The sequence below is a fragment of the Diabrotica virgifera genome, chromosome 6 (assembly GCF_917563875.1).
Source record: "Diabrotica virgifera virgifera chromosome 6, PGI_DIABVI_V3a".
Classification (NCBI taxonomy): Eukaryota; Metazoa; Arthropoda; class Insecta; order Coleoptera; family Chrysomelidae; genus Diabrotica; species Diabrotica virgifera.
The window spans coordinates 86,318,170-86,387,297 of record NC_065448.1 but is presented as its reverse complement, the minus strand read 5'-3'; the positions used below and the strand labels follow the sequence as shown (position 1 = coordinate 86,387,297).

The 69,128-nt window shown below is 33.0% G+C and overlaps 1 protein-coding gene across 3 annotated transcripts; it reads right to left on the bottom strand.

Moving 5' to 3' along the window:
• Positions 1-22,907: 22,907 nt before the first annotated feature.
• Positions 22,908-58,674, bottom strand: LOC114339165 (CLIP domain-containing serine protease HP8-like). Of its 3 annotated transcripts, none has more exons than XM_050652581.1 (6): positions 58,350-58,674; positions 50,682-51,089; positions 42,192-42,279; positions 32,218-32,408; positions 25,156-25,242; positions 22,908-23,406 (listed from the first exon to the last, which is right to left on the bottom strand). In XM_050652581.1, the coding sequence occupies exons 1-6, from the start codon at positions 58,426-58,428 to the stop codon at positions 23,090-23,092; spliced, it is 1,170 nt and encodes a 389-aa protein (XP_050508538.1). In that variant the 5' UTR covers positions 58,429-58,674; the 3' UTR covers positions 22,908-23,089. The 3 variants fall into 3 exon arrangements, with proteins under 3 accessions (XP_050508538.1, XP_050508539.1, XP_050508541.1); XM_050652582.1 differs by lacking the exon at positions 58,350-58,674 and adding an exon at positions 51,281-51,635; XM_050652584.1 differs by lacking the exon at positions 58,350-58,674 and adding an exon at positions 51,348-51,634.
• Between the last annotated feature and the right edge of the window lie 10,454 nt (positions 58,675-69,128).

Below are 69,128 nucleotides of genomic sequence, written 5' to 3'. Positions count from 1 at the left end.
TGGGGAGACGACATTAAAAAGATAGGAGGAACGCACTGGAAACAGAAAGCACTAAACAGAAGCGAATGGAGGAAACTGGGGGAAGCCTATGTTCAGAATTGGACGAATTAAAGGGCAAAAGAAGAATATACCAGAAAAAAATAAAACCGGACTTGTGTCCATTTTGCGAGGTTCAACCTCTGTTTCCTACACTACCATAGGGGTAAGGAGAAAAAAAGTTGCCGTAAACTTGCCCAAACCAATCAGCGAGGTCGCAAAGCTGCCACTAATAAGGAACGGTTCTTGGATTTATAATTCATATTTTTGAAAACAAAACTAGGATTTAAAAAAATCAGAACTTTTCAAATTTTCGTAAATTTCATTCTCTTTTGATAATAACTCCAAAAATATATGATATAGGAACGTAAAACATAACAGAACGAATTTTTGAAAACAAAAATATGATTTAAAAAAATCAGAACTTTTCAAAGAACTTTTTTTTTGTGGGGTAAAAAATAACCGAGACAGAAACGTTTAAAGCGTAAATTTTACTGCGAAAACCATATAACCAGGGCCCTTTAACAAAAAAATATTAAATTTAAAAGATTAAATTTAATACGATTTTATAGCCCTTGAATTTAGCTTTCAACTGGTTTTTGGATGAACCTGATATCGTAAAAATTAAGGGAAATAAATATTCTAAAAAAACAATAACATTTTTTTGAAAAAAATTTGGAACACAAATTTTGATGGTGTCAACTTCTTCTGGAGCAGATTTGATAGGTATTTCTTAGTACTTCGACAAGTATTTAGTATGTTTGTCGTTTTCCCGTTATTTCATCTTTATACTTCCTAGTAATACTTTATACTTAAAAAAAATAAATAAATAAAATCCTTTATAAAAGGTATATATTTAAAATCCCTAAAAAGGGCTACATCACAAAACTAGTTTTCGATTGGTTGACCAATCATCATCAATGCTTATGTGAAGTTTACATGCTAACCACCAAGATATAGTTTTACAAAAATATGTGGGTCAAAGCCCTGTACAAGTAACCTGTCAAGGAAACATCTGTTAAAAATGCTATTTTAAGCATGGATGTTTAAAATATTTATTAATACTCCCCAGGTAACATCCAGCAAGTCACTTGGTGCCATACTGTCACCATGTGAACAAGTCAAACCATAGCTCATATGTTAGCTGGGGCGTATTAATAAATATTTTAAACATCCATGCTTAAGATAGTATTTTTAACCGATGTTTCCTTGACGGATTACTTGTAAAGGGCTTTGACGCACATATTATTGTAAAACTTGGTGGTTAGCATGTAAACTTCACGTAAGCACTGATGATGATTGGTCAACCAATCGAAATCTAGTTCTGTGATGTAGCCCTTTTTAAAGATTTTAAATACTCGTATATACCTTTTATAAAGGATTTTATTGTTTTTTTGTATTACATGGTATACAGCCAACTACAGGAAAACTTCTTCCTTATGGAACTTTATACTTTATTTGAATAAGATTTGAGTACTCGCCAGAAAAAAAATATACATTCAATTATATATCACTCACTTTGACTTAATATTAAAAAAAAATTGAAGTCAGGACTTTGTTCGGTTTTTTATTAGCTTCAATTTTGGTAATGATAACTTTTTTGTAAAAACTTATATTCTGAGTTATTAATGCGAAACCTCTTTAAAATATGTATTTTGTATGAAAAATTAAAATCTTTGATGTAATAACTCGATAAGTATTTATAGTCTGGGCTGATTATCGGAGAATAGGCCATTTTTGGGAAAAGTTATTTACCAGCAATTTTATTGCTGGAATCGAATCTTATGATTGTATATATTAATAATATAGGTATGCAAAGTCCGCAGATAGTGTGCTACTTTTTTTATAAACAAAATGGCGCCCGAAAATCGTGTTTTTTTCAATTTTTTGCTCTATAACTTCAAAGATTTTAACTTTACACCAAAAACACTCAAATAAAAATTCACCGCAATTAAATTCTGCATAGAGACGTGTTTTTTCCGATTTACGTTGAAAAAACTTTCCCCGGAAAAAGCGGGTTTTTCCAACAAAATCTTTAATTTTCAACTAAACTTTTAGATAAGTAATTGTTAATCAATAATTAAACAGCTTGGTAACATAAAAGCTCTTTTCGTATAAATTATAATTCCAGAAGCCGATGGAAATTGAATGAACAGTTTAGCAACAATTGAATTGTTAATTAAAAATTTACGGTCGCTATAATAACGACAATAATTATAATGCATAAGAATAATTATAATTTTTCATAAAAAGACACTATACCTATCTAGTGTACTTTACAGAATTGAAATTGGACTATTTAAGCGGCCTCAGGAATATTTTAAAATTATAAAGAATTTTTTGGCTTATAAACAAATAGAATATCTCGAAAAATACTAAACTAAATTAAATTATAAAAACGGTATTCGAAAAACAGCGGCAGGACGCTTCTTTTAAAAGAAAAAAAGTTTAATTATGATCAGTAGTTCCTGAGATACAAGCGATCAAAGTTGACCGGAATTTACGGCAAAGATATAAACAATAGGATCATAATTTTCAAACCGTCACCTTTTTATTTTTGTCCTCTTTCTCCACACCAATTTTCATATCCTTAAAATACTCATAACGTATATTATTATAATTAATACTATCGATAATACGTGTGAAAATTGCCAAAAATAGCAAAATTCCAATCAAAAATTAGGTTGGAGAAAATGTAACCCTCAAAGTTCAAAATCGGTGTACGTTAAAAAAATGCATTTTCTCAGCTTCCCATGGAGCAATTTCCTTCATTCTTTCTTTGTTCCTAAGTAACTCGAGTAGAGCCATCGAACTAACGCATTATTAAATGTCAGACTTGCTTTTGTTTTGTTATAATAAATTTATTTATTTTTTATAACACAAAATTTTAATTTGTTTAAATAAAAATTGTTTAAATAATTATACAGCTTTCAAATGAGAATATTTATGTTTTTAACTTTAAAAGGTACACTTGTTGTAAGTTTGTAACTGGAAAAATATGTAGTTTTCTGTTCTTATAAATAAATTAATCAATTAGAACAAAACAAAAGCAAGTTTGACATTTAATAATGAGTTATTTCGATGGCTCTACTCGAGTTATTAGGGAACAAAAAAAGAATGAAGGAAATTGCTCCATGGGAAGCCGAGAAAATGCATTTTTTTAACGTATACCGATTTTGAACTTTGAGGGTTACATTTTCTCCAACCTAATTTTTGATTGGAATTTTGCTATTTTTGGCAATTTTCATACGTATTATCGATAGTTTTTATTATAATTATAATTTTTTATTATAATTTTTTTTATACGCGGGATGCAGGTCTATTAGTATGATCGCTCTCCTTCATCCATCTGCTATTCTGTTATTATACAAGTTTGCCGGGTAAAATGTATACAAGAGTAAAAAACCGCTATACGCCGTAAAAATGAGTGGCGCACACAATATTCCAGCTACAAAAAAGCTGATATGAATATTACGTGGCGCGATAGTGTATTTTCATTTTGATGGAAAATAAAACTCTAGTTTTCTTTTAAAAGATTTTTCCATAATATTTGCTAAATTTGAAGTAAAACGCGCCACAAAAGGATAACTTTCACATAATTTGCATTTGAAGCTCTTTTGTGGCGCGTTTTACTTCAAATATAATGTCACTCAAATTCAATAAAATTTATACGAATAGATTCGTTTTAAATTAACGGTAAAATCTTATCATTGCGCCAACTCTATATTTTCAATAATAAGAGCAGAAATTGATATAAATAAATCTGAAATCAAATGGGTACGTGCATAAGTTAGAGAGAGAAAAAATATTTTAAAACACCCAAATTGTCGGTACTCCATAAATCAGCGGATTAGTTTCACTAATCCGCTTAGGCCCAGCGGGGGTTTTAAGCTCTTTTGAATAGCACCCAGAGCAATAGTGATGGTAACTGACACTTTTACTGACTCAAAAAATGTGATTTCGATAAACTTTAATTGCAATTTGCGCCGTAATTATACGTAATTAAGATTTGGCGCACTGATAAGATTTGACCGTTACTTTAAAACGAATCTATTCGTATAAGTTTTATTGAATTTGAGTGACATTATATTTTCCATAAGATGTGTGCGATGTCCATTTAACAAATATTATGGAAAAATCTTTTAAAAGAAAACTAGAGTTTTATTTTTCATTAAAATGAAAATACATTATCGCGGCACGTAATATTCATATCAGCTCTTTTGTAGCTGGAATATTGTGTGCGCCACTCATTTTTACGGCGGCGGCGTATAGCGGTTTTTTACTCTTGTATCAGGAGTTTTTCAAAGTTATTTATAAATTAAATGTATGAAGTTGAATGCAATGTTTATCGAATACACGTTAAGCTTTATAAATAGTGTCGCATGTAGGGATATTATGCGCCACTGGCGAGAACTGCCGTTATTTGGTAATTATTTTTTAACGTATGCCATACAAAAAAACACCGCTAACTTACATTATTATGCTTCCAATTGGATTATTCCATTTTTTTTTCAAAAAAATTTATTGGTTTTTTAACCCTAACTTTTTTATTTTTTATATAAGAAAGTTTGTTCAAAAATTTTTTGTAGGTTTTTATAAGATCTATAAGACTATTAATATTAAATTCTTTTAAAATCCTCAGTCGCAAAAAGAGATGACTTTGAAAGGGTTTTTAAAGGCAGTTTTTGCATGTTATTACAAGTTCTAATTGTCTGTAGCTCACTCAATTTTTGTCGCAGAAAAAATTTTCGTAAACCAAGTTCTTAAAAATTAAACAAGCTACATTTTCATATTTAAACATTTTTTCGCATCTCTGATTCTAATCTTTCTATTCTGAAGAAAAGGGGATGTTTTACCAAACTACAAAAATTCGTTATTCGCTTTTAACTTCAGTTTTTTAAAAACTAATTGTTTTAAGCCGGTCAAACTTCTGTAATCTATTAAAAATACATAAATAAAAAATACGGAATAAGGTCGATGACTAATTTTAATTAGGGTGGTAATTAGGGGGTTGTTTCCCCGATAACTTTTCGACTGAAAAAATAGGGACTGACATTCTTTTCATTATAAGTCACTTAATTTTTACGCTACAGACTTTATTTTTTTTATTTTTGAAGATAGATCTTTTAAAACATTTAAAATTAGTTTTTATAAGTTATCCTCGAAAAATGCATAGTTTTTCCGTCTTTTGACTTTGAAACTATAATATTTAGTATTTGACTAAGAAAAGCTAACATATTATAATAAAGTACAGCTCGATTACTATTGGTCTTCAAGAAAATTAAAAAAAAAGAACACTTTGTTCCTCTTTTAAAAGGGATATATTCGTTAAGTAAAGTTATTTTGATAAAACAAAAACTTTTTGAGTTATTAGCAGAAAACTGATTAATAACATTGATTTTTTCGATATAAGACTAACACTTTCGATAACCAATAAATCGAAAACTATTAATTTTATCAAAAAAATGTATAAAACATTTGTTGCTTACAATTAATGTTTTTACCAACATTTGCGGTCAAAATATAATAAAAAATTTCCACCCCCGAGATGGGGTGGCAACCACCCCATGGTAAAAGTGTCTTTCGGCATCATATAGATTTTGATCCTTGGACTATCCACTACTTATTGTCAAATTTTCAAGCAAATCGGTCCATTCTGTAAAAATTGCGAAGTGAAAAGTTTCAGTTCCTGGACTAATTATACTTTTGGAGCTCTATAACTTCTGAACGGCTTAACTGATTTTGATCAATAAACATGAGTTTGAAACGTATTGACAAGTAATATCTGATCCATTCAAGATCAAGTATGATAACTGAACGTATTACAGGAATTATTGAGCTTGAAAAACCGTTTTTCCCATAAGAAATAGATTTGATCTTACTTATGAAGCCTATAACTTAAAAATTCGAATTTTCCCAGATATGAGGTATACACCGTTAGACGCGGCTATAGACCTCCTACAAACGCTCAGTTATTGGCGCAATTCGTAGGTTGAAATTTTGAATAATTGTCGAAAAACCAAAATTTTCAAAGTTTAATTTTTCAGTTTTTCGGCTATGGTGAGCATTGTATATGTCTCAGCTTGATAGCTTAGGCACCATTTAAAAGTTTAACTCAACCCTATTGATTTGGTGTACTTGCGGTTTTCCTGTCTCTCCTTGAACCTGAGATATGTACGCCCAAAAAATATCCTATTTTGTATTTCCCTAGCCCTCTAGCTGGCTTACGGGTAGACAGAAGTCAAAAATTACACCGGTTCTAAATCGGCCCTCACACCCTCTTAAAACACAGAAAAAAAATTCAGATCGGTGTAACTTTTCCACACACATACATACATATAGTCCGTCCGCTATAACTTTTCCCATGCACATGCGGTACGATTCATTTTCAGTAGTAATAACCCAAGGACATTGATAATTGTTCGGAAAAAATTTTATAACAGATTTCGAAAGCTTGTTGCTTGGAAACAGACCGACGCCGTAGGCGGAGGTCTGTTGCCTGTAAGCAACAAGCTTGAGAAAGTTGTTAAAAAATTTTTGAGCATTTATCAATGTTCGAGGGTTATTCGGATAGAAAATTTTTTGCTGGTTATGAAAAAAAATACAGAGCAGAAACAATTTATTTAAATGTGCAATTAACAAAGGAACAATTAGAAAAATTTAATGAAGATCCAGACATGTTAGTTTCTATAACTGATGAAGATGTATTTCCACTACGCATGCTGTTAATAATTTTATTATGATGTTCTTTACTGTAAACAGTATTCTTTGGTATATTTGATTCGATAATTTCATTAATATTCTCATCAGTATTACAACCAAATCGTGACATTTTGAAATATTGAATATTTGAAATGTCAAAATCGAAATGAAACGAAATGTAGGTATCCATAGCTACATGATTGAGTGAAAATTTTTTGCTCAATTAGAAATCCAATGAAATCAATTAATTTGTGGTCATCTGATTGAATACAACCAATAAAACCAACATTATACTGAAAACATCCCATGGGCTGTTTTCACTCAATCATGTAGCTATGGATACCTACATTTAGGAAATTATCGAATCAAATATACCAAAGAATACTGTTTACAGTAAAAAATTTGTATGGAAAGCGTTTATGGACTTTTGCAATGATAGAAAATATGAATTAGATGGAAATCGGACGGTGGAAGAATTGTTAATTGCACATTAAAATAAATTGTTTCTGCTCTGTATTTTTTTTTTCATAACCAGTAAAAAATTTTCTATCCGAATAACCCTCGAACATTGATAAATGCTCAAAAATTTTTTAACAACTTTCTCAAGCTTGTTGCTTACAGGCAACAGACCTCCGCCTACGGCGTCGGTCTGTTTCCAAGCAACAAGCTTTCGAAATCTGTTATAAAATTTTTTCGAACAATTATCAATGTCCTTGGGTTATTACTACTGAAAACAGCCCATGGGATCTGTTTTCAGTATAATGTTGGTTTTATTGGTTGTATTCAATCAGATGACCACAAATTAATTGATTTCATTGGATTTCTAATTGAGCAAAAAATTTTCAATCAAATTAAGTCAAAACAGAAAGTGAAACGTACGCCGATGTGTGTAGTATATAGTATACAGTATACAAAATGTATATACACATCGACGTTCGTTTCAATTTATGTTTTGACTTAATTTGGTTGAAAATGAATCGTACCGCATGGGAAAAGTTATAGCGGACGGACTATACAAACATATCCACAAACATTTTCCCCTTTTTAAATAAAAATTGAGTCATACTTCTGAGCTCGGTAACTTTTGAATGATATAACCGATTTTCAAAATTAGACATCCGTTGGAAAGGTAATGATCAGTATTATCAGAAGCCTTAAAGGTCGGACCGAAATTTTTGGGAGTTTTGCGGACGAGAACGGAAAACAGACCCTAAATGGGAAGGGCCGTAAAATCCACACCCTTGGACCAAAATGGAGAGTTGACATATGGATGGGTGAGTCTTTTCCTAAATTTTAAGATGGGATTTGGTCCAATTTTCAATTCAGTCAGATTTAGTGAATCTAAAATTTCGTGTATATATAGTGTCGCTTGTAGGGGTCAGGCCCGGTCTGGCCAGGGCGGCTGGTCGGCGATGGCCGAGGGCCTCCGGCTCAAGGGGGCCTCCAAAAGCCAAAAAATTCAAGTAAACAAAAGTTTTTTTATTATAAAAAATTATTTTGTTTTACTGTTTCACAGCGACGTAATACAGCAAAAACAATTTTAAATAAACAATAACCTACTTTTTATTAAATTACAGCTAAGGGTAACCCCTAGGTTACCTAGGTATAATAAAAAAGTAATAGTAAGTCGCTCGGTGCTCGAGGTAGTCACCGATCCCACCGCGCCGCACCATTCAGCTTAAGCTCAGCGCTCAGCGGTAGTGACTCGACAGCGCCGCGCCGGCGCCCTGGACTCAAGCAGACAGCTACGACGCGACATTCTCTGCTGTCAGTTGAGTTGACCTGCTGTCGATGAGTTGATGTACGTTGTGAGTTATGACATACTGTTTGAAATTGAAAGGTGAATTTTTCAGTTTATAAAATGAAACGTGTGCACCCAAGTGGTGCAAGTAAAAGAAAATAGAAGGAGAGGAAATCTTTTGAAATAAAACAAAGTTCAAAAAGTTTGAATTTATGGTTAGCTGGTTCCAGTTCCAATCCTGCAAACAATGAAAAATCGCAAACAGGTAGGCGGAAATATCAGAAGCTTTTTATGAGCATATAAGCACAGACAATATACAGATGTAGCAAAATTCGTCATTACCGTATTCAAAGAAATATCTGATGGTAATTTTGATTGCAAATCCAGATATATGGCCAGAAATTTGGCAAGTCAATGGGCGAAATTTGAAAACCTATTTATTTCATTCGTTTTACTAGATATGTTTCTTGTTGTAACGCCTGTTTCGAAATATTTGCAAACTAAAACATTGGACTACGCTATTGCTTGGGATTTGGTTCAAACCCTACTTAAACAGATCAATGAAAAAATAAATGACAAATATTTTGAATTTTTGTACACGAAAACAAAAGAGTATCCGACTGCTGTTAACAGTAAATTGGAAGATAGCAATATTGATTTGGAATTACAATTGGACTTTACGGAAAGAAGAATTTCAAAGAAAAAACGAATGCCTGGGGAACAATCAAGTGATGATGCTCCTGAAATATCAGCAGCTCAACATTTCAAGCATGTATTTTTCAATATGTTAGACTGTGCTAGAACAAGCATAGAAGAAAGATTTTGCCCAAACAGAGAAATTTTAGAGGACCTTTCTTGGTTAAATCCAAGAAAATTTAATGACATAATGACGATTAAAGACTTTCCGGCTGGAGTCCTCTCTTGTATCTCAAAACTTTGCAATGTTGAAAGAAGTATATTATTAATAGAACTTAAACAATTTGCAGATCAGTACAAAAGTTTCATAAAAGTTGTAAACACTCAAGATGAACAGATCCCAGACGAAGAATCAAACAAAGCAGAAGAAATTTTAAAAGACCGTGAACTCGATTCGGAACCTGAATCAGAACAAGACAATTTTCGTGGTTTCTGCAATGACAGCAAAAAATGTTTCAAGTGCTTGTCATGTGCCTTCTCAGTTCTTTTTGAACTCTCTGGATCAGGATTGTTCACTAACTTATATGTAGTTTATAAATTTATCCTAACGATACCCTGTACACAGGTTACATGTGAACGGGTTTTTTCTAAGCTAAAAATAATAAAGTATCGTCTTAGGGCTAGTTTAGGCCAAGACCTTATGTCTAGCCTTATTTTTATGAACATAGAGAGAGACTTGTTTTCTGACATCGACAAAGAAGAAATCATTAATGTCGTGGCCAGTAGTAGTAACGAACTTAAAAGAAAACTGATGGGATAGGCTAGGCAATCGTTGATAAGGCTACTATCACTATGGTAGGAATTTTTGTCGTGTTTATACGGTTAACACATTTTTTTTTAACTTATTTATGTAATAATTATTTATGTTACACTTATACTTCTATTACACTCGGCCATATTTTAGTACCAACGTACACTAGGGCGTTGCATTAAAGTTTTGTTTAATATAATGCAGCGTTTTTTTGCCTTGTGTTTTTATCGACACTAGGCCATATTTTAGTATCAATGTACACTAGAGTGTTGCAATAAAGTTTTGTTTAATGTAAAATGCAGCGTTTTTTTCATTGTGTTTTTATTGTCATGTTAGTAGTTGATCTTTCATTTAACTATCGTTCTGTTTTAGTCAACCATTCTTAAACAGTACTGCATTTAAAATTGATTTTTGAAGTAGTTACATTTATTAATAAATTAAAATTTGGTGCTGATGTAAAGGTAAAATATTTTAATCATTTTAGCCTCTGGATTGTTGATATACAATGTCAATGTCATTTAGAGGTACAGTATTACGTAACCAAATAGAATCGCTAAGATCTTCAAATTGCATTGTAAAATATTTAGCAATTATTAAATTTCAACCAAATTATTAAAAATTTGAAAGCATTTAAAACCACGTTAGCCGCATGCAGCAAACATAGGCTAACTATTGTTGCCGTGAGAGGACCCCATGGTCCTCGTTCTATTTCCGGGGGGGGGGGCTCAAATCACCATCTAGCCGAGGGCCTCCAATGGAGCCAGACCGGGCCTGGTAGGGGTATTGTTGTTGGGGTTGTGCGCCACTGACGAGAACTGCAGTTCTCTGGTAATATTTATGCTTCAGTATACAAGTATAAATAAGTTGCTCTATGAGGTTAATAATTGATATTCCAGTAGTATAATAACATGTTTTTTTTTATTTTAGTGTCCAAGTCCGTTTTGGAGAACACGACTTAAATACAGAACTTGACTGCATAAGAGTACAGAGTACTTATATTTGTTCAGACGAACCAGTAGATGTGCCAGTGCTTACTTATTTTATACATGGACAGTACGATACTCATACGCTTAAGAACGATATTGCTTTGGTTAAGCTGGCTAAATCGGTAACATTTACTGGTAGGTATACTTCATATAAGTACTATTTTTATTTTAACTATATTTTTTATGTTAACTTTAGTGCATGAGGAAGGATAGATAAGGGAAGCATTGCCTAAGGGAATTTAAAAAATAGAAAATCACCAGGAGAGGACAGAATATCGAATAAACTTCTAAAATACCCTAGAACAAAATCTAACCAAACAACTATTAAAACTAATCCAAAAAATAGTAGAAAAAAACCTACAAGAATCAAGATCAAGAATTCTAATACCTCTCTTCAACAAAGGAGACAAATGGGACCTGGAGAATTACAGAAGAATTAATTTACTACATTAAAATTAACAACCAAAGTGATAACAAACAAACTGAATGAAATTATAACATAACCAAAAGAACAATGTTTTAGGTCGGGGAGATTCTCCACCGACGCTATATCTTTAATGGGGCAAGTTCAAAAGTAGTCATTGGAACACAACAGACTGGAATATTTGTTTCGTGGACCTTAAGAAGGCATTTAACAGTGTCAAATTAATGGACGTTATCTATTTATTGTACGACAGTAAAGTACCTCCCCGAATAATTAAAACGATCGAAAATATCTATAATAACAACACAGTAAAAGTAGAAGGATAACTAACTAACCTAATTAAAGCTGGCAATGGGATAAGACAGAGGGATTTCCTGAGTCATCAAGAGTCTTCAACCCGATCATGGATAAAATAATAAAAAAAGTAACAATTAAAAAAGTATACCAAATGGAAGAAAAAACAACCTAAAATAATCTGCTATGCAGACGATGCAAATCTCTCATAGTAATCAAGATCACTAATCTTGATTGAGAAGTACCTATCTCTCGTTCTTAGGGCGCGTCCATAGTTCAAGCTGATTTCCGAATCAGACAGCTAGCGCCGAGTCGGTGTATTTAGTTGTCACCGCGCTGGTGCACTATGGGCAGGCCCATGGACGTATAATCGTTTTTATTTTTATACGTCCATGGGCAGGCCCAGTTAAATACGAAAGATTTAGCTGGCTGCAGCACAGAATAACCAACTATACAGAAGCGAATCTGACTGTCGTTTCCATTGATTTTGTGGGAACCAAAATATTTGACCTTGTGCACCAGTTACAGAGTAGAACTTGATGTTTTATAAGGAATAGACCATTCCAAATGATGTAATATTTTTGACAAATAGTTATTAATTAAATATGAAATATAAAATTTAACTAGAAAAATATATAAAACATAAAATTAAACATATATAAATATACAATTTAACTATAAACAACTGTCACTGTCAGTCGCAAAATTGAGGTTGCACCAGTTCCGTGACGCATGAGCATGAAATTTATGTTACCGTTTTCGGCCTGAGTTTCTCGCTGACTCGCCTGCAGCGACTCGGCGTAGGCTTTCTGACTCGGAAACCAGCGTGCACTATGGATGTGCCCTTACACGTTGGCGTAACGTATGCTGTACCAATTTAATATAACCGTCAGAAAATTTAGCATGTTAATATCCACAAAAGACAAAATGCATGGTTTTAATAACAGCGTCTACTAAGATGTAAATTAGTGCTGCATGGTTAAATATCTAGGCATCACACTATATAGCTAAGGAAAGCTCGAAACAGAAGTGAAAAATCAAGTGAATAGAGCAAACAGACCCGCAGGTTGCCTGAATGAAACAATAAGGAGAAATAAAGATATGGGAAAAGTAGTGAAAGGCAGAATTTACAAAACAGTAATCAGACCAATAATGACATACGGGCAAAAACACGACCTGACACAGAGAGGACAAATAGATTGCTCGAAACAGCAGAGATGAAAATCTTCCGAAAAATCGATGGTAGGACACTATAGGACACAGCTAGAAGTATAGATATACGACGAAGATGCAAGGTGGAGAACAATAATAACTGGGTAAGAAGCAAGAGAATGGAACGTCCAAATAAGCCGAATGACAACAAATAGAGTAGTAAGCCCCTATTCATCGGAGGACCAAGACTCCGTTCTTTATCAACTTTTACCCCACCTTCTACTGGGGGTTGCTTACTCGGTCTCCGGTGGGGTTGCTCTGGTTACCTGTGTGTATCTACTTGGAGGTGAAAGTAGAAATTTAATAAGAGAGGCTAAGTGATACCAACAGCACACGGTATCATGTATGTACAGTTACGGTCATTGAATAGTTTACAGGCTTACGTATCTAGGAGCCGTTTTTTAAAATTATTATCTCGTTTAAACGCACCTTTTACGTCAAAGTGACGTTACCAGTGGTGTACCTAGAATAGGTTATTTAAAATTAAAAAATAATAATAATATAAATATATTTTACAAAGTTTAACAAAATGGAAAGTATAGAAAGAAGTTTTTGAAGATATTCTTCTTTAGCGGCGAATCGATTGAGGGTAAAATTGTACATGATCCGCGCGCCTGCGCACACTGACAGTATGTAGTTCTGACAGTATGTAGTTCATTGCTAGTCTTTCAAGATAGGTATGTATGTATCTGTAACCGTGCAAATAAGTCATTAAAAGAATATATTAGTGGTTTTAGGAAATGTATTATTTATTATGATTCTTGTGTTTTTGGATTTGTGTTTCCCTGTAGTAAAATAATAAAATATTATGTAAGCATAACATTTTTACACTATATGTCGCCGTGTTGTGTAATTATATCCGAAACTTACATGTCTATTTCTAGGGCCTCGCTGGAGTAGTGGGAAATGCGTTAGCACTGAGATTGGAAGGTTGCGGCTTCAATTCCTGGGCGATTCATATTTTTTTTTATTTTTGGTTGTTTTAATAAAAATTTTTTGGAAGTGGTGGATAAGAAAGTTAGTTTGATTTTTAAATAAAATACAAATAACCTTTTAAGTATATTTACTTCGTTTAAATTACCTATTACATAATATAAGAATATCTTCTTACGTGCGTACAAAGTACACATACATTCTTTTTTTTTTGAATAGAATTGATTATGGTCTTAATAATGAAAACAAGGAAGTCTGGTTTAAAAATACCGATTTTATTTTATATCTATCCCAAATTATCCAATCTTTGTTTGATTTTCCATGTGTACATTGTCTTAAAAACCAACCTTCTTCGAGTTTGGCAATTGCTTTTGCTTTTGCGCATCATTCCAATTTATTATAACCATTTTGGATGAGTTTGATATCGTTATTTTATTTTTCAACACTCGCGAAATTTTTGACAAGCATTGACTTTTTGAAATTTTTTGACTTTGACATTTATCAAATTCGTACGACACTGCAATTTTACAGTATTACAATATAAAAATTAAGGTGTAAACTATTCAGTGATCGTAACTGTACCTATAATACCTATTGCGCTATATCGGTGTACCTAATGAATTTTCGGAAGATCATATTTTATTTATATTTTTGGGAATTTAAGAGATATTTGCATATGTTTCAGATTATATACAACCTATATGCCTGCCATTTGAACGAAATTTAGAACATAAGGATCTTACTGGCCAAAAGCTTACTATCAGTGGATGGGGGAAAACCGATTCTAGTAAGTAGAAATGAGTTATATAATATACCCATAAAATATTGATAAAACATACAATTAAAAAGGGTATATTTTTGTATAAAAATAATTATTGCTTGTCCATCAGCAACATTATTTCAATACATGGATTATTTATTTTTCTTTATTTATTTTATTAAAGGAAGCCTCTCACCGGAGAGAATTCCTACATGTCATTTTATAATAATTGTTATAAAATTTAATTATTGTTATGAGTGATAACAGATTGTAAATTAATAGGATAATCAACTATTTTTAATGGGAAATAAGCCACAATTTTACCAAAAAATTTATTTTACTAACGTTTCGAAGCCCAAATCGGGTTTCGTTGTCAAAATACAAAATACTACTAAAATAAATGAAATTTAATTAATTTAATTTAATTAATTAATTAAATAATTTTAATTCAATTAAATTAATTAATATCGCAAATTCCTCGGTAGAATACAGTAGGATGCGGTTACGCATACTGAAAGAGGAAGTCAATAGAACGAAAATACCACGATTAGTAAGTCAATAACATATTGAGTTAGTATAAAATTTTATATTTTAGTATTACTTATTGTATATCTATGTATTATTAATATTATTTATGATTTAAACATATTAAAGTCAGAATTTGGTATTAGTTTTTTGAAAGTAAATTAAATGTAAGACCAAATACTTACGATGTCAGGATAGTATCACGAGGTTTTTTCCTGGTTTTCCCTCGTGATTTACTATGGAATCTCTAACGCGAGAATTTTACTGTCATCGTTGCATTTGGTTGTCTTTTTAAAGACAGATCACATGCTATGATTTTTTTGTGACGGATATTCTTGAGTTGGGATTATCTTTTAGCAAAGTCGTCCCAGGAACGCAACTCATAAATATTGGCGATATCATTTTAAAGTCTTCTACTTTAAAATGTATAATATACGTCTGAATTGCCAATATAAATGAGTCAGATTAAATAAATTATTAGAAGAATTTTTTTACTTAACAACAACACTTTTGTTTATTTTAGTAGTATTTTGTATTTTGACAACGAAACCCGATTTTAACAAACGTTAATAAAATATTTTTTTTGGTAAAATTGTGGCTTATATTTCCCATTACAAATAGTTGATTATCAAAATGCCGCAAGGAAATAGCTTCAGAACAATAATAAATTAATAGGAGTTAAATAAAAATATAAAAAAATATTTTTCGTTAGAGTTTTATGTATATCTGTTATCTCTATACCTTTATCTATTGTACTGCTATTTATTCCCTCGACAATATCACTTGTGCTACACCATATTAGTGGTACCCTTAAAACGGTAATGTTTTCTTGTGGTCATGATGAGAGTGAAAGTGAGTATGAAAGTGAGTTTAAATCAACCATCTGCCTATAGGGCTTTTCATTCACAGTCATTTGTTTCGAGTTTCGAAACGTCAAACCAAAGACGTCATACGTCTTTGGTTTGTATCATTTTCACTCATTGGTATAATATACAAATAACGTATGACGTATATATATATTAATATTAGACGACACATGACAGAAGCTCGAAACAAATGACAATCGATGAAAAGCCCTATTCCTGTGTGTCAGATTTAATTACATAGCTTGAGCATTATTTAAATCAACGTGCCCCCCATTTCTTTGAGTGCTTCAGCCGTTATTCCATCTTCAAGAGTTTGAACTATTTCCTGGCTATTAGAACTCCTGGGAAATACTTATTTCTCGGGATTACTATATAACGATCCATATGTTGTCCAGATTAGACCCTAAATTGCTCTTGGTATGTGGTATTAATTTTGAGTCTTTTCCTCGATTGCCATATTTATCACGAAGTGAGGCATACATTTTTAGTATTATAATAGATTTAATATTTCTCAGAATAACACACTAAAAACTTTGGATCTCTATATGCATCTAACTATCTAATCAGCCCTAAACATCCATCCTTGGATATAGGCCTCCTCTTCCTTCGTTCATGCCTCTCTATTTTGGGCAATTTGCATTCATTTTGACCCAGTGTGTTTCTTCAGGTCAACTGACCATCGCGTCTGTGGCCTTCCCCTTTTTCGTTTGTGGTTCCACGGTCTCCAATAATCATCTTTTCCAGGTCCATTTTTCATCCTTCTGCCGTAGGGTGTATCCGGCGAACTTCCATTTAAGCTTTGCTACTTTTGTTGAGACATCTTTCACTTTTGTTTTGTTACGGATCCATTCGTTTCTTTCCTGTCTGATAGTTTAATGTTCAGCATTTGTCTTTCCATGGATCTTTGTGTCTTTGCTATTTTTCCATATTTTCTTTTGTAAACGTCCATGTCTGAGAGCCATATATGAGAACAGGGAGTATTCATTGATTGAAGACTCTTGTCTTTAGGTATTGTGGGTATTTCCTGCTCTTTAGAATGCAAGACAGTTTTCCGAATGATGCCCAGGCCAATCTGATTCTTTTCTTTATTTAATCTAGTGATTTGTTTCTATTCTACTCTATATACTCGTTTACTTGTTCTATTCTTCTTTGTGCCACTGTACTTATTAGTTCTTCTTGTTGATTAGTCATGGTTTTTGTTTTACTGTAATTCATCTTCAGTCCTATCTTTGTCGATGCTCTATCTAATTCTTCCATCATTCTTTGTAATTCTTCTCTTCTTTCTATAGTATTAATACAATATCATCAGCATCTCGTAAGTGATTCAGATATTGCCCGTTTATGTTTATATCTAAGCCATCCCAGTGTAGTTGTTTGAACATATCTGCTAACGCTTGGTTGGATAGCTTGGGCAAGATGGTATCTCCTCGTCTTACTCCTCGGTTTATTTTAATAGGCTCCGTTTGTTTCATTAGCTTAATAGTTGTTGATAGTTGTTGCCTTATTATATATATTTGTAATTAAGTCGGTATATCTGTAGTCTATTCTGCTGTTTTGTAGGGAGTTCTTTACTGCCCAGTGTTCCACACTATCAAATGCTTTTTTCGATTAATACATATGTTCATCGTTAAAAGGTGGTCACTTGTACTGAAGCTCTTTCTAAATCCGGCTTGTTCTCTTGCCTGGTATCCATCTAATTTAGTTGTTAATCTATTCTATTTGTATATACCTACTTCTGTATACCTACTTCCACAACATTGTGGAATTTTATGGAAGTGTCCAAAATAAAAGTTTTCGGTGTTTTAAGATAAAATGAGCTTTCATCAAGTCACAGTCGAATCCATCACCTATTTAATATTTCGTTTAAAAAAGTTTTTGGAGATCATTGCAGTGGTTTGAACAAGGAATGATGGAAGATTCCCTATTTACTTATAACATTTTTATGAGCGGTACCTACTTACTACATATTTATTTTGTCGAATGCGCTACTTGATATAATTCATTATGTGTTGGAAAGTTGAAGATACACATATTTCAGGGAAACTTGGAGGCTCGCCGGTGCTGCAATTTGCTTCAGTTTATGTGTGGGACCATAAACAATGTAATCAAGTTGTTCCGCCAGAGGTAAGAAAGTTTTATATTTTTACACATAATTATACTAGGTGTATATCTGGTAAGGATATCCGTAATTTAGGAGTCATGCAGATATGTATGAATTACTAACTTTATAGTGAGTTCTAAAAGTGGTACCATTTTATTTCAACTTATTACGGTCTTTCTAATCTCTATCAAATTCTCTTGACGGTGATTTTTCCAGTCACGGAGTTTCTTACGGTGACGGTGTGACTCGTTTTTTATTTAATCTGCCTTCTTTCTTCTTGTTATAAGAACCTTTTTTCTTTTTCATCTTCATCATTCTTTTGGCATCATAAATCTAGATGCGTTTTTTCCTGTCTGGCTATGTCCTTCCATTGAATATTTATGAAATCTTGTTTCTCTCTCGTTCAGAAGCGGTAGCCTTGAGAGCTCGTCCTGCCATAAGCGCTTCATTAACAATTAGAAAACAATATTTTACGATAAAAGAAGCCAACAATTCTTATCGGGATCTGATAGAAGTAGGTTCGAACTTTAATTTAGACATGTGATAATTTCAAAAAATTATTTACAAAAAATAATCTTAAATTTAAATTTAAAAGGAATCAAAAAATAATTCGGGGAAGTGAGGTGCAAATTATAGACCTCCCCGCGCCTTCTTTAATTTAACATTCGCTTGGTTTGCAAGTAATAGAAACCATGAAGGCGTAGTAACCAGATACTTGGTCTCATTAATAGTTTTATTTCTCCGGAAATAAAACTTTGAATTGTTAAAAGGAACAACTTTGCAATGAAGCAAAAAACTTTTAATAAAATTGATATATTTGTTTAAATATACCAATACACCAATACTACAAACAAATATACCAATTACTTTTTTTGTGTCTATGGTTTTTATGGAAATTTTTTTGAATTCTGAATTATTCTCCATTTTATTTTTTGGTATTTTTAATTTATTTTCCTATGTTACTACTACTACTACTACTACTACTACTACTACTACTACTACTACTATAGGTTTACAGCGTTCTCCGACGTCTTCCGACTCCTAACCGTCATTCTTCTCTGTTTAATCATAGACCTGGAGGGATTTCTCTTTCCTCTAGTTCTTTTTCAATTCCCTCCCTCCAGCTTCTTCTTGGCATTCCTCTTTTTCTTTTCCCTTGTGGTGTCCATGCCAAAATCTGCTTAGGGATCCTCTCATCTGTCATTCTCTGTACTTGTACATGGCCGTACCATACTAGTTGTTTTGTTTTTATGTCATCAATTATTGTATGTGTGACTCCCATCATTTCTCGTATTCTCTCATTTGGTATCCGATCTCTTCTTGATTTGCCTGCTGCTCTTCTCCAGAAGTCCATTTCTGTTACTAGTAACATTTTCTCCGTCCTTTGTTTCAGTGGCCAAACTTCACTGCCATATGTGATTATACAACGATTATACTTTTAAGTATGGTATTGTATATGAGCTTTTATTTCGCTTTGTATATTGTCTGGTCCCATAGAATGGCGTTCATCATGGATATGGCTTTTCTACCCTGTATGTTTCTGTCTTTTATAGCAGCATCGAGTGTTCCATCTATAGTTATCTTCATGCCCAGGTACTTGTATTCATCGCAGTGTTTAATTTCTACCCCATCGTCTAATGTAATGGACTGCTTTGTTCCTGCAATACATATGGCTTCAGTTTTCTTAATGTTGACTTCGAGACTCCATTTGTTATATTCTTCTATTAGCTTCCGCGTCATGTAACTCAAGTCGTCATGATCCTGAGCAATCAGAATTTGGTCATCAGCAAAACATAAAGTGTATAGTGTTGTGTCGTCATTGAGAGGGATTCCCATGACCTTACATTTTCTTTTCCACAGCTTGAGTGCTTGTTCCAGATAAATTTTAAAAAGGGTAGGAGAAATACAATAACCCTGCTTCAATCCTTTCGTGACCTTAAATCCCTCAGACATCCTTGATCCAGTTTTAATTTTTACAGTCGTTCCTTTATACAGACTTTGGACTGCTTTGATAAGGCCATGTTTAATGTTGGTTTGATGTAGGGTTGACCATAGTTTGCTGAGGGGCACACTGTCATATGTGTTTTGTAAGTCTACGTATGCCAGGTGAACTTCTTTATTGACGGTTGCTTTTTTTTCAATAACTTGCGTAATGGAGTACAGGTGGTCGACTGTGGACCGCCCAGCTCTAAAGCCAGCTTGCTCCTCTGCTTCGTAATCTCTATAGTCATTTTCTATTTTGTTCTTAATAAGTTTCCCATACATCCTACTTATTGTGCTGTTTACCGCAATTCCTCTGTAATTTTCACATTGATCCTTGCTGCCCTTTTTGTGGATGGTTGACATGATAGATATTTTCCATTCTTTTGGTAATTCGGCACCATTTAAGCAGTCTTAGAAGAGTTTTCTTAGCTGTTCTTGAAGTTTGTCTGTACTGGCTTTCACTAATTCTGCAGGGATGTCACAAGGACCAGGGGGTTTTCCATTTTTCAGGGATTTGGTTATTTCTTCCGTCTCTGATTTACTTATTTGTAATGGTGATGAATTTATATACATATATATATATATATATACCTATCATGTTGTCTTCTATGTTAACAAATTCTGGTCTTTGTTCCGTTAGTAATTTTTTGAAATATTCTTCACATTTTTCCGTTGTTATTGGTGATATAACGTCTTTTTTCTTATTAGTTCTCATATTTTTAATTAATCTCCAACTCTCTGTGCTTCTTCTACCTTCTATGTAAGTTGATTTTTTGGCAGTTCTTTTCCCATGATTCGTTCTTTTTTTGAGTTATCTTCTTTCTTACTTTGGCTTGGGCTTCTTTATAAATTATTTTATCGTTAATTAATTAACTAATGTTACTAATTTTGTTATATTTTAGGTTCAACCCATTATATATAGTCAACTGTGTGCTAACGGAAAGAAACAAGATGCCTGTAAAGGGGATAGCGGAGGACCTTTAGTTAATTCCACTATTGATTTAGATGGCGAATTAAGAAATTATCAAATTGGAATCGTATCTTTTGCATCAACTGTTACGTGTGGAATAGAAGATTTGCCTCCTATTTATACTAGGGTTGATAGATATCTGAAATGGATACTTAACATTGTAGAAAATAATCAGTAACGATGATTGAAATATGTAGACTTATTTGTTATTATATTTTGATAACGTAAAAAATAAACTAAAAGAAAATATCTTTAATAGTTCAATTTGTATATATAGGTACTTTACAGTAACCAGAACAACTAATTTATTGCCTACTATGCTCTGCTTTTAAACCAGGTGGAGTAATTCAAATTTACCGCGCCGTAATGCCTGTTTGTGATAAATTGGTCCAACCAATTTACTGCATTGTTATGATATTTTGACACTATTGGTATTTCATAGGTTAATTAAGTTATATCAACAATTTTTTGTGTTTTCTGCGTTATTCCTATAACTTTTAGATTTTTAGTCTGCTTTTATATAAAAAAAAACAGTTGTTTTTAGAACTCTTTAGTGGTGTATTAGTATAATATAATATTTTATGCACTACCGTCGAGGGTTGATATGATCAACCAAAAAAGAAGATGTATTTGGTGATTTTTCTAGTGATTTTCTTAGGTGTGAATCTGTCTTTTTAGTTTACTCCTCCTAATGTAAAAACAAAGCATAGTGCAAAGAGAATTTAAATTAAACTGAAAACCCTATATGTTGAAACTTTGATTATAATCATCCAAGTCAATAGAGGTTATTCACCGAAGTATAATGACTTCCAAAGAAGTTGTAATTCATGATTACTTCTTTTTTATACCCATGAATCTCTTTTTATTCTACGAACATCTAGATTGTGAGGTTAATGAAAAGTTAATTAAAAATAATTCAGCCTTATTTTTATTTATTTTGAGTACGATGCTAACGTAGGTATTCTTAGGTTATGTCTTCTTCTAACCTCTTCAAATGTACAATACAATAATAAATTATTTATTAATATAAATTACTTATTTCAAAATTGTAATTTATAAATTTTGACACAATACCTAAGCATCTAAAATAAAAAAATCTGCTTTTTAATTTCTCTTCGAAACTGTAATTATTGTACGCTCTTCGTAGTAGTGCTACTCACTTCTATTATGGCACTACCCTCCTATAGTCAGGCACTTTTCAAATCCGCCTAAAGAACAGAACAGAATGATATGCGTGTCTCATTCTTTACGCTCAGCATAGCGCTGTAACTGTGGCTTGTCTAGCCGTAGTCGACGAGAATTTCCGTGAACTTTTTGGGGCTAGGTTAGGCTACATTTTTTGGCGCCTTCGACAATGGTTGTCCTGAGCTGCATCTCGGGATAGCCAATTGTATGTTTTAGGATACTAACTTGAAAAAACTAAAAGTGCGAATTTTGTCATGAAATTTGGTACGTGGGGTTAGAATAATATTTGGAACAACTTTTCCAAGTAACTTTTTCCGATATCTCTAACGCGAAGCACAATATCGAAAATTCGCCCTGTTTGTAGATTCGCAGTAGATAGCGAGCACCATTGCTCGACTGCAAAAATTTAAATCTGTATTTATTTTGATAGCCGCAATATAGGGGTGTCTTCATCTTAAATGCGACACACTGTGTATATAGGTATACGAGTATATAATATGTAGAGTATAGTAGAGTATAGAGTATATATTATAAAGGTATATGTGTCGCCTACCCGAATACTGAGGTCACGAGCCTCCACTGGTTATTGGTTCTTTTTACAATCTTGCCATCTGACTTTTGTTATTTATTCTGCTGACATTTTTGTCTTGAATACTACGCCATCTGATCTCACATAGGCTTAAAGATCTCGAGATCTCACACTGGTTCTCATTGGTTTAATCTTCAAATAAATAGAACTAAGTATTTGACTACATATATATTATACATTTATTTAATAACATAGAGATACTCCATATTAACAAATCACTGGATTCATCATTAGGCACTTTACTACCTTAATAATTAGGTACTAAGTACCAATATTTTACAACCCATCTAACTAATATTTACAGTTTTTATATCAATAATTATCTTGATACGTATTTAATACTCTTCCAGATTATCCAGTATCCACCTCATATAACTAGATACTTTTGTATATATACCAGGTCTTCTTTCTGTCCCACAGTTTCTTGGTCCGAATGATACAATACCGTGTTGAATAAATTTCATTTTTCCATTTACTTCTCCAATTTCTTTAAGAGGCCCTCCACTGTCTCCACCACATGAATCTCGTCCATTAGATCCTCCAGCGCAAATTTGATTTGACGTAATTTTGGCAAAGTTGTCGTATATCTTTTGGCACTCCTGAAGAGGTAACACTGGTATGCGCACCTGAAGCAATACTTGACTTTTATAACCTAAAATAAAAGTTTGAATTAAACGAATGAAAGATAAGTTAGATAGCTGATATTAAATAAGCAGCACAATGGAGACAGAAGTAGAAACAAACTGGAAAATACGCAAAAGAAAGAGCAAACAAGTAATTGATCTAGAGGAATGTATAGATCCAGAAAAAACAAAATCCAAAACAAGATAAGCAGTGTTATCGAATCACAATATTGCAGAGAAAAACAGATGGTTTAAGAAAAATTCAAAGCGTATAAAAGAGAGTAAAATAAAATAAAAGTCGCGAAATGAAAAAAGCTTTTTCACCAGGAAGTAAGGAAGACAAAAATGGGTTATAACAAAAATATAGTGTATGAGTTTAAGCGAAGGAATACGTATGCTAAGTCAGCTAAGTGATGCATATAATAAAATGTCAGAATGGAAAAGTATATTCTATAAGCTGTTAAATGGAAGTGGCTGCGAGAAAGAAGCTGAAGAAACTTTGTTAGAATGCGAAAGAAACCCGGACAGTCCAACAAAACAAAAAGTACAGGACACGTAATAGAAGGGGATAAGTCCAAGAATGTTATAATGGTAAAAGCAAGTGAATTTGTGAAAAGGAGAATATACGTGAACAGCTTATTTCAGAAAGGGACCTGAGTTAGTTTTTAATTAATTTCTGTTGACAGTTTAGTTAATTTTTTTTTATAAATGAACAATATTATTAAATTGAAAATTTAAAAAAAGACTAAGTTTTCACTCTGATGGCATATAAAACAACGTAATGTTACTCTACATCCCACCAGAATGAAAACAATGGGAAACTTCTCTGGTTACACCTCCGAGGCTTCTACAATTTGCAAGCCATAACGGATGCTGGGACTAAGGAAGCTGAGGGAATTTTACAATTTATAATTCACGTCCCATCTGCTCAGCGCGGTAAAGTTCCAACGAAAACGAAAATACAGCCGCATCATATTTTAGTCCAATCAGAGAGTGCAGCAAGCACCTCTACCGGTTTCGAAACTTATTAGTCTCTCATCAGAAGGCACATATGCTGCTCTCTCTGATCCAACCAAAACAAACCCCGGCGTGCAATCACGGATTGCAACGAACGAAATGGTATAGATGCCCTAGCGGCAACTGCTAGCAAAAGACTAAGTTTTCACTCTGATGGCATATAAAGCAACGTAATGTTATTCTACATCCCACCAGACTGAAAATAATGGGAACCTTCTCTGGTTACACCTCCGAGGCTTCTACAATTTGCAAGCCATACGGATGCTGAGACTAAGGAAGATGAGGGAATTTTACAATTTATTTACTCGTTCCAACGATTTCTCGTTGGAACTTTACCACGCTGAGCATATGTGCCTCCTGATGAGAGACTAATAAGTTTCGAAACCGGTAGAGGTGCTTGCTGCACTCTATCTGATTGGACTAGAATATGATGCGGCTGTATTTTCGTTTTGCAACGAAATTGAAAATGGTTATTCATTTTTTATTATGAAAATTATTAGTTTTGATCTACCTGTACAGATGTAGTTGACTTATAAGAAAAAAAATATCATGGTACAAAACTAAGGATTTTCATATCCAGACAGTTTTTTGCATATTTCTCGAATGTTAGTTAACAGGGACAATAACGTAACCTAAAAGGGACTCGAGTCCCTTTCTGAAATAAACTGTTCACATGTAGAGTTAAATTCATTATAATTTTGAGGAAACGAACGAAACAAAGATAAGTTAAAGATCTTGTGCTGGTTTATGTAGGTACTTACCATCCTCTGTAACTCCCCATCCTGCTACAATTGCAGATCTACTGGTGAGAGTTGAGTCTACAGGCAAACAGATTGGCTTTACGTTATCTAAAAATTAAAAGAAACTTTATTTTGACCAAAATTAATAAAAAAGTGATAAAAAGCTATATATTGTTTGGGCATCCCGTGCTGAAAATTTCCTTAAAATTTTGATTTATTACTACGTCTTGATTGCAAAAAGATTAGGTATATCGGCCAGCAAATGAAGCATTTTGGCTCGCAATTTTTTCGTCCAGCATGTATTTACTTGAAATTTTCACAGTAGGTAGGTAATAGTCCAAGGATCATTTTCTATATCATGCCGCTGTACGCTAAAACTTTGGGGGTGGTTGTCATCCCATCTCGGGGGTGGAATTTTTTATTACATTTTCACCATGTAAATCGATGTAAAAAATAATTCTAAGAAAAAAATGTTTTTTACATTTTCTTCGTAAAACTAATATTTTTCGAATTATTCGCGGTTGAAAGTAGCAGTTTTTCGACGAAAAAATCCACCTTTTTTGAGGGTTTTAAGTGGCGTTTCAATCAAGAAAGCTGAATGCTTTAAAAAATGCAAAAATGTAGGTACTAGTCTCTCTTATAGTAGGGGAGGAAATTATGCTAAATTTGCAGTTACTCGAGCGTTATGGAGTCCTATTGGGTTGTGAAGATTAGGTCCTAAAACTAAAAGAAAGTTAAGTAAACTTTTACATAAAGTGGGGGACTTTCTATTTTTTAATTATTTCAACAATCGTTTTTTCCGATTATAGCGCCATCTATCCATAATACGAAAAAATGTCTCGAATAAAAGTTATTTCTTTTTACGTAAATAATCCAAATCTGCAATAAACAATGGTGGCTCCTATTTTAGATTTTAAAGTAGCCCCCCACCCCACCCACGTGGGGGGCCGTGTGTGGTGCCATTCGATAGATTTTTCAAAAATATTGAATACCTACGTGTATTTTTCAGTTTTTCGATCTGATGTTCATTTCGCGAAATATCGCGAGGTTCGTATTTAAAATTTTAAATTGACTCCCCACCCCTCTCCGTGGGGAGTCGTGTTTGGTATCATTCGATAGATTTTTGAAAAATATAGAACCCGTATTTTTTAGTTTTTCGATCTGACGTTCTTTCGCGAAATATTCGCATTTTTTGTGAAACTTTATGATTCGCACATTTCCTTACACCCCGCTCAAATCTTCAGATTTTTGAAATACCTATACACTGTTTTGCATGTACCTACTTAACTAACCTTATCTTAATCTGACGATTTCGAGTTTTTCTAAGGAAAGATTTTTCGGAAGAATAAAAAACCGCTAAACGCCGTAAAAATTAGTGGCGCATAAAATATTCCAGCTACAAAAGATCTGATATGAATGTTACGTGGCGCGAAAATGGATTTTCATTTGATGCAAAACAAAATTCTAGTTTTATTTTAAAAGATTTTTCCATAATATTTGCTAAATTTGAAGTAAACGCGCCACAAAAGAGTAACTTTGATACAGTTTGAATTTTGAAACTCTTTTGTGGCGCGTTTACTTCAAATTTAGCAAATATTATGGAAAAATATTTTAAAATAAAACTAGAATTTTGTTTTGCATCAAATGAAAATCCATTTTCGCGCCACGTAACATTCATATCAGATCTTTTGTAGCTGGAATATTTTATGCGCCACTCATTTTTACGGCGTTTAGCGGTTTTTTATTCTTGTATCAGGAGTTTTTCAAAGTTATTTATAAATTAAATGTATGAAGTTAAATGCAATGTTCCTCTATTACACGTCAAGCTTTATAAATGGTCACCTTTGTTGCATTATCTCCCAAATCATCTAGTGTCCATCGAATGTACACTAGATTTTTTTCTATTCGAAATAGATTGAAAAAAAAAATATATTGAGATGGCCGGTAAATGAAGTCGGATTGCCCGTTGCCAGATCAAATTTAGCGTCGTAACCACTACAACTCATAAACCATTTGGGGAATAATCGTTAATTGGATTATACTTTTGTATCTTAATAACTTCTCTAAACGGCTTAACCGATTTTGATCAGTAAACATGAGTTTGAAACGTATTGACCAGTAGTATCTGATGGATCTAAGGTCAAGTATGATAACTGAAGCTATTAGGTACAGGAATTATTTAGCTTTCGAAACCGTTTTTCCCACAGAAAATAGATTTTATCATATTTATGAAGCCTATAACCTAAAAATTTGAATTTTCCCGGATATGAGGTATACATCGTTAGATTCGTCTTGAGTCCTTATACAAACGCTAAGTTATTGGCACAATTCGTACGTTGAAATGTTGAGTAATTGTCGAAAAACCAAAATTTTCAAAGTTTAGTTTTTCATTTTTTCGGCTATACTGAGCCGTGTGTATGTCTGATCCTGACGGCTTGGACACCATTTGAAAGCTTAAGTCAACACTATTGATTTGATATATTTGCGGTTCTCATGCCTCTTCTTGATCCGAATATATATACCCCCAAAAAATATGCCGTTTTGTACCTACAAAGTCCTATAGCTGGCTTATGGGTGGTCAAAAGTCACAAACTACACCGGTTCTAAATCGGCCCTGACCCCCTCTTTAAATACAGAGAAAAAATATCAAATCGGTTTAACTTTCACACACACATACATACAAATCCACAAACATTTTCCCTTTTTTAAATAAAAATTGAGTCACATTTCTAAGCTCTATAACTTTTGAATGGTATAACCGATTTTCAAAATTAGACATGCGTTGGAAAGGTAATGATCAGTTCTATTAGAAACCGCAAAGGTTGGACTTAAATTTTCGAAGTTTTTGGGAGTTTTAGGGACCAGAACGAAAAACAGACCCTATATAGGAAGGGCCGTAAAATCGACACCCTTGGACCAAAATGGATAGTTGACATATGAATGGGTGAGTCTTTTTCTGAACTTGAAGATGGGAGTTGGCACAATTTTCAATTCAGTCAGATTTAGAAAACTGAAAATTTCGTCTATATAATAGTGTCGCGTGTAGGGGGGTGTATTTCTGCGCCACTGGCGAGAACTGCCGTTATCTGGTAATCTTTCCGATATAAAACTAACAGCTTCGATAACTAATAAATCGAAAACTATTAATTTTATCAAAAAAATTTATAATGAATATTTTTTGTTTATAATTAATATTTTTACCAGCATTTGCGGTCAAAATATAAAAAAAAAATTCCACCCTCGAGATGAGGTGGCAACTACCCCCTTGGTAAAAGCGTCTTTCGGCATCATATAGATTTTGATCCTTGGACTATCCACTACTTATTATCAAATTTTTAAACAAATCTATCCATTCTGTAAAAATTGCGAAGTGAAAAATTTCAGTTCCTGGACTAATTATACCTTTGGAGCTCTATAATTTCTGAACTGCTTACCTGATGTTGATCACTAAACATGAATTTGAAACGTATTGACAAGTAGTATCTGATGCATCCAAGATCAAGTAACGTATTACAGGAATTATTGAGCTTGAAAAACCGTTTTTCCCATAAGAAATAGATTTGATCATACTTATGAACCCTATAACTTAAAAATTCGAATTTTTCCAGATATAAGGTATACACCGTTAGACGCGTCCTGATTCTTTCTACAAACGCTCAGTTATTGGCGCAATTCGTAGGTTGAAATTTTGAGTAATTGTCAAAAAACCAAAATTTTCAAAGTTTAATTTTTCAGTTTTTTGGCTATGGTAAGCAGTACGTATGTCTCAGCTTGATCGCTTAAGGGCCATTTGAAAGCTTAACTCAACCCTATTAATTTGGTGTATTTGCGGTTTTCCTGTCTTTTCTTGAACCTAAGATATATACGCCCGAAAAATATGCTATTTTGTATCTACTTAGTCCTCTAGCTAACTTACGGGTAGTCAGAAGTCAAAAATTAGACCGGTTCTGAATCGGCCCTCACACCCTCTTGAAACAAAGAAAAAAAATTCAGATCGGTTTAACTTTTCCACATACATACATACAAACATACATATCCACAAACATTTTCCATTTTTTAAATAAAAATTGAGTCATATTTCTGAGCTCAATAACTTTTGGATGGTACAACCGATTTTCAAAATTAAACATGCGTTGGAAAGGTAATGATCTATGCTATCAGAAGCCGCAAAGGTCGGGCTTAAATTTTTGAAATTTTTGGGAGTTTCGGGGACGAGAACGAAAAACAGGCTTTAAATGGGAAGGGCCGTAAATTCCACACCCTTGGACCAAAATGGAGATGTAACATATGGATGGACGAATCTTTTCGTAAACTTTAAGATGGGTTGTGGCCCAATTTTCCATTCAGTCAGGTTTAGAAAATCGAAAATTTCGTGTATATATAGTGTCGCTTGTAGCGGTGTTGTGCGCCACTGGTGAGAACTGCCGTTCTCTGTGGATTATACACGGATTATACAACACAGAGTAATGGAGAAATAGATGGAGATGCATGCAGTAGAATTAGGGCTGGATGGATGAAGTGGAAAGAAGCGAGTGGTGTGTTGTGTGACAGAAAAATTCCAATGAAGCTGAAGGGAAAATTCTATAAAACAGCCATAAGACCGGCTATGATGTACGGAGCTGAATGTTGGGCAGTGAAAAAGAAAGAGGAACAACGAATGCATGTGGCGGAAATGAGAATGCTTAGATGGATGAGTGGAGTGACAAAGAAGGATAAAATTAGAAATGAGTATATTAGGGAAGTCTAGGTGTGGCACCAATTGTTGCCAAAATGAGAGAGCATAGGTTAAGATGGTTTGGTCATGTTCAACGTCGAGACGTTAATCACCCAATACGAAGAATAGCTGAAGTGCAGATTCCTGGAAGGAGTAGGAGAGGAAGACCAAAGAAGACCTGGGGTGAGACGATAAGGCAGGACATGTTGGTAAAGGGGATTAACATTGATATGACCCAAGATAGAATTATGTGGAGAAATGCAATTAGGGAAGCCGACCCCGCATAGGGATAAGGCAAAGAGAATGATGATGATACACGGATTATACAACATATGGCAGAGGCTCGAAACAAATGACTGTGAATGAAAATCAATATAATTAATAAATTTTAATACAAAAGATTTAATTAAAAGCTTACAAATCTTGTTTAAAAAGTGTTCTTATTTGTATATTGTGTTGCAGAATATTTGGAGTAAATTTAGAACGAACAAATTCTTTTTTATTCTACTGATGCTGGTAGATTAATAGGGCTTTTCATTCACAGTCATTTGTTTCGAGCTCCTGTCATATGTCGTATAATCTGTGTACGTTAATATTATACACGGATTATACAACATATGACAGAAGCTCGAAACAAATGACAATCGATGAAAAGCCCTATCGATGGGACTACCACATTTTTCACTTTATTGATTTTCGAAAATACTGACAACGATTTTAACAACGATTTGACATTAAAAACCCCCATTATAGTAGGTCAATAAAAAGAAAAAAGCCTCAATTTTAGTTCCGCCGAAATCCACGAGAGGTCATCATTGTGACAACATCTCCAATAGCTATTTTTAAATTTAGTTTGACATTTACGAAGTGTCAAACTTAAATGTAAATCTCCTATGCTTTGCTTAACAAATTCAGATTAAAACTAACCTACTTACTAGCAACGATTTCAGATGACGTTTAGTGTGTCGGCAGAAAATAAAAGGATTGTGACGTCACATTTTAGACTTTGAGAACAGTTATCTCGAAGATGGTTAGAGATATCGAAATGCCGTTTTCAGATTTGGATTCATAAGACAAAACTACATAAGAATCCATCGGTAAATCGGCTCTAGGTATTGCAGGAGCGGCAACGCACGAACAAACAGACTTTGCGAATTTATAAACGAAAGTTGTCGTTGAAAATGAGAAAAAAATCGTGAATTATGTCATGTCTTGTTTACTATTCTCAACCATGTTCTGCCTTTTCTTAAATTACTTATTTTTATTCTCTGTCTGAGTTGTCATTTATAATTATTCTGTCTTGCAGAGTACCTAACTCCTACCATTTTTCTCTCCACTGACCTTTGAGCATCTTTTATTTTGATTGCTATTTGTTTTGTTGATGTCTACGTTCGCTATTCTTACTTTACCACTGGCAACGTAATTGATTGAACAGACTTGTTCTCAAATATTGACGAATTTTCTTATTTATTAGAATGTATGTATTTCATTTTAATAAAGGCTGCCCACTCTAATCTCACTCTCCTGTATACTTCGTTATATTTATTTTCTTTTTCAATTGTATTTTTTTTTCTAAATAAATGTAGGTATTCCATCACATTTTCCCATTTCGTATTGGTTATGTTTTCTTGATCCCCTTCGCTTATATCCCCTTCTGTTCTTGACTTATTTGTAATCAGCAATATTTGGCTAATGATGTTTTTATACCATATTTTGGCTGTAGCCTACGATCGGTACAACTTACTTCGTACTGTACAATTCGTACATTAATCTTGTAGAATATTACAAAAGAGAGATATATTAAAATTAGGGAAAATATCAAATTCGCAATAATTTCTATTCGCGGTGTGCAAGTACTTTCTTTAAAAATGTTGCAACTTTCTTAAATAATTCATATTGTCAATTGAAATTGTCAAATTGACGTATATTTCATACCTACTGTCATTGAAGAAGAAAACTTATATGTTACTCCACAATATTGATATGCAATTATGCAATTATTATATAAAAGTAAATTTATTAATTGTATTTTGCTTGCAGTACCTACTGCATTTTAATAATTAATTTTATTTGCTACATACAATATTGTTTACCTTTTAATAACATAACCTCAGTCTTACTTTTTCTTCTTATATTTTTTTGGGCAATAGCTTTGACAATTATCTAGCAGCCAGGACCTATATGATTGGCCAATATAATTAAAAGTGCGAAAAAGTTGCCGAGCTATGAAACCAGGTGTCGCTTTTCCGAACTTGCACGGTTCCAATATACATATACCTATGTATCATAGACATAAAGACTATAAATCTATTATCCTGACTAGAGAATTCTAATATCAAGATAAAACAAATTATGTTTTACAATCTTACCAAGATCGAAATTGGCAGATCCTTTAAGTTTAATCAAGGCAATATCATCAGAAAAAGTTTTGGAGTTATAAGCTGGATGAATAATAATTTTCTCAATCTGAAAATCTTGAGTAGGGGGTGCGCAGTAATTCGTGGTTGGACTGCAGTCTATCTGAGTTTGTACGTTGTACTCTCCCAATCGCACACCAATTCTAAAAATAAAATTTTTAAATGTACATACCTTGATAAATACAATCACTATAAATTAATTAAAACTAGATATATATCTTTAAAATTCTATAACAACTGATTTATATAATATATACAGTTAGATTTCTATCTACATTTCTATTTTTCTATTTCTACATTTATATCAACACTAGAGATCAAGAAATCACCCAAGTATTAAAAGAAAAACAAATAGATATATGCGCTCTACAGGAAACAAAAAAGAAAGAAAAAGGACAATCAAGATAAGGTGAATATATACTAATCTACAGTGAAGTATCAAAAGAAAACAGGGCCAAAGAAGGTGTAGCCTTACTAATACATCAAAAATACCATCAAAACTGATGATAAACTTCTGCACGAATAACGAACTTAGAATAAAAAACACATTTTTTGATCACAAAGACCAATACAAATATACATTTAATAACACCCATGGACAAAGATCTATGATAGAATATGTTGTAACCAACAGAGATATACATCCATCAAAAATAATCGACGTAAGATGCCTCAACTCAGCAGATGTAGGTAGCGACCATAGCCTAGTATTATGTAAAATAGGAATCATTATGAAATAAAAATAAAAATGTATACCATTTTTATTCATTCAGTTGCGGTGCGAAACCAAAACTGTCTTAATTTTTACTCAGATCAGAGAGTGCAGCCAGCACCCTTATCGACGATTTCACCTCTTGTTAGAGGTTCATCAGAGACTGCATAGGCTGCTTTTCTCTGGCCCAGGTAAAAACTTCCGACATATCCATCTCCCACCGCAACTGACGAGATGGTAGTAGGTGCCTAGCGGCATCTGCTAAATAAAAGACTAAGTTTTTCAACCTAATAAAAATATTTGTAAATTAAATATTTTTAAAAGATTTTTAATTGAAAAACTTTATTGGCCCATTTCCTGGTGACAATAAAGTTTTTCAATAAAAAATCTTTTAAAAATATTTAATTTACAAATATTTTTATTAGATTAAAAAACTTAGTCTTTTATTTAGCAGATGCCGCTAGGCACCTACTACCATCTCGTCAGTTGCGGTGGGAGATGGATATGTCGGAAGTTTTTACCTGGGCCAGAGAAAAGCAGCCTATGCAGTCTCTGATGAACCTCTAACAAGAGGTGAAATCGTCGATAAGGGTGCTGGCTGCACTCTCTGATCTGAGTAAAAATTAAGACAGTTTTGGTTTCGCACCGCAACTGAATGAATAACAATGGTATACATTTTTATTTTTATACAGTAGACGCCCTCTTAACCGACCTCCCTTTAACCGACCGTCGGCTTAACCGACCGACCCTACTCCTTTTTGGATGATACTATTTTTAGATTAGAGGTCATACAAGTTTCATAATTTGTCTTGTGAGTGATATTGTTAATTACATAATATGTATATACACATCGACGTTCGTTTCACTTTATGTTTTGACTTAATTTGTTTGAAAATGAATCGTGACCCATGGGAAAAGTTATAACGGACGGACTATATGTACATACTACTTTTTGTTTATAGATCATAAAATATATATATTTTTAATAGAGTTACATATGTAATGTCTTTCTGAGGGTGGTTTTAAAGATTTTCGGTTTAACCGACTTTTTGATTATCCGACCTATGGGCAGGTCCCGTCATGGTCGGTTAAGAGGGCGTCTACTGTATTAGTATTACTCCTATAGAGTAACTAGGTCCATTTTCCGTTGGAACTTTAGCACGCTGCAGACGGGGGTTGTGAATTGCATAGTGTAGAATTCCTTCCCTTTAGTCTTCACTGCAGCATCCATTTTGCTTGCATATTGTAGAAGCCTTGGAGGTTGTCACCAGGAAATGGGCCAATAAAGTTTTTCAATTAAAAATCTTTTAAAAATATTTAATTTACAAATATTTTTATTAGGTTGAAAAACTTAGTCTTTCATTATGAAATACTTCACACCCAAGAGGGCAGCAATAACATAAACAAAAATCAGAGTCGAAGGACTCAATACGGAATCCACGGAATACTTATACAGAAAAAGAATATCAGAGAAGATTGCTCAGAATGGAATATTATAGACCAGGGCGCATCTGTAAAAATATTAGTACATTTGGATGTTGAGAGGTGACTCCTATTTTTTTGCAGAAATTGTTTGAAAGTATAACTCATATACATAATAATATTTGAGTTAATCCTCCCACTCAAAAAGGTCCGGAACATTGTTTAAATAATCAAAATGTTAAAAATTAGTTAAAAATTTTAAAAATTGTCACTTTTGTTGCAAAATAGCGATAATTGCGAAAAAACTATAAAAGAAAGAAGTATTCGCATTTTACGTTTTTCAACCATTTATGCTACACTTAGGACCTTCACATATCACCCAGAAAAACTAAATGATATAGTAAAACAATGCTGTAAATTGTATTAAGGTCGGTTTAATAAATTTTGCAAAATAAATTTTGCAATCCAGCTTTCGCAAAAAATTCATTTTTTCAAAATGTTGCAGGACTTGAAATAAAGCAGACAGCAAGTTGATTTTTTTTTACATATAGAAGAATGGTGTTCCTTTCATTTGCAATTTGCAAAATTAAAATCGGTTAACCACCACGGCGTCAGAAATTTTTTTAAATAAACATTAATTTTTGCTCTGATTGGGCATTCCAATGACCTTTGATAATGAGTGATAAATTTTTTTGTTTAGTACATTTCGATATAAATAAATAAATTTGTTTATTGCAAAATAAAAACACATACTCTGTCCTTTGAAATTACACTTTTTTTAGCAAAATCTTTCTTTGTTCATATATTTTAACTTACAAAATAAAAGTTTATTATTTTTAAACATATGTAATTGTTTAAACAATATTTCACAAACAATAATAAAATTAGTTTGATTTTTGTGGAATTAAAATATTAAAATGCAACAAAATATAGAGTAAAAAAATAATATATTAGATAAAGGTTGGAAAAAATTTTGGTGGAAATCAACTTGCGTAAATCGAACACCGCTGTCCTGCGCGTAGGACCAAAAATTAATGTTTATTTAAAAAAATCCTGACGCCGTGGTAGTTAACCGATTTTAATTTTGCAAATTGCAAATGAAAGGTACAGTATTCTTCTATATGAAAAAAATATTTCAACTTGCTATCTGCTTTATTTTCAGTCCTGCAACATTTTGAAAAAATGAATTTTTTGCAAAAGCTGGATTGGAAAATTTATTTTGCAAAATCTGTTGAACCCGTCTTATTTAAATTTACAGTATTTTTTTACTATATCAAAAAGTTTTTCTGGGTAAAATATGAATGTCCTAAGTGAAGCACAAATGTTTAAAAAACGGAAAATGCGAGTACTTGTTTTTTTATAGTTTTTTTTCGCAATTATTGCCATTTTGCAACGAAGGGTGACAATTTTTTAAATTTTTAACCAATCCTATATTGTAGAAAATTTAATTACGCAACTTTTATGTTAGTGCAACTTTTTTCGGTGGAAGTGAATACTTTTAAAGTTATAATCAAAAAACGAAGAAAAATCGACTTTTTCTTTCATTTTTTGACATTTTGATTATTTAAACAATATTCCGGACTTTTTTGAGTGGGGGGATAACTCAATTATTATTATATAAGTTAATTCCAAGCAATTTCTGCAAAAAATATGAGTCACCTCTCAACGTCCATCTCAAAACAGATGCGCCCTGGACTATTAGAAAAGGATACCATCGAGGAAAGCTGACAAAAACTCAAAGATAACATTATCAACGCTGCAACAGAATCACTTGGAGAGAGGAAAGTAACGAATACTAACATATTAAAAAAGAAAACGCCGTGATTCAGAGAGGAAGTGAAGATACATGTGAAGAAAAAAAGAAAGCCTTTTTACAATACAGAACAAAATAAACAACAGGCATACAATGACTACAAACGAATCAGAAACGAAACGAATACTTTAGTGAGACAAATAAAAAGGGAACACTGGCAGAGTTTCTCAAAACAGATGGAACACGACTTCTACGGAACACAAAAAGAAGTATGGAGAATGATCAGAGGACAAAGAAAGGAATGAACGAATTAATAAAAACGAAACACATTCAGAAGGAAACATGGGCAGACTACTTCCGATCTCTCTTTGCTCAAGCCGACGAAAATAAACCACCAACACCTGAAGTTACGACAAACGAAGAAATAAACATCGAAGAAGGAGAGGTAAAGGAAGCATTAAGAAAATTAAAAAATAGAAAATCTCCAGGAGAGGACAGAATATCGAACGAACTCCTAAAGTACGGAGGACAAGATCTGACTAAACAACTATTAAAACTAATACAAAAAATAATAGAACAAAACAAAACAGAATACCACAAGAATGGAGATCAAGTATCCTAATACCTCTCTTCAAAAAGGAGACAAATCGGACCCGGAGAATTACAGAGGAATTAACTTATTAAACACAACATTAAAATTAACAAATAAAGTGATAGCAAACAAACTTATACAAACCAAACTAGGTACAACTAACCAAATTATACCTACTTTATTATCAATAATAATAGGAAAAGATACGAGTAATCCATTGCCTTAATCTCTCAGAAAGATTTATGGGGCAAGAGAATCACAAGATCTTTTTTTTCCTTTTTGATACACGTACATTCCTATTTGATTTTAGATTTATTTTTATCAAACTTACGCTCTTGTTAATCAAAATACAGAGTTGGCGCAATGGTATCAAATGATTGACATTTCGGGACGCATCTATTCATGTAAATTTTATTTCATTTGAGTGACATTATATTTTTCATAAGATGTGTGCGGTGTACTTTGAAAAAATGTGAAAACTGAATTATCCACGTCCGTCTGTCTGTCTGTCTGTCTGTCTGTGAACACAACTCCTCCGTCATTATACGTGGTAGAATGACAAATAAGGTGTCAAATGAAAGCTTATGATCCAAGGATGGTACTAAAGGTGAGAAATTTGACCTAGGCTGTCTGTCCGTTCGACCTCGAATATAACTCCTCCGTCATTATACCAGGTAGAATGACAAATGAGGTATCAAATGAAAGCTTATAATCTAAGGATGGTACTAATGGTAAGAAATTTGACCTAGGCTGTCTGTCCGTCCGACCGCGAACATAACTCGCCCGTCATTATACCAGGTAGAATGACAAGTGAGGTGTCAAATGAAAGCTTATAATCCGAGGATGGTACTGAAGATAAGAAATTTGACCTAGGTTGTCGGTCCGTCTGTCCGTCCGACCGCGAATATAACTCCTCCGTCATTATACCAGGTAGAATGACAAATGAGGTATCAAATGAAAGCTTATAATCTAAGGATGGTACTAAAGGTAAGAAATTTGACCTACACTGTCTGTCCGTCCGACCGCGAACATAACTCCTCCGTCATTATACCAGGTACAATGACAAGTGAGGTGTCAAATGAAAGCTTATAATCCGAGGATGGTACTAAAGGTAAGAAATTTGACCTAGGTTGTCGGTCCGTCTGTCCGTCCGACCGCGAATATAACTCCTTCGTCATTATACCAGGTAGAATGACAAATGAGGTATCAAATGAAAGCTTATATTCCAAGGATGGTACTAAAGGTGAGAATTTTGGCCTAGGACTTCCGGTTTTAGAAATGCGATCAGAAGTACCTACTGTTTTAAAGTCAGCGGCCTAGTACAAGTGATATATTATTCGACGCGCTTTCGCTAGACGAGAACAAATATATACTTCCGGTTTCATGACTGTCTGTCCGTCTCTTTGTCCATATGCGAATACAACTCATCCGTTATTAAATAGAATGACAAATGAGGTGTCGAAAGCTTAATCCAAGAATGGCATTAAAAATGAGAAAGTTGACATCGGACTTCCGGTTTTAGAGTTGCAACCGTAAGTACTGTTTTAAAGTCGAAAATAGTATAGGCGATATATCATTCGACGTGCCTTAGCAAGATGAGAACAAATGTAAAATTTTGATTTTTATATGTCATTTCCGGTTAAAAAGTTCTAACCAGAAGTGCCAATATATTCGCAGAAATAGTACATGTAAGACATCAATCGAAGCGTATTGAAAAGTTGAGTTCGAATCTTTATTTCTGATTTCGAAATCGTTTCTGTTTAAACAATGATGACCCAAAGTTTAGTAAAAATGACTCAAAATTAGTAAAATCGTATATCAATCGACGCAAAGTTACACGAAGACTTCAAATATCGACTTCCAGTTATATTTTCGATTACTTTGGGTGAAAACCTAGGACTTACGAAGTCCAATTACTTGTTACATTAGCAGAAGAACAACAAGGTTTTAGGTCAGGAAGATCATGCACTGACGCTCTATTTATATAATGAGGCAAGTTCAAGAGAAATCGTTACAAGAGAATACAACAAACCGGTATATTTATGTTTCGTGGAACTTACGAAAGCTTTTGACAGGGTCAAATTAAAGGATGTTATCCATTTGTTATACTCAAGAGAGGTGCCTCTAGGAATAATTAAAACGATCGAAAACATCTGGCTACCAGAACAACACAATAAAAGTAAAAGTAGAAGATGAACTAACTGACATAATTAAAGCCGGCAATAGGATAAGACAGGGGGATTCCTTGAGTCCTTTATTGTTCAACCTGATCATGGATGAAATAATAAAAAAGTAAGAACTAAAAAAGGATACCAAATGGGAGAAACACAACTTAAAATAATCTGCTATGCAGACAATTGAAGTGAAGACAATTTACAACGTATGCTGCACCAATTTAACATAACCGCCAGAAAATTTAACATGTTAATTTCTCCAAAAAGGGCACAATGCATGGTTATAACAGCAAATCCAGTAAGATGTAAATTGGAGCTGAAGGGTCAGATAATAGAACAAGTGACGGAGTTTAAATATCTAGGTATCACACTATCGAAACAGAAGTGGAAGAGCAAGTGAATAGAGCAAACAGAGCCGCAGGGTTGTCTGAATGACACAATATGGAGAAATATAAATATCGGAAAAGAAATGAAAGGCATAATTTACAAAACAGTCATCATACCAATAATGACATACGCGGCAGAAACACGAGCCGACACAGAAAGGACAAAAATATTGCTCGAAACAGCGGAGATGAAAACCCTCCGAAAATCGATGGTAGGACTCTACGGGACAGAGCTAGAAGTACAGATATACGACGGAGATGCAAGGTGGACAACATTAATAACTGGGTAAGAAACAGAAGAATATAATCTCAGAAGAAGGAAGACGATCATTGGGAAGACCACGAAAACGATGGAACGACAAATTACTAGAGGCACATTGAAGGAACAGACAGAGTCATATTTATACAAAAGAAGAAGAAGAAAATTTCTACAGGAATAAATAAAACGTAGATGTGATCTAGCAAAAGTCGCTGTAGGAAAAATGGTCAAAGTATGGAAGGACTCTCAAAGTTCATAAACTCTAAAAATGATGTTGATCAACTAATACTTAATATTCCTAATACTGACATCATCTTCTTCTTCTTCTTTGTGTGCCTTGCTTGTTTTCATGCATTGGCTATCGTCGTATTAAGAAACTGATGAAATGTTTCTCGGTCGGCAGCTATATGGAACAACTCCTCGACCGTTCGACCTGTCCATTGTCTAATGTGACGCAGCCAGGACAGTTGTTTTCTTCCAATCCAGCGTTTTCTTCGATTTTGCCCTAAATAATCAACCGGAGAAAGCGATATTTAGGTCCTCTCACTTTAATACTGACATACGGATGTGAATCTTGGACCCTAAGACTAGCGTAAATAAGGAACAGCGATGCCACTGAAATGTAGTGGTGGTGAAGAATGTTACCAATTCCGTGGACCGACCAAAGGACAAATAATTCAATTTTAAATGAGCTAAAGGTAAGCAAACGACTCTCCAGTAAAGTCCATCTCCAAAAATTAAAATACTTTGGACTTGTTATGAGACGAGACATAGAAAACATGGAAATACTTATTATCCAAGGGAAGGTAGTATGGCGGTACTCCACCCTCAGGTACATCCTAGGTTAGTTGGGGTAGTTACCCCCCATGATAGGGGTTGATGAAGTAAACACTTTTACTGAATACTTATTTATTTACCAACTCTAAATACCACAGTAATAGTTAGTGCGTTCGAAAACTAGCTGTCTCATTATGTATCTGAATCACGAATGATAATTGATAAACTAATGAAATATAATGATCCACAATGCTTTGCTGTAACTATAAATAAACTCGGAAATGTTGATGTTTTTAATGCTGACTTCAGCTTGACCGAGAATTAAGAATAATATTGAACCGCTGACGAAGCGTTATTGAAAACTGGTGCACTTGTGTTAAGTAATCGGTGTCACCTCAATTATTTAAAAACAAATAGCTTTTAACGTGATGTTTGTTTTGTAGAACATTTAAAAATTAAACGAATATGTCTTGCTCTTATTTTGGATGATGATAATCCTGTACAGTAGACGGCCTAAGAACACGAGGAAGATGGATCAACCAATGACAGAAATCTTTGGAGACGGACAATACACGAGATCACGATGACCACTACACTCCTTGTGGAGGGTCAGGACGGAAGAGAGGGAGACGTATAGATTTCATTAAAAGCATTTCCAGTTTTGGGATCAGATTCATTGTTATAACCAGACAAAAACTGTTCAGTTTAGCTGAAATTGTCCATTCCAAATCATTAAGTATTCTTTTTCTTCATGTACCATGCCCTGTCGGAACGTTGGTTATCATCATAGCTATCTTAATTTATTCCACTGTCACCCTAAATAGCTTGCTTTTAGCAATCTCATACCAATCTCGCCAGTTCTTCAATCATGAAGTTATTCCTCGTCTTTGACTGCGTTTGCCTGCTATTTTGCAGCATTATATTTGGGACTTCACATTACATGTCCGAAATACTCCAGCTTTCTCTTCTTCATGCTTTTTAGAATCTCAGTAATCTTGCTGAGAGGTTCTACTATTGTGGAGTTTCGAATCTTCTCCACCCAAGAAACTTTTAAAATCCTTCTATAGCAATACATTTCGAAAGCCTCAAGGTGATTTAGATCGATTTTATTCAGTCATAGTCCAGGACTCGACATCGTAAAGTAAGACCACGAACACGTAGCAGCGAAGTAGACGAATTCTCAATGCCATTAATCATTGAATTGGCAAAATAGGAATTAAGGTCAAATTAAAAATCTAGATAGAAACATAACTGGGAGTCATAGATAATAATGAGAGTGTTCATATTAATGAAAAAGGGAAAAATAAACACTGGACTTTATAAAACCACCGATGAGGTATCTAATAATAGAGAATAGCAACTAGAAAGAAAACATTGATTTAACTAGTAACGTAAGAAAATTACTGAATCCAAAACATCGGTCTTCTTTTTGTCTTATAGTGTGTCCGGCAAATCTTCATTTCAATTTTGCAACTTCTTGTCTAACATCCCTAACTTTGGTTTTCTCTCGTATCGACCGGTATATTATAGTTCCATAAAAATACAATATTTAACATAAACCACAAGATAAGTTTAAGACTTATAAACTTAAGACAGTTTAAATATAGTTAGTATATTATACCCCATTCCACGAATATACGACACTCTTGAATTATCACGACAACGAATATTTTACTGTGCAAAATATGAAGAATGAAAATAAATTGCAAATTATATTGTTATTTATTGAAGTAATTATTAGAGCAAAATACTTTCATTCTTCTTATGTTGCACACTAAAATATTCGTTGTCGCGATAATCCAAAACAGTCGCATATTCGTGGAATACACCATATATAGAACACATACTTACACCGAGGGATCTGATACGCAATGGGCTGCTGTAAGTACATATCTGTCATTTATAACAGATCCTCCACATCTAAAATCAATTATACCATCTGAAAATATAAAACATAATTAGATAAAAGTAGAAAGTATTAGTACGTTCTTTAACGGTAAAATATTGCAAAGCCTCTAAATTTTAAAGAACCGCTTGGAATGACAGGAAATTTGGCATACACATACATAGCTAATAAGTCAAAGAAAAAAGTGATATTGTGCCGATGTGTGCTTTTGTCATGGGGGTGGCTTTCACCCCTTCTCGGGGGTGAAAAAATATACGTCCAAAGTAAGTGAATATGTTCATTTTTCAACAAAATAACCGCGCTTTTAGACGGTTTTTCGCAAATGACTCAAAAAGTAAGTATTTAGTCGAAAAAAAAAACATTCTTAGCAAAAATATAGTTCGCAAAAAATTTAAAAAAAAAGTGTATATTTTAGGTCTCTATACATGAAAAAAGCAGCTAATGAAAAATAGGTTCATATTCGTTCAATTCCAAATGGAATACTTTAACGTGAAAAAACCAAAAAATGAAGCACTTTTTGGGGAAAATTCATTACAAATTATTTAAAGTACCTATTTAAAAAAGGTTTTATTTTTGTTTTATAAAAAAAATTTCTAGCATCAAAAGTAAACAAGTTACGCTCAAAATAAAGTTAGTCCCTTTTTTTTTGGTAAAAAATCGGGAAAATCACCTTCTAATTAGTATCTCAGATGAACTTAATCGTTACCACTTCACAAGTTTCTTTACTCGTGTATGTATTGTTTATATGATCTGTAAGTTTCATCGGTTCAAAGTCCTTATTTTTGCAAGAGCTTTAGTTAAAAGGGCTTGAACGAGTCACTGATCACGAGTGTATGCAAATTTAGAAACACCAAATCTTAATCAATTTTTGTCTTACAGAAAAACAAAAAATACAAGTTATTCAGAAACGTAATACTGACTTTTTTTTGAGATTTTTGGTATCTCTAACAATTTTTAAGTTATTTTGAAAAAAAGCATATTTTTCAAAATTAAAAATTATAAAAATTTTATTTTAAAACCAAATTTTTTCAAAAATAAGCACTTTGAGTCAATGAAACTTACATATCATATAAACACAACTTAATTTAAATAATTTGTGGAGCGGTAAATATTAATTTCAGTTAGGTTGCCAATTAGGGGGTAATCTCCCCGATCTTTTTTGCCAAAACAAAAGGGAGTAACTTTATTTTGAGCGTAACTTGCTTAAATTTAATGCTAGAACCTTTTTATAGGTTTTAACACTTTAAAAAAGTTATAATAGGTTTCCCCAAAAAGTGCTTTATTTTTTGGACATTTCACGTTGAAATAGCCTATTTGAAATTTGGCGAATATAAACCTATTTTTCATTGGCTATAACTCTGGTTCTACGACGTACAGAGACCTCAAGCGTACACCATTTTTTTTTTATTTTTCACAGGCTATATTTTTCCTAGGAACGTTGTTTTCGACAAAATACTTACTTTTTGAATTATTTGCGAAAAACCGTCTAAGAACGTGGTTATTTTGTTGAAGCAAATAACTCGAAAAGTGTTGATTTAGCGAAAAAACTCTAAAGAACAAAAGTTACTTAAGATTAGTCAGTTTATCTATTTCCGGACTTATTTTTGACATATATTTTTTCACCCCCAAGAGGGGGTGAAAGTCACCCCCAGGGCAAAAGCAGACATTTGCACAATATCACTTTTTTTCTTTGACATGTTAGCTATGCGTATGCTAAATTTCATCTCAATACAAGCGGTTCTAAAATTTACCGCAAAAACCGTGAAAGAATGTACTATATCGGGATATCTCGCAACAAGGAAAAAAATATATGTATATAGGGTGTTTCACTAATAATTGTCCATATAGGAACTGGAGAAACCTTAGCAAAAAATAGGAAGATTTAACGTAAAGCACTTAAATAAAATGTGAATTAGCCTTCTTCGGTCCATCTTTGGACATAGGCCTCCCCAATCCTTTTCCATTCTTCTCTGTCTGTCGCTACAGATATCCACCTAGACTCCATTTGCTTCTTGATATCATCTGCCCATCTCATTTGTGGTCTTCCTCTGCGTCGTTTATATTCCCACGGTCTTCAATTTATGAGAATTTTGTTCCATCGGTCTTCTTTTTGTGTTATAGTGTGTCCGGCAAATCTCCATTTCAACTTTGCAACTTCGTGTCTAACATCTCTAACTTTGGCTTTCTCTCTTATCCACTCGTTTCCCTTCCTTACTGAGTTACAGGGTGTTTTATCTAAAAATTTAAAAATTATTTTTGCTCAGCATTTTAAAACTATTCGACGTACCTTTTTCATACTTGACAGGAAGTATACTTTCTCCAATACTTTCTATGAAAATAATGTACTCTTCATTCGTAACAATAAAGTCATTAGTTTTCGAGATCTTTGAAGTTAAAAATGAAACGACACGGTTATTTTGATTAATGTATTGTGTCGCTTCATTTTTAATTTCAAATATCTCGAAAACTAATCATTTTATAGTTACGAATGAAGGGTATATTATTTACATAAAAAGTATTGACAAATCAAAAAATTGCACTAAAACAGCAATTTCGTCAGTGGCGTAGAATTTGGGAAGGGTCAACCAGTAACAATCCCCTGTCGTACGCCTATGGTAGTAGCTAGAAACGTTTATTTATTTCAATTTAGTAGGTCGTACAGTACCTACACTTTCTGCCAAGTATGATAAGAATACGCCAAATAGTTTTAAAGTACTGGGTACAAATAATTTTTAAATTTTAATCATAATATGAATCATATCATGAATTCATCAAAATAACTGTGCCGTTTCATATTTAACTTCAAATATCTCGAAAACTAATGACTTTATCGTTACCAATGAAGAGTATATTATTTACGTAGAAAGTATTGGAGAATCTAAAAATGGAACTAAAATAGTAATTCCTCCAGAGGCGTAGAATCTGAGAAGGGTCAACCATTCACGATCCCCTGTCGTACGCCTCTGGTAGTAGCTAGAAACGTGTGTTTATCATAGTTTAGTAGGGTGTATAGTAATCGCACTTTTTGCCAAGTATGAAAAGGATACGTTGAATAGTTTTAAAATGCTGAGCAAAAGTAATTTTTAAATTTTTAGATAAAACACCCTGCAACTCAGTAAGGAAACACATTGTATTTAAGTGTTTTAGGTTAAATCTTCGTATTTTGTGCTAAGGTTTCTCCAGTTACTATATGAACAATTATTAATTAAACACTCTGTATAGGGGGAAACGCAACCTTAAATAAGTATTACTGACTATTTGGTCGTCATCAGTACGGTGCAGCCAAGTTAGAATAAAAGTATGTTAACTTGGGAAGGGATCACTAAATAATAATAATTACAGTAAGTGCCATGCTAGTAGACACACGGGTATCTAATTTCTAGGCTTGGGCTAATCCAGCCCGTTCTCACCTAAGTATAACTTTCATGTTTGTCATGTCATGTGACTCTCATGAAACTATTAAAAATAATAGGCTATTGATTATGTACTATAGAAAGGAACTACAACGTTAACGGGGTTTTATTACTTCATATGGTCAATGAATCTCTATATATGAAAAAACCGCGAAGTGCTACCATTTAAAGGGATGCGTTTTTGAGAAATGGGTGAATTAGTCCCTGGGCACAGGTTACATTAGGGTGAGTTCTATGCACTTTTGGTACAAACACGTCTACATAAAAATTGTACCTGGTTAAATTTCCTATCTAAATATAACTTTTTAAAGTCAAAGATACTTTTTTTTTACAAAAATATATTCAAAAGAAAAAGCCCAAAGAAACCCAAAAGAAAGAAATTTTGTTTTTTGTCCCATAACTTTTGTCCACGGGGATATAGGTATAGACATTGCTTCACAGAAAAAAAACTTACATGTTTTCTCTTTAAAATGATGCTTAGTAGAGGTCGTTAGGATTTACAGTTTTCGCAATATGATTTTTCAAAGTTCGCCACTCACAGCAATTTTGGGCAATTTTCCTTGTTATTTCGCAAATATTTTTCTGTAACTTTTTTCTACGCAACTTTAGGCATATGCAATGGTACATGTAAGAGGAATAGAAATCAATTACCTTTAAAATGTTCTACTGTATAATGTTGTACGACTTCTTTTAAAGAGGTTATCTTTTTCAAGATTTTATACTTTTAACAAGTTTTTATATTTTTTACGATTATTTTTTAAATTTCCCATTATAACTTTTTTTCTTCTACATTTGGGTATATATTATATAATAAAAAAGAAAGCTTATTCTGTTTACTTTAAAATGGTGTATTATAGAAAATTCTAGGATTATTTTTGAATATGATATGCTTTTTCAAAATGTAATAAGTACTTGCAACGATTTTTGATTTTAGGATTATTTTTTAAATTTCTCCTTATAACTTTTTTATGTGATTGTGTGTTATGATTAAATCTTATTTTTTATAGGTAATACTTTGGATCCACTTGACTCGGCCGGGCAAACTTCAAAATATGGATTAATTCCAATATTTACTGTCAAAGCTCCTGCACCACAAGCTTTGTTTGAAAAAATAGCATGTAAATGTACCAAAGGATGTACAAAAAACTGCGGTTGTAGGAAGATAGGAATTAGTTTTTCAATATTCTGCAAAGGGTGCATGTGCATGGGTACTAATTGTGGGACTCTAAGATAACTGAGGTGTCAGAGGAAGATATTGAAGCTAATAAGAGATGGACTTTGATTTTGAAATTTTTTAAATGTCAACGTTTAAATAATTTTAACTAAAGTGATGTTTTCTAAGACTAATGTTTATGTAATTTTTGTAAAAGAAATAATTTTAAATAATACAGGTAAAAAAATATCAAAGAATCACTCGGTTTCCATTATTTAAATATAGATGATACACCATTTTAAAGAACAGAAAGTAAGCCCTCTTTATTCAGCAATATATAGTATATTCATGTACAAAAAAAAAGTTATAATGAGAAATTTCAAAAATAATCGTAAAAAATGTAAAAAATAATATTTTTTTATATTAGGTATTATATATTATATAATATAATATTATATAATATACAATATATCATATAATAATATATAATATTATATTATATATACTATAGATAATATAATATTATATAATGGTAGGGGAGCAAAGTATGCTAAATGTGCAGTCACCCGAGCGCTTTGGGGACCTATTGGGTTGTGAAGAGTAGGTCCTAAAACCAAAAAAAGTTAAGTAAAGTTTTCCATTTTAGTGGGCGCTTGCCATTTTTTAATTTAATTTTCCATTTCCAACAATCGTTTTTTCCGATTATAACGCCATCTGTCCATAATTCAAAAAAATGTTTCGAATAAAAGTTACTTATTTTTACGTAAGGAATCCAAATCTGCAAAAAAAAATGAGGGCTCCTATTTAAGATTTTAAAGTAACCCCCCACCCCACATCCATGGGGGGTCGTGTTTGGTACCATTCGATAGATTTTTCAAAAATATTGAATAAGTGTATTTTACAGTTTTTCGATCTGATGTTCATTTCGCGAAATATCGCGGGATTCGTATTTAAAATATTAAATTTACCCCCCACCCCTCTCCGCGGGAAGACGTGTTTGGTATCATTCGATAGATTTTTAAAAAATATTGGGCACATATTTTTTAGTTTTTCGATCTGTCATTCATTTCGCTAAATACTCGCTTTTTTCTTGTGAAATTTTGGGACTCACCCATTTCCTTACGCCAGGCTCAAATCGTCAGATTTTTGAAATATACACTCTTTTGCATGTACTTAACTTACCTTATCTTAATCTGACAATTTCGAGTTTTTTTAGGGATAGATTTTTTTTTCGGGCCCCCCTTAACGAACTCCCCTGTGTTAAGAGCCAATATATGTTAGAGGTACATCTGCAGGGTACCAGGTTTCTCCCATATGCTAATCTGACGCGCTCGAGTAACTGCAAAAATCCCCGCTTGGGCTCCCCTACCATAATATACAATATATCATATAATAATATAATTTTATTTTTATATTATATTATAAAAAATCGTTAAAAGTATAAAACTTTGAAAAACCATAATCTCTTTAAAAAAAGTCGTACAACGTTAGACAGTAGACCATTTTAAAGCTAATTGATTTTTATTTCTATTACGTGTACCATTTCATATACCTAAAGTTACAGAAAGTGGAAAAAAGTTACAGAACAATATTTGCGAAATTACAAGGAAAATTGCCCAAAATTGCTGTGAGTGGCGAACTTTGAAAAATCATATTTCGAAAACTATAAATCCTAATTACCTCTACTACACAACATTTTAAAGAAGAAATATGTAGATTTTTTTTCTGTAAAGCAATGTCTATACCTATATCCTCGTGGACAAAAGTTATGGGACAAAAAACAAAATTTCTTTCTTTTGGGTTTCTTTGTGCTTTTTCTTTTGAATATATTTTTGTAAAAAAAAGTATCATTGACTTTAAAAAGCGATATTTAGATAGGAAATTTAACCAGGAACAATTTTTATGTAGGTTTGTTTATACCAAAAGTGCATAGAACTCACCCTAATGTAACCTGTGCCCAGGGACTAATTCACCCATTTCTCAAAAACGCACCCCTTTAAATGGTAGCACTCCGCGGTTTTTTCATATATAGATGTCCATTGACCATATGAAATAATAAAACCCCGTTAACGTTGTAGTTCCTTTTAGCTATCTTATTTTGAATATAATCAATAGCCTATAATAACTTGCTTTAAATTCAAACACCAAAAATATTATAGTATGATACAATTGACCCAAAAGATGGCATAACCCAGACATCCAAAGTGAAAGTTATCCTCCAACACCAAATTGTTCTATATGGTCCACATAATGTTCAGAAAAAAGTCACACCATTTTGAGCGTCGGGTTTGGGGGGAAGTGGGGGAAGAAATCGATAAATTCGTAGTTTTTTTTTAGGTTTTTCGTCAATATTTCTAAAACTATGCGTTTTAGCATGAACAATCTTCTATACAAAAATGTTCTACATTAAATTTTAAATAAAAAGGCTTTATGCATAATCCTTTTAAAATAAATGGTTCCAAAGTTACGGTAGTATAATTGGTCCAAAAAAGGCTTAACCCAGACATCCAAAGTAAAAGTTTTCCTTTTACACCAAATTGTTCTATATGGTCCACATATTGTTCAGTAAAAAGTTACACCATTTTGAGCGTCCGGTTTGGGGGGGAGATGGGGGAGAAATCGGCAAATTAGTAGCTTTTCTACGTTTTTCGTCAATATTTCAAAAACTATGCTTTAACGTAAATAATGTTCTATACAAAAATATTCTACATAAAATTTAAAACAAAAAAGATTCTACACATAATTGTTATAAAATCAACGGTTCCAGAGTTACGGAGGGTGAAAAGTGGAGGTTTTCGATACCTTTTATATTTTTTGGGCAATTGATCATGATTTTGGGTAGTAAGGTTGACGTTTCTTCAAGAACTTATAACTAACATACAATCTGTCACTGAAATAGCAAATCCTGTTAAAGAAAATTTATTTCATTAGTAATAATATTATAAATTGCTCAAAAAATATAAAAAGTATCGAAAATCTCCACTTTTCACCCTCCGTCCGTACCTCTGGAACCGTTAATTTTATAACAATTATGTATGGATCTTTTTTGTTTTAAATTTTGTGTATAACATTTTTGGATAGAATTTTGTGTACGCTAATGCATAGTTTTAGAAATATTGACGAAAAACGTAAAAAAACTACTAATTTACCGACTTCTCCCCCATCTACCCCCCAAACCGGACGCTAAAAATGGTGTAACTTTTTACTGAACAATATGTCGACCATATAGAACAATTTGGTGTTGGAGGAAAACTTTTACTTTGGATGTTTGTGTTAGGCCTTTTTTCGGACCAATTATAATATACTACCTCCTTAACTTTGGAACCGTTTATTTTAGAAGGATTATGCATCGAGGATTTTTTATTTCAAATTTAATGTAGAACATTTTTGTCTAGAAGGTTGTTTATGATAAACCGCATAGTTTTAGAAATATTGACGAAAAACCTAAAAAACTATGAATTTACCGATTTCTCCCCCCTCTCCCCCTCCCCACCAAACCCGACGCTCAAAATGGTGTGACTTTTTTCTAAACATTATGTGGACCATACAGAACAATTTGGTGTTGGAAGATAACTTTCACTTTGGATGTCTGGGTTTGGGTCTAGTTATACCATACTATTACTATACTTTATAACTTTTACAACTTTTAACAGAATGACAACTATAAACTTCAAATAAACTGTTCTATAAACTGTCAACTTTCGATGTTTATATTCGGTTTCTATACATTTTCTGACGTTCTAGACGTCACTAGACATAAAAGTAAACAGTGCAACAAGTAAAGGCTTCAGGACTGTATTAGCTCAATGTACCTATGTGTGTCTAGTAGCGTAGCGGTTACTATATACCTGAATTATAATTTGGCTTACCTGAACTATTATAAAATATTAATGCCATCCATGGATATTCATTTAATCCAGCAGTCTGTCCATTAGTAATTCTCGAACCTGTGCTCACAACTCCACAAATATTCTGTGGTAGCAAACGGTAGTTGTAGTGTTTTGTTAGAGAATCTGAAAATCTATCAGATAAGTGTGTGGAGTAAGGAGATACCATTTTATATTCCGTTGTGGTTTCTGGGGGAAGAGTGGTAGGCCTACTACAACACACATAGGGTGTATTTCCTTTAAACCCACATTGATTTTCTCTGATGGCAGTTATCACATTTCTGGGTCGAGGTATTGGATTATTATTCAGAAGATCGTTAAAATATGGACATTGCCTGATAGGTATGCACAAGTCTCCTTTTGAAGCGGTGCAAGTGATTGTTGGAAAATCTGAAAATAAAATATTAATTTATGAAAACAGTAAAATTCACTGATTTATTGGTTAAAATAATATTCGTTGGAAGAGTTGACATGGAGGGGATATGACAATATGTCGACAGTGCTTTTCATAGCGGCATAATTTGTAAGCCGTCCCCCAAGGGCGATAAATTGGGTTCTTTTTCTTCACTATATTTTCTTACCGTAGTAATGAAATCCATTTCTTCTTGTCAACCAGATCTTTTGGAAACACAAATAATATACATTTACCTCTTTCACCATAGTGTTTACAATCCGGGGCAAAGCACATTACCATTTTTATTATAAAAGATACAAGGGTTCACATAAGTTCCTATCCTATTCCTTTGCTTGGGGAATATCACTAAAAAGCTATATTTCATAGAAATGTAAGACGGAATTACGGTATTATCTCAAGAAACACTATACTTAAGCAGAAAAAGCAGCAGAGGGGGCAAAATTTCAACTTTATTTGAATTATAAATGCTTCAGATTGGACAAATCCTGGCTTTTCAACATTTGTTTACAAAGTGATAATAACAATATGACAGTCGTGACGTTACACTTCAGTTGTCAGCCTTAAAATCCCTTTGCATTTTTCTATATTTAAACTGTATTTATGTATTATATCAGACATTTTCTATCATATAGTATATAGATAGAGTATTTATAGCGAATTTGTAATAAAGTATTGATACATTAGCACAAAATTAATAGTAAAATTGTATAATGTCTTGTTTTTGTAAATCACATAATATAAAGCATACGTACAATATAAGATCGTCCCCCGCACCGCCACGCCAGAGTGTACCACGTGACCTATAATCATAGTTAACGCACCCAGAGGATAGTATTACACACAAAATTATTAAAAACGGTAAGAAAATTACAAGAGATGTCTTAACTTAATTGAGAAAACATTAAACAAAAGGAACATACCAAAATATGCAACAAAATAATAATTATATTATATTTAAAAAATATATAGCACCTGTTCTCACCTACAACATACAACTCTCAAAAGTTTGCGTTTAGTAATACACATTGTGAAAATACAGCAATCTATAAAGAGATACAGACCATTCAGTTTTTAATTAGATATAGGAGACTGAAGGAAACGCTAAAATTGACAACATTGCTTTATACTATAATTATTGTATTGTGTTTTCACCCAATTTTCACAAATTGTGAAAACTTTGAATTATCCTCGTCCGTCTGTCCGACTGTCTGTGATCACAACTGCTCCGTCAATATACCAGCTAGAATGACAAATGAGGTGTCAAATGAAAGCTTATAATCCAAGAATGGTACTAAAGGCGACATGTTTGACCTAGGCTGTCTGTCCGTCGGTCCGTCTGACCGAGAATATAACTCCTCAGTCATTATACCAGGTAAAATGACAAATGAGGTGTCAAATGAAAGCGTATAATCCAAGGATGGTACTAAAAGTGAGAAATTTGATATAGGCTGTCTGTCCGCCGGTACGTCCCACCGCGAATATAACTTCTTCGTCATTATACCAGATAGAATGACAAATGAGCTGTGAAATGAAAGCTTATAATTAAAGGATGGTACTAAAGGTGAGATATTTGATCTAGGCTGTCTGTCCATCTGTCCTATCCGTCCGAGCGCAAATATAACTCCTCCGTCTTATATTAGGTAGAATGACAAATGAGGTGTCAAATAAAAGCTTATAATCCAAAGATAGTACTAAAGGTGAGATATTTGATCTAGGCTGTCTGTCCGTCAGTCCGTCCGACCGAGAATATAACTTCTCCGTCATTATACCAGATATAATGACAAATGAGCTGTCAAATGAAAGCTTATAATCCAAAGATGGTACTAAAGGTGAGAAATTTGATCTAGGCTGTCTGTTCGTCGGTCCGTCCGACCGCGAATATAACTTATCCGTTATTATTCCAGATAGAATGACAAATGAGCTGTCAAATGAAAGCTTATAATCCAAGGATGGTACTAAAGGTGAGATATTATTTTATCTAGGCTGTCTGTCCGTCCGACCGCGAATATAACTCATCCGTCATTATACCAGGTAGAATGACAAATGAGGTGTCACATGAAAGCTTTTAATCCAAGGATGGTACTAAAGGTGAGAAATTTGATCTCAGCTGTCTGTCCATCTATCCGTCCGACCGCAAATATAACTCCTCCGTCATTATATTAGGTTGGATGACAAATTAGGTGTCAAATGAAAGCTTATAATCCAAGGATGGTACTAAAGGCGAGAAATTTGATCTAGGCTGTCTGTCCATCTATCCCTCCGACCGCAAATATAACTCCTCCGTCATTATATTAGGTAGAATGACAAATGAGGTGTTAAATGAAAGCTTATAATCCAAGTATGGTAATAAAGGTGAGAAAAAGAAGCCGAGGACGACCACAGACTAGATGGATCGATGACGTAAAAAACAGTGGCGCAAAACTGCAGCTAAAAGTGGCCCAGTGTAGTTAACACTGGAAGAAACTGAGAGAGGTCTATGTCCATCAGTGGGTACGATTGTCTGATTTATGATGATAATTATAAAAAGATACCGCTGGATAGTATAAAAATAATTGTCTATCAAAACACTAAGATGGAAAATCAGAATAGATGGACAACTTACGGAACGTATAGATACAGAAAATGGAACAAGACAGGGGATGATTCACTAACCCCACGTTGTTCAATCCAATCATAGATGAAGCCATAAAGACCGTCAGTAAAAGAAGAGGATACCAAATGGGGAACAATGAAACTAAACTTTTTTTTGTTAAGCGGACGATCATTTATTTATAGCCCAAAATTAAGATATCCTGTAAAGACTAATTCACATATTTAGCTAATACTAATACAAAGTACAAGGTCAAAAGAATTTAACATAAAAACTTCAACTTAGAAAACTGGAACAACAGTAATCAGTAATCAAAAATAAAAATGTAAACTGGGAGTCGATACCACCATAGATTCCACTAAGGGACAAAGAGCAAAAAGATTAGAAGGCACATTCTTGAATATTGTGACTATAAAAATCTCTATTTCAAAAATTTCTTTCAATACAAAAAAAAAATCTGTTCATGAAGCAGTGGCGGCTCGTCAGAGGAGGCAAGGGAGGCTTAGCCTCCCCATAAATTTTTTACACACTCTACACTGTTTTGTTTATCATGAATCGCGAAAACAATAAGCACTCTCACTATTATACAACGTGTAAATTCCATATTATCACTAATTATCCATACGTACGGAGCATTAGCATTAGAACGTATGATCGCGTCTCAGTTTTATTAAATATTATTGTAGGCAGGACCCTGGGTTATCCCGAGATGCATGAACGGAGCCGAGAAGCCCAGAAGTCTCCGTTGCTAATGCTCCGTGCAGCGCAGCAGGCGTTTAAGGAGACCCGGTCTCCTAACAGTGGCATCTACGGCGCCATCACACGCTGCCCGGAGATATACCAAGGGAGGCAGAGTAGCTTCTCGGCTCCGTTGCGTGGTTGCGTGCGTCTCGGGACAACGAATTTTAGGGTCCTGACTAAAAATAATGAAAAATCTAAAAGTGCGAATTTTGTTATGAAATTTGGTATGTGGGGTTATAATAATATTTGGAACAACTTGCTCAAATAACTTTTTCCGATATCTCTAACTCAAAGCAAAATATCGGTAATTTATCGTGTTTTTGAATTCGCAGTAGGCCGCGTTTAGAATTAAAAAAATTCAGTTGAGTATCTTAAAAAATGTGAAGCTTCATTATGTATGGACTGCAAAACTTCAAATCTGTATTTATTTTGATATGCATAGGTATCTATTTACAAATAGATGGAATTGTTAACAAATAAACGACACAAACTTTGGTATTAAACTTTTACAATTAGACTAACTATTTTTAAAATGATATGATATCATGAAATTATGAATTAGGATGATATTATGAAATGTAAATAAAAAATGGTCAAAAAATGGAGCCTTAAATTACATTTTTTGGCACATTTTTTTGCTAGTGCAAATTTGTCTAGATATTTTACAGTTAGGTATAGCCTCCCCTATTGTAAAAATCACGAGCCGCCACTGTCATGAAGTAATACTCTTTACGTCAATCTGATGTTTCCTCAACCCCAGTTCAAACATTCTATTATACAATACACCCCCTGGAGTGAAAGGTTCGGACCTACACAATGAAAGGATTAACGTGATTAAGATTGTAAATTTTTAAATAAAACAATTTTAACAAAATAATGTATAGCGATATATTTTGAGATCATTTTAGTATTTGCATATAAGTGTGTATTTATCATACTGTAAAAATCCATAGGCTAAATAAATAAACAAAATAAAAAAATAAATAAGATTGTTTCAATAATATAAGGAAAATACCTTGTATTCTCTATTGATAAGTGATATACCTGTATAGTTTGTGCAATCCATTTTATCACCCTTATTGTGTGGGAATGATAAAACTCTCTTTTCAGGAGGTTGTCAAATGCTCTTTTTTTCCAGATTTGGCAAATCAGCTCTTGAAAGGCATGTACCAAAATGTCTCCTCAATTTTTCAAACATTCTCAATATAGTGTCGGTTCTTGCCTTTGTGATTTTTAACTTTATAGATAGCTCTGTAGGTTCTTTCACTATGGGTTTTGCCGTAGAATACACACATTCCTTTTAGCTGGAATGCATCCAAAATTATGTCTATGATTATAATTAATAAAATTAATTTGAAATCTCTGCCTACATGACTACTGGGTGAATTGAATAGTTTAGCAATTATGTTGCCAGTCCCAAACCCGGATATAGAGAGGAGACGGAAGTAATTACCTTGAAAAAAAAAACAAGATTCAGCTGACTTCGGTTGATAGTATATTGTAAGAGTCCCTATCTACGGTTACAGATGAAGAATACGTCAAACATCCAAAAAACAGATAAATACAATTAGGTTACAATGGTTAGAGGAGCAGATGAACATATTCAAAAATAAGGGTGGAATGAACTCTTCATGGATGACAATAATTAGTCTAGGAGAAGAAAATCGTGAGGATAAATTATCTGGCCATTCAGGTTGGGGGTTGAGGAGAACCGCGGTGATCCACCACTCATAAAAATTAATAGAGCTTACTATTAATAAGCCCAAAGCAAGGGACGGAACAAGGTGCGAAATAAATAGAATAATTCGGCGGTGAAAACGGATAATGAATTTAGGAACATGGAATATACAGAATTGCAACATTAGCAGAAGAACAATAAGGTTTTAGGTCGGGAAGATCATGAACACATGCTATATTTATAATGAGGAAAGTTCAAAATAAATCATTAGAATACAACAAGCCGGATATTTATGTTTCGATTAATAAGCCATTTAACAGGGTAAAATTAAAGGACGTTATCCATTTGTTATACTCAATAGAGGTTCCTCTAGGAAAAAAACGATCGAAAACATCAACCAGAACAACACAATTAAAATAAAAGTAGAAGATGAACTAACTTGCCCAATTGAAGTCCTCTATTGTTCAACCTGATCATGGATGAAATATTAATAAAAAGTAAGAACTAAAAAAGGATACCAAGTGGGAGAAAACCAACTTAAGATAATGTGATATGCAGACGATGCGGATGCAGATTTACAATGTATGCTGCACCAATTTAATATAACCGCCAGAAAATTTAACATGTTAATTTCCAAAAAAAGACAAAATGCGTGGTTATAACAGATGGAATCCAGATGTAAATTAGAGCTGAAGAGTCAGATAATAGAACAAGTGGGAAATAAAGTGAATGTAGTAAATAGAGCCGCAGGTTGCCTGAATGAATCAATGTGTAGAAATAAAAATATCGGAAAATAATGAAAGGCAGAATTTACAAAACAGTCGTCAGACCATAATGACATATGCGGTAGAAGCACGACCTGAGACAGAGAAGACATAAAGATTGCTCGAAACAGAAGAGATGAAAACCTTTCGAAAAATCGATGGTAAGAAACTATGGGATAGAGCTAGAAGTACAAATATACGGCGGAGATGCAAGGTGTATAACATTAATAACTGGGTAAGAAACATAAGAGTAGAATGGAATGACAACATAAGCCACCTAACAACAAATAGAGTAGTAAGGACGGCGAGAGATGGTTCCCCAATAGGAAGACGATCAGTGGGATGACCACGAAAACGATGGAACCACAATTTACTGGAGGCACATTAAAAAGCAGACAGTCATGTTTATACAAAAAGAAGAAGAAGACCAGCAAGAATATACAGGGAGTAAATAACAAACATGGACTGGTAGTAAAAGATATGGAAAATCTAAAATTGAATATATTATGTTCTCACGGCACCAAAAAAAATGGTAAAAAGGTGCAAGCAGAGTAGTTTCAATTCTTATAAAGAAAATAATTATATAACTTTTTAAAATATATAACTGACTGGGAAATAATTGATGAAAATTTTATTAAAAAGAACTCGATAGGATGCAGAAGAAGTTAAAAGTTCAAGAAAAAATATCTTCTTCTTCTTCTTTTATATAGGCAGTACTGTCAGTTTTTCTTTAACGGTGCCTTTCATTCTGCCCCTAAGTTGTCATTCCATCTTTTCCTTGAGCGTCCTATACTTTTCCTGCCTAATGGTGACTTGTCCCTGGCTATTCTTACTATCCTTATTCAGACATCCTGCTTATGTGCTCATTCCACTCTTCTTTTCTGTTCTTTACCGGGTATTTATATTGTCTACCCCACATATGCGTCTGATTTCCTCACTTCTTACCCTATCCTATAGTCCTTTTCCAGCAATAGTTTATAGGTTTTTATCGCTAAAACTCTTACCTCCACTAGTTTCATTTCTTTTTATCTCACAATTTAATATGTTTTCCATCTTTTGCGTTATTTTGCCGGTTAGCGCGCTCATCACTGAATAATTATGAGTTTCACCAAAAGTAAAATTACATATTTATTATAATGAGTTAACTTTGAATCACATTCAAAATACTAAGGAAAAACAAAGTAATTCGCAATGTACCTATAGATTTTAATAGACATCAATAACCTATCAGCGCTTGAAAGCAAACTGGCCTACTCTTTGTTTTCATAGTTTTTATATCTGTGTTTTGTATTTCTAGTGGTTTACTTGTTAATATGTCATAGTGAAATTGTTCTATTTATAAGTAGCAAACTTTCTAGAAAAGTTTGGTCACTTACTTAGTTTATTTATAAATAATTCATAACTATAATATAGATAAATGTTGGTTTAAAAAATTGGTACATATAAGCAAAGTAAAACTTACATAAAAACAATTTTCCTCCTGCTACAGCCACAAAATAAAAACAAAAAATCAAATACAGATACACTCGGAATTCCATCATTTAAAAACTGCACTACACTACCGACCGTAAAACAATTTATATCATCCACAAATGAAACTTTTAAAAACACTAAACATTTTTTAAAACAATCGAATCATACTTTCAGGTACATAAAACGGGATAGGAAAAACCAAATGTAACTTCTTGAAAGTTAGGGGAAATTATCAGTAATCTCTTAAGCCTCCTTAATGACCATTTTTTCAACGGTATTGATATGAATGGGAAATTTGTACTCAGGTAGATAGATTTCAATAGAGAGCAATTAATAATAGAAAACATTAAAGTCTACCTTGAACTGGTGTAACGAGTATTTAATATAATTAGTCAAAATTATATTGTGAGATTCAATAAGTTTAAAAATAGTGTCATTTCATTCTATTTTTTTATATAAATTACTCCAGTCTATCCAGGAAAAAATTATTGATTGCACGTAACAATCTTATACAGATATTTGAAGATTCTAAAGGGTATATAAGGGGTATCTGATGAAAAGTACGTGAAAACGTATACAGCTGATCTTGCTTATTTTTTTCTTATAAAGTAAAAAAAGATAGTTTTTGCCTATAAAACCTTTCTTATACATTTTAGAGAAAAATGTTTAAAATAAAACTTATAGATCGATCAAAATTGTGAAGTAATTAACCGAGTTAATTGCAGTAATTTATAAATGCTAATAATTTTGTTTTTTTTTTGTATAACGACATGTACCTAATATAACTACATACTCAAAATTATAGCAATGAATGAGTTATTAAAGTGTGCTGAATTTCAAACAGCAATTTGAATAAGTTATTCAGTTTTTTGTTTATCACGAGTAACGATTGTTTATTAAACAACTGTACCTACAGTTGAGTCCGCGAGTCTTTACCCGTGCGTCATCATTTAAAGTATACGAAATAAGTCGGAAATCTATTTCACGCAACAACAACTGACAGAAAGTGGCTACTGTTCCGATTACGGGTTTTGCAGAATTGCAGCTACATTTGAAGTAGCTTAATAAATTATTTTATTATTATTGATTAATAACTAAATAAACAATTTATAAAAAAATTCAATAACATATTTTATTTTTGTTATTTTATTCACTTTGACGGAAATCTAAACACAGTCATTTCTTTACTGTGTGAATGACGTTAGCTTTGTATGTTTTAAATATTAATTGCCAAAATATAATTATTTACCTTAAAATTTCAAAGCCCAATATAAAATTAGTTGTGAAAACAACTGTTTGTGTAATATAAAGAAACTTCAAAACGCAAAAATTCGACAAAAACCGCAAAAAATTCAACTGACTGACAGCCACAAAATTAAACGAAGCAGAAACGTCAAACAAATTGTGCTTAAAATATAAAAACATACCGAATCGTCTTTTTTTGTACCTATCTCTTTTCAATGCACTGAGTCTAGATGGTTCATAAAAATAACATGTGTTTTTACTTAATAACAAACGTCAGCTGGTTTGTCATGAGTTTCATGCATGGAAGAGAATGATGCTAGATAAAAAGTATGTGTTTTATCCAGAGATATGTAAAGAAAATAGATCTGGCTAGTCATATGCTACTCAATGCATCGGGGTGTAACGCCGATATCAAGTACGGTGGTTTAGCTATCTTTGTCTGTCGTGCGAGTGTGAGCGTATCTACCAAGAGGTGGGAGTAACGGAACGACAGTGACACAGGCGGCGGCCATCATATGCTAGAGAGAGAAAGTTAAGCGCCGGTAGAGAGAGATGGATAGACCACCGACCAGAATGCTCCGCGTTACGCTATTTTTCCGAGTTGGCCAAATCTATGAGTATAAGATCTTTGGTTTTATCTCGCCAGGTATTAATGACGCACGGGTAAAGACTCGCGGACTCAACTGTACACAACCTACTTGCACAAACCTGCACCTGGACAAAACTTTGACATGGAGAACACATATATGGAAAAAGCGCCAACAGTTAAGTTTAAAATTTCGTAAACATTATTGGATACTGGGCAGAACATCGAAGTTGTCTATACGGAACAAACTGTTGGTATACAATACAATACTCAAACTGGTCTGGACCTATGGGATCCAGCTATGGGGTACAGCAGCAAAGTCCAACATATCCATAATGGAAATATTACAATCCAAAGTGTTACGCTCTGTAACAGACGCCCCATGGTTCGTGTCAAACAAAGACATTTATTGTGATCTAGAAGTACCTACGATCAGTGAAGTGATAGTTCAGTGCAGTGTTCGGTATATAAAACTCCTAGAAAGCCATCCACATGCCCTGGCAATAAACTTGCTTGTTAATAGTCAACAAACTCACAGACTAAAACGTAAAAATCCACTGGACCTTATTTATAATTAAGTTTTATAACTCACCGTAATTGGGTTTATGTTTTAGATATATGTATGTACCTATTGTTTGCAAATGTAAAATGTATGTTTGTATGTAGCATATTATCGGAATGTCATGTTTGTTTCATACTATAAGTTAATTTTTTTACCAAGAGGAGTAAACTAAAAAGACAGATTCACACCCAAGAAAGTTACTAGAAAAGTCACCATATTCATCTTCTTTTTCCGTTGATCATATCAGTTTTCGATGATAATCCATACATATTATATTATACTAACACATCGCTAAAGAGTTCTAAAAACAACTGTTTTTATATAAAAGTATACTAAAAATCTAAAAATTAAAGAAATAATGCAGAAAATACAAAAAATTGTCGATATACTTAATTAACCTATAAAATGACAGAAGTGCCATAGAGTTATATATTAGCATAGAGAGAGTGTCTGTCAGAGCGAAGTGACGACACCATCTTTTTTATTTGGATTAGTGCTGTTTCACTCTTACGCATAGTAAAGCTGCTACAGTTGTCCTCCTCTTCCGTGCCTATATTCACACTGAATGTCATCATAGATTTTCGATATAATGTGTTAGAAAGAGATGCAGCAAACCAGTCCATGAGATCTTGTCGTCAGGAAGCGCGAAAGGTAGGCTCCCTCTATGTTAATATTTACCTCTATGAGAAGTGCCAAAATTTCATAAATGTCATTAGTGTCAAAATTTAATAACAGTGGAGTAAATTTGCCTGCGGTTGCACCAATTAGAAACAAGCATTACTGCGCGGTAAATTTGAATCACTCCTCTTGGTTAAAAAACAAACAATAGAGGTCCAGTCATTGGACGGACCTCTCTAATGTCAATTTTTTTTACTTCAAACCCCAAAGACGCTTATTGTTAGAATTTTTTATAACTAACAGATTGCTGAATAAACTTTTCAAAACAAAACTTGCACAAACCGTCATTTCAGTTATAATACGATATAAGGTCGATCTCCACCGATCTAGATAAAAATTATTGGATATGTAATTTTGTATGTTAACAATTATAAAAGACAGGGGGTGACTGATCTAATTTTGTCGTGACTATAATGAATTAATAATAAAAAAATAGCTTTTTTATAAATAAAAAATTTCGGCCCTGGCAGATATTATTTTAGATTTTTTGGATTATTCTAAACAAAAAATGTATTTCGTAATTTTTCTGTAAGTTTGTTGTTTTCGAGTTATGAACAATTTAAAACTTAAAAAGAATGAAAGATAACCAATTTCAAGGCTCAAAAACAAAAGGAAAAAATATCATTTATGAAATTGCGAAATTCCTAAATTCAAGTTCAAACCTTATTGTATCAGTTCTTGATAAGTCTGTTGGGCTTATTTTACTTTAAAACATTGTTTTTGGTTGTTAATGCCGATCTTCACATAAGGAACCTTCCTCATTAACAATTAAAAAAATATGTTTTAGAATAAAACATGACAAAAATTCTTATAGACCTGGATCCCGCGTACCAAAAAAGTTTCTTAACGGCAAGCTGAAAATTTGTTAATAGCTTAACGGTGTCTAGTCGGACAAACTTTTATGTACGGGAACAGGGGAAGTTTTAATTGTGGAACAGGTTAAAAATTTGGAACGTTAGACTACGAAAACGTCAAATTAATGTATTTTGTCGGACAGAAGCTTTGTCCTTTCATTAAAATCTCATGCAAAAATCAAACTGATTTTTATCACCAACTGGGCATTTTAATAAGTCCGACACGTAGAACATGTCAAATGACAGGAATTATGTTGCTGATAAATAGCAGTCTGATTTTGGCATGAGAGTTTAATGAAAGGGTAACAAATCAATTGCAAGTTCTGTCCGACAAAGACATGGGACATTTTCGTAGTCTGACGTTCCAAATTTTTAACCTGTTCCACAATTAAAACTGCCCCTGTTCCAGTGTTCACGTGCACCTAAGTTTGTCAGACTAGACACCGTTAAGCTATTAACAAATTGTCAGCTTGCTATTAATCAATGTTTTTGGTACGCGGTATCCAGGCCTATGTACTTCTAGCTCTGTCCCATAGATTTTTCGAAGGTTTTTCATCTCCGCTGTTTCGAGTAATCTTTTTGTCGGAGCGGGCATAAACTATACTAAATCTAAAATCAAGATGCAGTAGAAATAAACAAACCAAGACACGTTAAATGCTACTAGGAGCCGGAGCACACTAGTTCGCTCCCGTGGTCAAAAAACCCTTTTAATTATATACCAGTTCGCTCCTATGGTTAAGCGGATTAAATATGTATCTACTAGGTTCTAGGAGAATTAATATCGACAAAATTGGTAGGAAATACTGTGATTTTTGTGGTTTATATAGAAATTATATAAAATATTATTTGTTACATATTTATATACGAGACAGTTGAATTAGATCATTTAGTATAATATTCACTTTATTTTGGTCCCTATTTTGAAAAATGTTAGTGATTGATTTAGAAGTGTTATTAGAAATTTTGATTTCTTGGCCGGAGCGAATTTACCTCTGACCATTTTCTTTATTAGAGGATTAAAATCTGACCGCGGGAGCGAACTAGTATATGCCCCTAGGAGCACTCTCGAATCATAATTTACAATGTATATACATTGTAAATCCCAAATCATGATTTCCAAAGTTTATAAATTGTAAATTATGATTCGGGAGTGAGCATTTAACGGGTTTTAATTTGTTTATTTCTACTGCATCTTGAATATAAATTTAGTATAGTTCACTCCGGCGGTCAGATTTTAATACCCAACAGAAAAGGGTCACAGGTAAATTAGAACGCTCCGGCCATTAGAAATTTCTTACTAAGATTTTTTAAAATAGAGACCAAAATGAAGTAAATATTATACAAATAATCTAATTCAACTGTCTTATAATACTCAGGGCTAATTAGCAAAATTGATGGAAAAGTTATTTACCAGCAATTTTATTTCTGGAATCTAATTATAAGATCCTATATATTAATAATATAGGCATGCAAAGTCCGCAGATAGTGTGCTACTTTTTTTATAAACAAAATGGCGCCGACAAATCGTATTTTTTTCAATTATTGCTCTATAATTCAGAAGATTTTAACATTACAACAAAAACACCCAAATAAAAATTCACCGCAATTAAATTCTGCATAGAGATATGTTTTTCACGATTTTCTCCGACGAAAATTTTCCTCGGAAAATGCGGGTTTTCCTAACAAAAACTCTAATTTTCAAATAAAGTTTTAGGTAAGTAATTATTAATCAATAATTAAATAACTTAGTGACATCAAAGCTTTCTTGGTATAGATTGTAATTCCAGAAGGCGGTGAAAATGAAACGAATATTTTAGCAACAATTCAATTGTTAATTAACAATTTACAGTCGCAATAACAACCAAAATAATCATGACACATTGATCAAACTTAGAAAGATTATAAAGGTGTGATGCCTATTTAATATTTTGTCGATAAAATATAATTTTTTCATTTTTTTGCATAATCTTTAAATGTTTAAAAAAATTGTTATAAACAAATTAACATTTCTCAGAAACTGTCTATTATATTCTAATTTTAAAAAATACTTAAAATGCGTATTTCATAGGTCTTGAAAATGAATGCTTTAAAAAATTTTCCAACCATTTGCAAAAAAGTTATGAAACAGCAAAGTAAATATACGATTTCTCCGTTGTTTATAATTTGTTTTAATTGTTTCAAAGCTTAAAAGTGAGTCTATGGTACAATCTAATTACTCACAAATAATGTCAAAAATTAGTGCAATGGTTATATTTTAATCAAAGATTAAAAATACTTTTTTTGTAATTTTTAGCGCAAAAGCCTGATACAGAGTCGGAGCTAAAATGTTCGCTCGAAGCGACTGACACGCAGCATACATTATTTATTAAAAGTGTACGTCGCGCGGCTGATCGTCGCTCCGAGTGAAAATTTTAGCTACAGTACTGTATTAGTCTACTTTCGCGGGTGTAAATTACAAAAAAATATATTTATAATCTTTAATTAAAATATAACCATTAAACTGATAATCGATATTTTTTTGTAAATATTTAGCTTGTACTTTAAACTCACTTCTACGCTTTGAAAGAATTAAAAAAAATTATAAACACCGTTGTAATCGTATGTTTATTTTGCTGTTTCATAACTTTTTTGCAAATAGTTGCAAAAAAGTTTTAAAGCATTCATTTTCAAGATATTTGAAATGCGCATTTTAGCTATTTTTTAAAATTATAATATTATAATAAAAACTTTCTGAGAAACGTTAATTTGTTTATAACTATTTTTTTAACATTTAAAGATTATGCAAAAAAATAAAAAATTTATATTTTGTCGACAAAGTGTTAAATAGGCATCTCATCTTTATAAGATTTCAAAGTTTGATCAGTGTATCATAATTATTTTATTTATTATTGCGACCGTAAATTATTAATTAACAATTAAATTGTTGCTAAAATATTCGTTTAATTTTCACCAGCTTCTGAAACTATAATCTAAACCAAGAAGGGTTTTAAGTCACCAAATTATTTAATTATTGGTAGATAATTACTTATCTAAAACTTTATTTGAAAATTAAAGATTTTGTTGGGAAAACCCGCATTTTCCGAGGAAAATTTTTGTCGGAGCAGATCTGGAAAAACACGTCTCTATGCAGAATTTAATCTCGGTGAATTTTTATTTGAGTGTTTTTGTTGTAAAGTTAAAATCTTTGGAGTTATAGAGCAATAATTGAAAAAAACACGATTTTCGGGCGCCATTTTGTTTATAAAAAAAGTAGCACACTATCTGAGGACTTTGGATACCTATATTATTAATATATAGGATCTTATAATTCGATTCCAGCAATAAAATTGCTGGTAAATAACTTTTCCCAAAAATGGCCTATTCTCCGATAATCAGCCCAGACTATAAATAAATATGTAGGTAACAAATAATATTTTATATAATTTCTATATAAAATACAAAAATCACAGAACCAATTTTGCCGATATTAATTTTCCTAGAGCTTAGTAGATAAATATTTAATCCGCTTAACAATGGGAGCGAACTAGTATATAATTAAAAGGGCTTTTTGACCACGGCAGCACACTAGTTCGCTCCCAAGGTCAAAAAACCCTCTTAATTATTATGGTAGGAGAGCACAAGCGGCGATTTTTGCAGTTACACGAGCGCGTCAGATTATCATATGGGGAGAAACCTGGTACTCTGCAGATGTACCTCTACTATATATTGGTTCTTAACACAGGGGAGTTCGTTAGGGGGGGCGAAAAAAAATCTACCCTTAAAAAAACTCGAAATTGTCAGATTAAGATAAGAAAGTTAAGTACATGCAAGAGAGTGTATATTTCAAAAATCTGACGATTTGGACCGGGCGTAAGGAAATGGGTGAGTCCCAAAGTTTCACAAGAAAAAAGCGAATATTTCACGAAATGAATGACAGATCGAAAAAAATCTAACAAAATATATGCTCAATATTTTTTAAAAATCTATCGAATGGCATCAAACACGACCCCCCACGGAGGTGGGGTGTGGGTTACTTTAAAATCTTAAATAGGAGCCCCCATTTTTATTGCAGATTTGGATTCCTTACGTAAAAATAAGTAACTTTTAATTATTCGAAACATTTTTTCGAATTATGGATAGATGGCGTTATAATCGGAAAAAACGATTGTTGGAAATGGAAAATTAAATTAAAAAATGGCAAGCGCCCACTAAAATGGAAAACTTAACTTAACTTTTTTTGGTTTTAAAACCTACTCTTCACAACCCAACAGGTCCTCATAACGCTCGAGTGACTGCACATTTAGCATACTTTGCTCCCCTACTATTAGTTTGCTCCGAAAACCATAACCTAGTTCGCTCCCGTGGTTAAGCGGATTAAGTATTTATCTACTAGTTTTAGGAAAATTAATATCAGAAAAATTGGTACTGTGACTTTTGTATTTTATATTAGAAATTATATAAAATATTAATTGTTAATACTGATATAAATTAAATGAGACAGTGAAATTAGATCATTTAGATTTAGCCCAGTAAAAAATGACCATTTTGGAGTGTAATTTTCCGCGTTACTATTATATGGATTTGCTTGAAAATTTGGTTTTAGGTTCTACTCCACTTCAAAGTTTGAATTGTGCCGTTGGTTGCTTTTAATTGAGGGTGTAAATCACCCCTTATCGGGAGAAAATCATATGTATAAAATAAGTCCAGAAGAAGTAGTTTTATATTTAGATAAATACAAATTTTGAGAAATATTTATTAAAAAATTTAATAATAAAATGTATCAAAGTGCCTGCTTTATGACGCCAACATTCTATTTACTATTACCCTGGCTATTATTATTATTCATTGTGTACCCAGTAAAGGCATTGTTCAACTATATTTTCTAAAGAAATATAAATATGGCCGGAGCGAATTTACCTTTGCCGCTTTTCTGTGTGGCATTAAAATCTGGTCGCGACGCCGGAGCGAACTAGTATATGCCCCTTTTTGTTCTCTCTGTGACGGTTCGTGTTTCTGCCGCGTATGCGTATGTCATTATTGGTCTGATAACTGTTTTGTAAATTCTGCCTTTCATTTCTTTTCAGATATTTTTATTTCTCCATATTGTGTCATTCAGGCAACCTGCGGCTCTGTTTGCTCTATTCACTTGATTTTCCACTTCTGTTTCGAGTCTTTCGTAGGTAGATAGTGTGATGCCTAGATATTTAAACTCCATGACTTGTTCTATTATCTGACCTTCCAGCTTCAATTTATATCTTTTTGGTTTTTCTGTTATAACCATGAATTGGTGCATACTTTGTAAATCATCTTCACTTTGAGAGATTAGTATTGCATCGTCTGCATAGCAGATTATTTTAAGTTGTTTTTCTCCCATTTGGTATCCTTTTTTAGTTCTTATTTTTTTATTATTTCGTCAATGATCAGGTTGAAAAATAAGGGACTCAAGGAATCCTCCTGTTTTATCTCATTGCCGGCTTCAATTGGGTCAGTTAGTTCATCTTCCACTTTTAGTTTTATTGTGTTGTTATGGTAGATGTTTTCGATCGTTTTAATTATCCCTATCGGTTTGTTGTATTCCAGCGATTTCTCTTGAACTTGCTTCATTATAAATATAACGTCAGTGGCCATTGCATGACCTGACCTAAAACCTTGTTGTTCTTCGGCTAATGTTATAATTTTATTCAATTTGTTTGTTATCTCTTTGGTTGTTAATTTTAATGTTGTATTTAATAAGTTAATTCCTCTGTAGTTCTCCGGGTCCGATTTGTCTCCTTTTTTGAAGAGAGGTATTAGGAGCTTGATCTCCATTCTTGTGGTATTCTGTTTTGTTCTATTATTTTGTGTATGTTTAATAGTAGTCCGTTCTTTAACGGTAAAATATCTCAAAACCTCTAAATTTTAAAGAACCGCTTAGATTGACATGAAATTTGGCACACACATAGCTAACATGTCAAAGAAAAAAAGTGATATTGTGCCGATATGTGCTTTTGCCCTGGGGGTGGTTTTCACCCCCTCTTGGGGGTGAAAAAATATTCGTCCAAAGTAAGTCAGGAAATGGATAAACTGGCTAATTTTAAGTAACTTTTGTTCTATAGAGTTTTTTCACTAAGTCAATACTTTTCGAGTTATTTGGCAGTGAATATGTTCATATTTTCAACAAAATAACCACGCTTTTAGACTAGACGGTTTTTCGCAAATAACTCAAATAAGTAGTAAGTATTTTGTCGAAAAAACATTCTTAGCAAAAATATAGCCTGTGAAAAATTTAAAAAAATGGTGTATATATCACGTCTCTATACCTAGTAGAAGCAAAGTTATAGCTAATGAAAAATAGGTTCATATTCGTCAAATTCCAAATGGAATATTTTAACTTGAAATGACCAAAAATGAAGCACATTTCGGGGAAAGCTCATTACAACTTATTTAAATTGTTTAAAAAAAGCTTCATTTTTGTTTTATAAAAAAATTTCTCGCATCAGAAGTAAACAAGTTACGCTCAAAATAAAGTTAGTCCCTTTTTGTTTTGGTAAAAAAATCGAGAAAATCACCCCCTAATTAGTATCTTAAATGAACTTAATCGTTACGACTTCACAAGATTCTTGACTCTTGTATGTATTGTTTATATGATCTGTAAGTTTCATCCGTTCAAAGCCCTTATTAATGAAAAGGCTGTAGTGAAAAAGAGTTGAACGAGTCACTGATCACGAATGTAAGCAAATTTAGAAACAACAAATCTTAATCAATTTTAGTCTAACAGAACAACAAAAAAATATATGATATTCAGAAAATCAATGCTGACTTTTTTTGTTTTTCGAGATTTTTGGTATCTCTAACAATTTTTAAGTTATTTTGAAAAAAAAGCAT

Bases quoted from the DNA above. Each gene is read 5' to 3' on its own strand.
- LOC114339165 (XM_050652581.1), bottom strand. From the start codon at position 58,428: ATGATGGAATTCCGAGTGTATCTGTATTTGATTTTTTGTTTTTATTTT. The intron at 42,280-50,681 runs GTAAGCCAAATT...TTATATTTTCAG, and splicing joins AATATTTTATAATAGTTCAG to ATGGTATAATTGATTTTAGA. The intron at 32,409-42,191 runs GTAAGTATGTGT...TTTTATTTTTAG, and splicing joins TGCGTATCAGATCCCTCGGT to AATTGGTGTGCGATTGGGAG.